The sequence below is a fragment of the Magallana gigas genome, chromosome 5 (genome assembly GCF_963853765.1).
Source record: "Magallana gigas chromosome 5, xbMagGiga1.1, whole genome shotgun sequence".
Classification (NCBI taxonomy): Eukaryota; Metazoa; Mollusca; class Bivalvia; order Ostreida; family Ostreidae; genus Magallana; species Magallana gigas.
This window is the reverse complement of record NC_088857.1, coordinates 29412299-29483931: the sequence shown is the minus strand read 5'-3', so window position 1 is coordinate 29483931 and position 71633 is coordinate 29412299. Positions and strand designations below refer to the sequence as shown.

The window sequence follows — 71633 nt, the reverse complement described above, 5'->3', positions numbered from 1 at the left end:
AAAAGGCAAGAACGTCACATAGATGTATCCTTTCATAGTTAATGCATATATGTTTTGAATGTATTCAATACCAAGTAAAAACTTTCATTGTTACATAGATGGATACATATTTGTTAATTGTGAAACATTTCTCTTTTGCAGTTCTCTCACGCTCTGAGGAAGATGGTATCGGTATTGAAGAGTTGGATGCTATTCAGACTGATCTGGAAACATTGTTAGCAGCGGCTGGTCTTAGACTTAAACAGCTGGAAAATGAGAAACAAATTCTTGTGAATTGGGCAGACAAGAAAGATATCAAAGGGTTTAAATCAAACAAGGTGTGAATCAACATTACAAATCCATTGAATTAACAAATACAAACTCTTTATTCAAGTAGCAAAAAATTGTCAAAAAGATTTAATCTGATGAATAATATAAGAAATAGGTAAAAACCATTGTTAAGATACTGTTATTTTTGTAGCCTGATACCCCCGTCTCTGGAAAAAGAGGCAAAGTGATTGAGGACAAACCGAACAAGAAGTTCAAGGGCTCTGAGAGTGGTAAAGGATCTCATCCAACACCCCCTGGTCCTGGTAGACCCAAAAGTAAAATTGCTCAGGTGAGTGCATTGCTCAGAGGCAGTTTCTGGATTGTTTTGTTTGCACATACAATTTGTATTTGAGATAAGAGACACCTCATGAGGTGACATAATTATACAAGATGTAGGGCTACTATAAGACTTTTTTAAAACAATAAAATAGATTGTACTGGTACTTAATGGGAATATGTTATGAACTCATGTAGCTTCTGTCCTTTATTTTTTAGACAAAGGCCCAAGAGTTGGACTTCTCTGCAGACTCGCCTTTAGACTTGCCCCGCTTACCAAAGAATGATGCAGTCAATAGGTTCTGGGCATCAGTTGAGCCATATTGTGCAGACATTACAAATGAGGATGTAAAAGTCCTAGAAGACATCCTGACCACTCACGACGAGGAGGCTGACTACTTCAGAGTTCCTCCCCTTGGAAAGCATTATGCGGAAAAATGGGCAGAAGAAGATCTCATAGAAGAGCAGAGAGAAGGTAAAATTCTAGAAAAAATTATTGATTGTTATTGATCTAAAAAGAAATTGTATCTGTAATGTAGAGGTATGTCTGGATCCTGACTTTTGAATGTTTTCCTGTTTTTCACATCAACAGGTTCTAAGATGAATGAAAAAAGAAGGAGCCAGTACAACAACAATAACAATAGCATGAGTAATTCCAATGATGCCACAACCCTACTGAAGAAGGCAGAACAGAGGTAAATGGACCATCTTAGAAAGGGATTTCATACATTCCTGTATTGTTGTTCTTTTAAAATTTCATGTAATGAAGATGTGCATGTATAAAAAATAAGTACATTCAATGTATATGCATGAACAAAAAAAAACAACTAATATTGTACTTTTACTGCATTATTTATGCATTGTATTTTATTTCTTGATTGTAAGCAATATGGAGGAATCACCATTTGGACCGCTGACCCAGAGATTAGTATCGGCTCTGATTGAGGAAAATATAATGACGCCAATGGATGACACTATGAATGAGATCACTGGAGGAAAAGGTATCATGCATATAATGAAATCAAAGCTATGAATATTAAATTGAATATGGAAGCAAAATATTTAGAAAAAGTTTTTAGTAGATTTGAAAAATTAACGATACAAATCACATCTTATTTGGAATTTAATTATTAAAGAAGGAAAGTGAATAAAGCTTAATTATTATTACAGAAGTACGATGAGTGAATAAGAAGTTAATGAATAAGTGAATGAAGAATTTCAAAATTTGCAGAGTCCCCAGATGAAGCTCCAGCCATTTCTCCCAGAGTGTTGGCGAAACAGCTGAACATTGGTAATCCAGCACATTTGGAAAAGCGAATTAGAAAGGAACTGGAGGAACAAGGTGAGATTATCATGAAACAAACTTGAAAAATCCTTAAGCTCTACTTAATTGTCAAACACTGCTATGTATAGAATGCTGAATTAGTCAGTTGAAATGCAGCATTAGTTTATCAATGGAGTCAGCGAAAAAGTAAAGTCTGGTTTTTTTATTTGCTACATAACACTGAATAGGCCAGAGACTAATAGAGTTTTTTTGAAATACATGAAATTGATAACATTCGAAGAAAAAAAAACAACAACACAGACAATGCATAACTACCTTTATACCAGAAATGTTTAAGAGAGTAAATTAATTATTTGATATAGATATTCTCAGGGTGCACATATACTAATCTTATTGATGTATTTACAGGTATACTGGATTGTGAAGATAAAGTGGATGATAACCCCGATGACGAGATTCTGTCAGAACTTCGACAGAAACAGCAGGAGTTGAAGGCTGTCAGTAACTACGTCGTCTCTGTCACTAAAACACTGCTAGACAAGGCGAGGGAGGAAATGAAGAAACAGGAACTGAAGAAGAAGCTCGCAACTGCAGATGCTGAGGTAAGATCTACACCCACTAAGTTAGAGATACTGAAGTAGAAAATGATTTTACTTATCCCTGAAATACTGGTAGACCATACTTTAAGATCAGACGCGACCTATCTTCCATTTTTACTATTATTTCCTATCTCCACAATGTGAAGATTTCCATTAGGTAACTCCAAAATTATATTCTTATGTTATTTGATACTTTCTTTATTTAGATATAAAGTGCTCAATTGAAAATATATAATACAATTTTTTTTTAAGCATTCAAATGCATTTTGCATGCTATTTTAAGGAAAATTCTAAATATTTTAGCTCGAAGAGCTTGGAAATGTACCCTGAATTTTTGGGAATTAACAGGTTTAAATGATAATTAATAAATAATATATCAAAGAAAATTATATAAAATTGAGGAATGTCTCGTGTGTCCTTAAATGGATTTTTTTGGTAAATTTATCTTAAAATATCTGCAATTCATTCAGTGCAGTACAGTATAATATATTTATGAAATTAGTGGTAACATTACATACTTCATGGTAAAGATGTAGCTCAAAACTACTTTGATGCATTTACACACTGTACTTTATGCAGGTTTTGGAAGCTTACAGAAAAATCCAAGCAACCAGACAGAAAAAGAAAACTCCCACCAAGAAGGAAAGGGATTCTGCTTGGAAAGCCATCAAGGAAAGGGAAACCATCAAACGGCAGATTGAAGGGAAACTGAAGTGAAATGTTTGTCTTTGGAGACTTTAGAGATACAGCCAGAGAGAACAATTATAGAACATTCCTTTAATATTCTGATTACGCCAGAATAAATGTTTTGGAATGAGCGAGCAAGTCAATAATTTTACCATAGACATTTTGTATTGAAAAGGGTTTGAATGGGAAAGGAAACAATGTATTTTATCTTCTCATATTGAGTAGAATATCGATCAAAATGAAACAAATTATAAGCTGCAAAAATTTCAAAGATGTTCTACCGGTAATGCATTTTCTTTGTACATGGATGTATATGTTAAGCAAAGTATTGAAGAAAAATGGTCAATGTTGTAAATTTGTAATACCTTGACAGAAAAAGTTATTTCATGCAATTCAAAAATTGAAAGCAGTACTAGGCACAACTTCAATTAATTTTTGAACAACTATTGAAAAATGATGATTTTTTATGTAGAAAGTATCTCTTATTCAATATATCATAAGAAGTACACATGTAATGCTAGCAAGGTCACATACAGGACTGGTATAAAGTAAAATTGATGTCATCATGAATAGTGTTCATGTAATGTATAGGAGCAACAAAGTTGTGCTTTGAAGAGTGTTGTAATGTACATGTACATGTAACTATGAAAAAAATAAAACAAATAAACAAAATTTTAATAAAATGTGTATACTTATTTTTAACCGGGTTAAATGGTGAAAATGGCGGGCAGGTGGGCGGGCGGCTGCCAAAAGGGTACCCTCATTGTACGGATAACTCTTCCTACAGTTTTCAAGATAGGAAGTTGTTCTTTTGCAGATCAATTGTACATATATCAGAGGTGTGCATATTGCTAGGATTTTGATTTCCGATAATTTTTGGAATAAAAGAACAGCTTTTGAACTTAGTAATTTTTTGGCAAAATATTGCATATAAGGTACCCTCGTTGTACGGATAACTCCTCCTACAGTTTTCAACATAAGAAGTTGTTCTTTTGCAGATCAATTGTACATACCGGTATATAAGAGGTGTGCATATTGCTAGGATTTTGATTTCCGATAATTTATGGAAAAAAACCAGCTTTTGAACTTAGTCATTTTTGGGCAAAATATTTCATATAGGGTACCCTCATTGTACGGATAACTCCTCCTACAGTTTTCAAGATAGGAAGTTGTTCTTTTGCAGATCAATTGTACATATATCAGAGGTGTGCATATTGCTAGGATTTTGATTTCCGATAATTTTTGGAAAAAAACCTAGCTTTTGAACTTAGTCATTTTTTGGCAAAATATTGCATATAGGGTACCCTGATTGTACGAATAACTCCTCATACAGTTCCTAAGATAGGAAGTTGTTCTTTTGCAGATCAATTGCACATAACAGAGGTGTGCATATTGCTAGGATTTTGATTTCTGATAATTTTTGAAAAAAATACCAGCTTTTGAACTTTGTCATTTTTCGGCAAAATATTGCATATAGGGTACCCTCATTGTACGGATAACTCCTCCTACAGTTCCTAAGATAGGAAGTTGTTCTTTTGCAGATCAATTGCACATAACAGGGATGTGCATATTGCTAGGATTTTGATTTCCGATAATTTATGATAAAAAATACCAGCTTTTGAACTTAGTCATTTTTTGGCAAAATATTGCATATAGGGTTCCCTCATTGTACGGATAACTCCTACAGTTTTCAAGATAGGAAGTTGTTCTTTTGCAGATCAATTGTACATATATCAGAGGTGTGCGTATATGCATATTGCTAGGATTTTGATTTCTGATCATTAATGAAAAAATTACCAGCTTTTGAACTTAGTCATTTTTTGGCAAAATATTGCATATAGGGTTCCCTCATTGTACGGATAACTCCGCCTACAGTTTTCAACAAAGGAAGTTGTTCTTTTGCAGATCAATTGTACATATATCAGAGGTGTGCATATATGCATATTGCTAGGATTTTGATTTCCGATAATTTATGAAAAAAATACCAGCTTTTGAACTTAGTCATTTTTTGGCAAAATATTGCATATAGGTACTCCATTTAACTGGAAACGGGTTGACATGGGTTATGGATACAGTTCACCTAAATGAAAACCCGGTTTGCTGTCACATTGACGGCTTTTCACTTGTTTTATTTTGAATTCAAATAATATTTCAGAATCATAAACATCATTCTCTCTTTCTTTTACAAATTTTTTTCCATAAAAACTAAGCAATTAATGAATAAAGTTGATGAACAAACAAATTTAATAAAGTTGATGAACAAACAAGTGAGATTAATCAATGAAAATTTAAAGTGCTGATTGACCTCGGAGGAACAGCAGACAGAATGATCACTGCTTGAAATGATCTATCGTTAAGACATGCAGTCGTTAGAATATTTTCTCTTGACCATATTCATATTTTTTTATTTTTTTTTAGATTTTACCAGACTGAAACCCTATTAAATAAGCTTCATAATACATTTATAAGCATGAAACAGGTCTTAAATTACAAGAAAGTGATAGGCCTCATGTGCGGATCTAGATCGGGGTGGAAAACAATATTATCCCTCAACCCCCCCCCCCCCCCACCCCCACGGAAAAAAATTCTGGATCCGCTCATGGCTCCTCTTTCTTAAAGATGAATTGAACATGAACCTATTATCCACCGATTCGAAAATGATTGTTTAAAAAAAAAAACCATGAAACAGTTGTTTTTGTTTTGTTCGTGTGTGGTAAAACGAAAAAAAATAACATGATTCACCAATAATAATTTTGGATCGATGATTTAATCCAACGATGAAACCAATAAATATAGCGAGCTGAGATTCATAACATATTAAGATTTAGTTTGTTTATAATTATGTTGCAGTTGTTATTTAAAAGTTTTATATTTTGCGTATTTATATTTGGCACGCCGCATTGCCAATCGAGCGTGTATGCGAGTGAATTAGTGAATGTATGAATGCGTTTTGGTTAGTCACGTGAGGATTTTGTTTACGGGTGTATGTTGACCACGTTACTACTATACTACCGCTGACCAATAGAAATTTACGACTAAATTCATTAATATGCATGACTTTACTATAAACTCAGTATAAATAGCGTAAATCCCGCCAATTCCCCAATCCCACCTTCAATCTTCATGATAGAAACAGTGAAGTGGACCTTTACCTTACCTGTACAAGATATTTCATATATTTTGTAAACTCATAGTTCTGGATATCTGGTTTTATTTATTAAATATAATCCTCGAAATAAAGAACCAGTGTAAAGCTGAAATCAGTACCAGGGATTCAGCGTTATTTATTCACACACGACCCTGTGACAATTATACGGAAAAAATACCAATGAATCGGATGCTGATTTAGCCGATGTCTCAGATCAATGACGTTGGACACCACTCATGCAAGCGCAATGAAAAAAAACCTCAAAAAGGAAAATCCAATTTTGTTTATTAGTAAGGTTTTGTTTTTAAGCAACTCGATCTATTTAAAAAAAGAGAGACTATTTTGAAATCATGAAGGTTCGACGCATGCCCTTCATTTTACATATCTAGTTTCAAAAGAAATGGTCACGCTGCATAATTTTTTTTAAGGAAAGTACTTTGTTAAAATGTTATATTTTCTCATTAATCATCAATTGGCAATTATCGTTCAATAAAGGAATAAATCGTTCAATAAAGGAATAAATGGAATAGAAACAAAAACGGAAAAGTCCATTTTCGTTTATTAGGAAGGTTCTGTTTTTAAGCAACTTGATCTAAATAAAAAAACAACCCAATGAATATTTTGAAATCACGAAGGTTCGACACACTTGATTTTACAAACCATTGACCAATCAGTGATGCCGCATATTTAAAGTAACGTTTTAACGTAGTTCAGTCGAACACACAGCACACACTAGTACTCAACTGAGTCTTGAATATTTTTATTGTAGTTTAGCATATAAATACCAAGAACGAATACAAGTTTAATTAATAAAAGAACGTGTTATTAAAAATATAAACAGTGTAAAAGATTTGTATCTCTTTCTTACTGATTGTCCACTAAATGAAGCAGAGAGAAACATATATTCCAGAGTTCATGATATCTAGATGTTATTCCATCCACTCCTTTCTGTGATGAATTATAAAAATCTACCAAGACTGTTAATTTTCAAACAAGAGTCAATAGGGGTTTTTTTCTGTTGTAATAATTCTTGCATTATATTTCGATTATATACGAGGGTTGTCCAAAAAGTTCGTGGACACATGTAATTTTATTCCAAATAACGGCGCCATTATCACGAGAGCATTATAATATTTTAATACAGAGTATACTATTGTACATGTATATGCATAAAAATCAGAGCAATGTACATTTTTGTATTGGAGTTATCATTATATATACAATGCCTATACAGGCGGCACGGTCCAGTCTGACGTTGGCTTATAACGACGTATCTTTAACGTCGTAGTCCTGGGGCTCACCTGAGAGTAATATGCCGCATTTACCGTTTGGTCAGAGGGTACAATAGCATACTCCATCAAAATATCGCCTGTGCCACTTAATTGTGGATAAGTAAACTAGAACTAATTCGATGGTTTTCCTGTTTTCTTAATCGTTTGTTTTGTTTCTATCGGTGTTTACCCCAGTTGATACAATTTTATGATGAAGCGCTGTTCCGTGCCGTCAGATGATGTCGCTTTTTCATGCGTTTTTAAAGACATGTTCTTGTCGTAATATCTTTTAAAAGTCCTCTGCTAGTTTGAAAATAGCTTCATACGACGTGCGAAAATGACTTACACCATACAGACTACATCATAATAGAAGATTATGAAGTTTTGAAATGTTTTATAAAGATTGTAAATATTGATATCTAAAAACTCAATTACAAAGTTTGGACAATTTTTACGCTAGGTCGTGTATACATTCCGCAATCCTTTGATAAATGAAAATTTTAGTTTATTTCTATGGGAAACATTAAAAAAACACTTAGGTTTCTTTTGAAATTTTATGACAAAGATTTTGATATACAATTTGTATATGTAAACCCATTTAGAATGACAAAAACGCGATTGTCCACGAACTTTTTGGACTTTAGAAAAAATATCGCTTTTGTTCTGTGCGTTAAAAAAAAAGAGAAGAAAGATTAGGATAGTACACAAGGCAACAATTATGAGCACAATGAAAAGAAGTGAAGCTGAAGTGCACGGCACAACTGCTTATAAATTAATTAAGTTGTCTCATTTAAAACACAGCGTGCATTGTAATTATAATTTCCTAGTTAAATTAGAATATTATCAGTTTAATTTCGATCTTTGCTAAATCGGCCTTAAGGGTGTTATTTACTCAGGGTTTGAGTTCTCAAATTCCGATTGTTAAAAAGTTCAATATAATGAGTAAAATTTGTTCTAAACACAAAAAGTATTTATGAAATGAATTATTATTGACAAAACATTCAATAGTTTTACTTAATTATGGAATTATGCTCAAACAAAAATTGACTTTTAGCCAAACAGAGGAAATTCGGACTAAATTTTACAGATTTTGTTTTCTGCTAAAAGTTTTTTGGCAGTAGTCTAATATTAAAAGTTAGGATTTTATATTTAAGTCTACGTAATTTTGCATATTTTCCGTTGGTTTTACCTCACTTATTCATTAAAATAATCTTATGGCCCGAATAATAATAAAATTGAAAAATGCTTAAAAACATTAAAAGACATCATATCTCAAAATTTTGATCATTGACCTCATATAAATCTTATGCCAACAGAATAAGGTCAATATAAGTAGTTCAATATCATAAATGTTTTTGTATTATCATCATTCAATTTTTTGTAAAATTGAATCAAAAATGGGTAGGGATTTGAAAACAGATAGAGGAAATTCGGACTGAATTATTTTTAAAAATTGATGCTGAAATCTTAATGTTGTGTACTTATTTAGTGCCATTACCATTCGTAAACTGTAACTTATTTTTTAAAGTGTTTAATTATTTGTAATATTTTTATAATTAAGAAAATCTCAATCGTAGTGTAAAATTTTATGGGATTTTTCTTGAATTTTCAATAAATATTCAATGGCCATTAACTCAAAAAGTAGGTCATTGACCTACTTTTCTGAAAGTGAAAAATAACAATACAAGCAAAGGTCTATAACACACAATAGATGGTTTTTCATTATCATCAGTGGATTTTTTTTTCATTCTGAGTAAACGTCATCCTTAATATTTTATTCCTAATAGATTTTTTGTTATTTTAGTTCATTATTATTTTATATAATTTGTTTGTTTTATTTTTTATTTCTTTTTTTTTTTTTGGTGGTGAGCGTATCCGGATAAATATTTTCTTATGAAGTGGTTTTTATTTTAGAATATTAAAGAGCGATCATCAGTCAAGCGTTTGTTATAAAGGGGGAAAGAAGTGTTTACGATAAGCTCGTGTTTGGCACTGGTAAACGAAAGTTTTGTGCTTCTGAGTGAACAATCTGTATCTCAAATTGACAATGTGATGTAGTGATCTCTTCTGATAAACGTAGATCAGCAACATCTTCTCTTTGATCAGTGTTACTGACTTATTTGGAGTACAGAATTCGGTAATAAACATGTCGAAAGCATTTCCAAACGTTCCCATTCAGTCCACGGCAGGTGCCATCCCCATGAAAAATGAGAAAGGTAATTAATGCTTTTGATATCTCAGAACTACGAAATATCTCCAGCAGAATTTGAATATCTTGCAGCAATGTGGTGACTACTAGATTTCTTAACATTTATTCTACCATAGATTTGATTTATGTATCGTGCATTTACTACTATCTGAAAAAGATGTTTATTTCTTCTGTTTAGTAATAAAAAACTTACATTTCAGGGGAGGTTGTTATGCAGAAAGTGAAGGTTAACAGATACGTAACAGGAAAACGGTAAAATTTATGAAAACTTATGTATACTAAATCACTCTATGAATTTGATTGTGAAAAAGAAACATTGGTTTTTGACAATATAGACTATTCCAACATGTTTTAGAAAGTGAATATGTAAATGTATGCAATTTTTTTAAGTAGATTGCAATTTATAACAGTTTTATTATAGTATCAAAATTAAAAGCTGACATTATGTAACATGTATTAATGAATATGCATTATTCCCCCTTTCATCTTTCAGTGTCATATAAAATCTTGATTTCTGTTGTAACGATCGGATTATCATAACACAGAATGAGAGCACTATTCATGTTCCCCTTCATTCATGAATTTCAATGGCTTATAAAATGTTTCCAGTCATTGTATTAATCATAAAATACATTGGAATTTGTAGACCAGATTTTGCACCAGACAGCAGTGGAGGTGAAGAAAGTGATGAGGAATTTGAGTTCAACAGAAAGAAGAAGCAGCAACAGGCTAATGAAGACAGCGCACCAGAGGAAGAAGAGATTCCTTTGGACACACAAGACCGACGACTCAGGCGATTACAAAACCGCGGAGATGTTGGTTATGATAGTGATGACGATGACAGGTACCTTCTATAGTTAATTTGATAATGTTGTGATATGGTTTAAACACTTTACTTTTTTGTGTTTTTCTGAATTGAACATTTTTTCATGAAAAAGTGAAATACATTTATTTTAATATTAAAATCAGATTTGTTTATCAAAATATATCCAAAATCAAAATCACTTTACAATTGCTATGATATTTAAGCTTTATCATATGTACGGTAATGCTTGTTGACAAGAGCAGAAAGTGGAAGTCTTTGATTTGATATGAATTTTTGAGAGAGAGAGAAAAATGAGCCCACAACCTTAAAAATTATTTATTTTGGTTATAGGATTGCAAGGCACAGAAGGGAGGTAGTGGAACCAGAACTTATTCAGGAGAAATCCGATTCTGAAGATGAACGACACAGGAAGAGATTTGGAGAAGAGGAAGAAAGCAGTGAAGAGGAAGAGGAGTTGGATGAAGAGGTACAATGATTATGTTGATTGTAATAATGCCTGAATAAAATAAATGTTTGCTCCAGTTCGTTATTGCATGCATGTTTTTCACAAGAAGTAAGTTGTTTATAGAGATATTTTGTATATTTAGGAAATTGAAAGAAGAAGACTTCTCCTTCGCCAGCGAATGCAACAGAGACAAGAGGAGGAGGAGGTTTGTAAATGAAATATTTGTATATAATCTTTGTTTCGTTCACGTAGGATAATGTTTAGAAATAAGCATAAACATTCATCTTATGAGGAACAAGGTTCAGAATTTGCTGTTGTATCAATGGGATGGAGGAGGATGAGAGAGAGAGAGAGAGAGAGAGAGAGAGAGAGAGAGAGAGAGAGAGAGATCATTTTATGATATTGAATAAGGATGGATTTCTGCATTTAATTTTTAATTTTAATATATTTAATAATAATGTAAATATCTGTAGTGATACATATATACATATATGTGTTGAATTGATAATCCTGTTTGGAGTTAACTGATGGCAGAACTGATAAGCATTAACTTATTTGTATTTTACAGGAAGTTTTAGAAGTGGAGGAAGAAAAGGTGGAGGGGGAGAGTGAGGAGGAATCCTCTGAATATGAAGAATATTCTGATTCTGAGGAAGAAACTGGTCCCAGACTAAAACCTGTGTTTGTCAGGAAGTAAGTTCATTGAGTATTCCGCTGTGCATTCCTAAAACTTAAACTTAAAGATAATAGGGAACTAAAGGAGATGTATTTAAATGAATACTAAGAAAACTACTTGCAGACATGTGGAGTATGTTGTATTTACCATTCGACTGTAAACCCCCCCCCCCCCAAAACATGCATCATTTACCATTTGACTGTAAACTTAAAACAAAAAGTTTTCAGATATAATTTATTCATTGATAAAATCTATGTAGAAAATTTCTTATGAACAGTTATACTGTACATGTTATACTGTACATGTAAGATTGTTAGATTCTATTCTAAAATCACCAGGCTAAATAAATCTATTGTGTTACTTGACCGAGTAGTTCATATTGGTCTCCTAAGATGCTCTATTATCTGTATGGTGCTGGTGTATTTATCAGACGAGACAGAATCACCATTCAGGAGAAGGAAAAAGAAGAAGAAAAGAAACGAGAAATGGAAATTGAGGCGAAGAAAATAGCAGAGGAAAGAAGGTCCCACACATTAAAGGTACCCACCTTGAATAACCACAAAAAGTATTTTTGGAAGACATACAGCTGTATTTATTTTACAGATAATGACTACTAGACAAAAAAGCCATTTTTTTTATACTTGAAGGATCTGAATTTTTGATGTACATGTACCAGTATTTTGCACCAGAACTCCAGTCCCTTGTACATCTACAATTTTCGCTGTTTATACTTTACAAACATTCTTCATCAGTATTTCTGTTTGTAGATTATCAAAGATGATGCTCGCAAGGCAGTTGAAGAGGAGAAAACTGTGGAGGATGCCTGTGATGCTCTGGACTCTGGTGATGAAAACGACGAAGAAGAGTACGAGGCGTGGAAAGTCCGAGAGCTGAGGCGACTAAAGAGAGACAAGGAGGAGCGCGAAAAGTAGGCCATTCTAATATACTGGTTAATAAGGTTAAGATAAGTGAGAATGGATTATAAAAAATTATGATATACATTGTTGATTCTTGGTCAGTTCATAAGTCATAATACATTTGTTGAAGAAATTTTTTGAACAAGAAATATTTATGAACAATTTGGGATTTTCATGTGGGAAACTTATTTGTGCTCATAGTGAAGTTACATGTGTATTTGTTATATGCATGTTTAAACAATACATGTTCTTATCTTCCTAATGTTTATGTATTTTGAAAATTCATTTAAAAAATAAATTACCCAACTTTATAGCATTGAAAAAGATAAGATGGAGATAGAGAGAGTGCGAAACATGAGTGAGGCAGAGAGACGACAGGAGTTTGCACAGAATCCCAAACTTGTCACAAACAAAGCCCCCAAAGGCAAATACAAGTTTCTACAGAAGTATTATCACAGAGGTGCCTTCTTTGTGGTAAGTTTGGTAGTAAAGCCATAGCAAAGGACCAAACTTTTAGTTAATAAAAACAGTCATTTTTGCAGTACATGTATATTTGAAATTCATGAAAGATAATGACATGAACTTGGGACATGAAGATTAATGTGAAGAAATTTAATAATAAATGATAAATACATTTTAATTGAATCTTTTTTTATCTGATTTTTGGAAACTTACTTTTTACATCAGCTTGTATAATATTATGTTCAAATCAAATCTACTTTTCTTTCGCAGCAAAACGATGAAGACAATATGTACAAACAGGACTTCTCATCACCTACACTTGAGGATCATTTTGATAAAACAATTCTTCCCAAAGTCATGCAGGTGATTAGAGTAGTATTTAGACTTAGTTCTGGTATAAATACAAAATCTCCATCTTTCCTTAGGTATTTCACTTGTTGAACATTCAAGTACCTTCATAGGATTTCCATCTGTAGGATTTGCATTTGGGTTTTTTTTTCAATTTTTTGTGGAAAAATCTTTGCAGCTTTTGCTCTCTGTAAAAATAATTTCTACAATGGACTTTTTTGAGTTTTAAATACTTTGTAATTCTGTAGATTGTTTTGAAGAATTATAAAAAATATATTGGGCATGCTGTTATTTGATATACATGTAGCATGAAGGCAGACCTTTCCCATGAAAGAAATAAAACTGCATAAAATAATATGATTTCAACTGAGTTGAATCATTTGTTTTTTCAGGTCAAGAACTTTGGACGATCTGGGCGCACCAAATACACCCACTTGGTGGACCAGGACACCACCCAGTTTGACTCGCCCTGGATAGCAGACACCGCCCAGAATCTCAAGACCCACATGACCAAGGGAGGTGGAATGAAACAGGTCTTCAACAGGCCAGCAGCCAAGTCAAAGCGAAAGTGAAAGCAAGTTCAGTGGAGTGTGAAAGGAAAATTTTGTTGTTGTGCTTGGCTGGTACTTCCGAAATGCATTGTATGATAGCAAGTGTTTTTAGAAAAAAAACTTGTTATATTTAGAGAGTGGGAAAATGATAATATTGCAAGCCTTTGGTGAGTGTACCTATAGGAAAACATGAAAGAAAGTTTTGGAATGGTACTGTAAGAAATTGTGAGACACATAAAGACACTGTGATTAACTAATTATTATAATAAATATCAGAAACATCGAGGTTGGTTACAAGCATGTAGTAGAAGTTTGAAGTCTCTTATTCGAAAGTATTGATGTGTTCATCATTCTTATAATTGCCATTAAAATCATCAGTGGAGTAATTGATTAAGAATTTTTCTTTGATTGTACATAATATGGTGATAAATATATATAAAACATGTTTCTTACTTCATACATTTGTTATTTATGGTAGATTAAGTTGTGTCCAAAGAATGACCTCCATGGGTCAGAAAAGGGCTACAATTTAGAATAGAGTATAAAAATATTTAGGAAACATTACAAAAGCTGAATATGAAAATGATTTAATGTAGGCTTCAAACAATGGAATAGATAAAGTTTCAAGTTTATACGGTTATCCCAAGCGGTTGGAGAGGTTTGATGGTAATTAGTTTCCGTCTTAATGTCAATCCTTGCCACCCCCCCCCCCCCCCCCCCAACACACACACAAGAGAAAAATAGTAATTCAAATATTTAGTATGTCTGTTTTAAAACGGGGCTAAGATGATCCATACTGGTATGCCATTCAGATGTCAACTTAATTGATCGCATATCAATGAAACGTGCATGACCAGTGTTAAATTTATGAGATGTCCAAGTTTTCTAAAAGGTTTGGAAAACCTACCACCTTTCAAATGAGCATATCGGACAAAAATTTGCACCCACAGTAAAGACTACATAGAAGTTACTTAGAGTTAAACTGATTTTAGATGTTGCTTAGCAGAACGGAAAATTACGATATCAAGTTACCAATCATTACTTTTAAATGATGTAAATCCAACAATACTCTTAATATTGTTTTTATTTAATATTAGAAATATGAGTTGTTTTATAATGGATATTTGTTTTTATGAAATTTCATTAACCATATAAGCAAAGCGCAAAGGTTGCTCAAGTGCGAAGCGGAAAATAAAATAAAAATACATACCTTTAAATTTAGACTAAAATGAATGTTAATATATGGACAAAGTTTAATAAGAAGATTAATATATATATAAGAATTGCCAAAATATAATAACCAAAACAGAAATATTTTTAGCTTTGTTAATATATCGGTTAACAATTATCATTGGTTAATAATATATGTTACAATCGGGTTGTCAGGACTGTAAGTCTACTAAATTAAATATTATTGACCATCGCATGCACTGTATTGTATGCGCTGCCTTTTATTTAAAAAATGCAGTTTTGATTAATTAAATAATAATTTTTTTTAAATGGTAAATAAGTAAATTGACAAGTTTATCAAGTTAACGACTCGATTTTTTTCATTCAGTCCCGTTTCCGTGTCGATCGGTGTACGTTTTAGAGACATTCGAATGAACCGAAGAGAAAACCAATAGAATCATTCATTATTACGAGTGTGTGATAGTAAAATTCCACCGAGGGGACAAGATTCACTGTCTAGGACGAGGCTTTGCCGAGTCCTAGACCGTGAATCTTGGCCCCGAGGTGGAATTTCACTATCCCACACGAGTTTATAATGAATGATTATTTTTCTCGCATTATATTAGCTTAAAAAATGATGTTTGACAACTTTCTGTTGTGTCGTTCAAAAGATTACTTTCGGTTTATCCCTCCGCGTGCTTCAAATAGTGCAAGTTATAAATGAAAGCATATGACAGTTTTTTCAATTAAAATATGAAAAATTGTAATTAATTATGCAACACAATTACTTAATGGATAATCTCAATGCATTGTTTTGCATTTCCCTACAGCAGACAACGTTTGTTTACGTTTTAAAACGGCGTAGTAATACACAGTGTAAGACAGAAAAATCTCACACTGCTGTCTCACACCGGACAAACCGATCTCACACCGGTGATAATGCGAGAAAAATCAGTCAGCCGGACCGTCGGTCCCTATCTTTTTTTCTTTGTCTTGTCGGCGCAACTACTCTTTTAAAAACTGCTGCACAGAATGGACGAATGGAAAACAAATTGAATCACTATTGACATAAATTGAAATAAATGAAATAAATATGAAAAGAACCCAATAACAAATAAAAGCATTTTTTACAAATATTTTGCTGCAATATATTTATTACTACCCTTGGTTAAATCAAAACAAAATAACTTCATCCAAAACGAAAGAGCATTCTCCGAATTTGCTCCTTACTAAATTTAGAGTATTTATCCTTGATATAATTATCGTATTTCTGCTGAAACAAGTTGGAAACTCTGGTAAATTTGTTGGGGGTCTTTCTGGTCTTGGAGAGAACTGTTGAGAGCACGCTAAGGTCGTTCCAAATGGACAATACTTTGGTGCGCTTGACATCCGGAGAAACAGAAGCGCTCACTTCTTCCATATTAACGATGTCAGAGATAAGCAGCGAATCGGGGGACTTCCGTGGCTCGAGAAAACTGGAACATATTGCAATTGTAGAGGCTAGAAGAATTAGTAGCTGCATGTTGGTTGGACCTGAAACCAAGGGGGAAAAGCTTATTCATACTATAGATTATACTTGGTATAAATAATAATTGTCACAGTTGTATTATGTATTTATTTACTTCTTTTGTTTTTAAATTGTAGTTGTGAATTTATCCTTAAATAGATGAACAATGTACATTGTCTGCATGATAAATTCGTTTATTTTTTTCATTTACAATACCTATGATACTTAAAATCACAGGCGCCTGACGTTAGATATTTTTTCTCGTGATAAAAAATTGTTTGACTGAAATGTCAAACTTTCATTGGTTTAAACATGACACGTGACTGCCAGATATATCTCTATGTCAGTCTGTTGAGAACTTATATTCGGCAATATGGCCGACCCTTTGCCCACACACATCGACAATGCATAATATTTCACACAGAAACCGTGTTCCGTTATAGTTCTTAAAATATTTGGAGAAGCTTCTTTGAAATTACTTTTTTTGAGTAGATGCCTTCGAATTTACGTCACAATGTTATGTAAAATGGCAGCGTCGAGATTTGATTAAACCTCTGCAGAAGAAAGAGAAAAGCAACAAAATATTGCAAATAAGCAAGGGTGAAGACTTTGACTGTGTTAAATTTGACGAGATGAAAGGCCACTTTTACCTTGATTTTCGAAAGTCTAGATCATCGCTTTAATAGTCCCCGGGAAAAAAAACCCCTATTATCAGGTTAATCAATCTCATGGACGGTTCGACTTCGCCTGAAATCGCCTCGCCGTCAATGAGATTAATCAACCCGATTTATTTCCAAATCAAATCAAATCAAATCAATTTATTTTCACTCAAACCGTCAACATGACGGTACATGAGGTACACACATATATATATATAAATATTTACAAATGTATGTATAGAGTCAGAGGTACATGTACAGTACAAATTAGAGAGAAAAAAATATGAGAAAAAAGTACAAATGTTCAAGGAGGACAGACTGATTCAAAAATTTCATTTATAAATAAACAGAGTTTTTTGAGTTTTTCAAGTTTTAAAGTAGACAATAATTCACAAAATTTAAAAGTGTTTGGTCTTACACAAAATCTAGGTTCCAAGTATTTTTGTCTAATACATGAAAGAGCATTACATTCTAATATAAAGTGCATTTCATCAGCTATTTGATTTTTATTACATAATGTGCAACATCTTTCATTAAGAGGAATGCCTAACCATCTACCAGTTTCTACAGGAAGTCGGTGATTCGACGTACGGAATTTAACAAGAATTTTTCGAAGTTTTGATGGCAGAATACTCAAATATTTTTCATATCCAAAAATAAATTTGAAAGTTCTATATATATGACCTTTTGAAGAATTTGCAATATCAGCCGACCATTTCTGCACATACTGGTCTTTAAGCCTTTGCTTGACAGCATTTGTAATCCAAATAACATTTACAGTACATTGTTCATTCCAAATGTTTGAAAAACCACACTTATTAAATATAGAATGTATACAATCAATCCATGGGTTTTTAGAAAAGTCATTATTACATTGATTCAATAAGTATTTGTAAAGTCTGTAGTCTGTCGGTAACAAACCCAATACTAGTAATAATATAACCCCCTTTAATGATAAACGAATGCATTCCTATAGTATAAGATAGGCGATATATATTTATTTTTTTATTATGAGAAAATATATGATATGCCTCTGCTTGAAATGAAATTGTTTTTCTGTTATTCAAAAAGCTAGTTTATTAAAAAGAAATGGTTTCCCGATCGCCTTATTTCGCTTTAAGATTCGCACCTATGTGGAATCCAACTGCACAACACCCAGTTACATGTATAATTAACTTAAAAAAAATTTTTTTTAATAACATTGATCATTGAAATAATAAGACCCACAAACCTATTGAGTTTTTTCCTTCCGCTGTCTCTTATGTCCTTTGACGTTCAAAGAAACCAAAATTTCATCTGATTTTTAATTCAGTTTCCCTTTTAAATCACCTGCAAGTGTTCCATTGGGCTTCACTTACAGCGACATCTCCACCGGAGGGTGTGAATTTAATTGTCACCCTCCGAGAAATAATATACTTTTAACACAAATAGATTTTCGTGAACGGAGGAATAGGTTTTTTGCACAACATTGGCGAAAAAAGCGATCTTTAACCACTTAAACGTGAATATGCCTTACACCCTGGCTACCGTAGGCCATAGAACTTCCATTTTACCAATGTATATAACTATTTACATAGTGTTAAGAATGTGGAAATATTCTTCAATCAATCTTCTTTTATCTGAGCTGAAAAATCATGCAGTTTTAACTTTTTTAAAAATCTCATTTTGCTCGGCGTCCGTCGGCCGTCCGTCGTTTGGACCGCCCGTCTTTAGGCATGTCTGTCTGTTTCCCTTTTCCGTTTGTACGAAAAGGGGAAACGGAGCGGGGTTAGAGAGATCGCGCTATTCCTCCTGATGTTTAATATATATATATATATAAATCTTAAAGTTATAAATAAAAATGTGTCCTATGTATTTTGGGGGGCTGGGTGGTTTTGGAGGGCTTGAGCACAGGGGCATCTTATCCGCTCTGATCTCTATGATATATATACATACTGTATGTGTATTATTTATATATATGTAATAAAGACGTCGGAACCGGGGGGGGGGGGGGGGGGGGGGCTAGGGGGAGGCTTAGCTACCCCCCTCCCAAAACATTTTTTGCAAATTTAGACGTAAACAATAACGATAACTCTTTTTTGCTTGTCAAGATTTTTCATAAGTTTAGCCCCCGACTTCCAATTTGCTTCCGACGCCACTGTATTATAGAGAGCAGAGCTGATAAGATGCCCTGTGGCTGGATGGTGTTTTTTTTTTAGACTAAATAAATCTCCTTACAGAAGACTTCTGTAAAAAGATATTGTGTAACATTAAAATTTAAAGTTAAAGTACATCTTCTTTACTTACAAATAGATTTTAGCTATAATTATCAAAAAAATAAAGTCGATCTGAAGGGCATTTTGTTGACAACCCATCCTCACTATCGTATGCATGGGGTAGCGGACATTGTCAAAACAAAACAAAAACCCACCATACATTTAATAAAAAAAGAACTCATTAGCGTGGTAGGTAAATTCCATTCATACGGTGAGGAAATGGGAAACTATTTGTCGGGAACAGTGTAGAGATTAGAAAATCTTGTCAAGTTTTTAGGGTTTAGAATGTAACTTAGTAATCTTGAAATAAATCTCCTGAGCATGTCTTACATTACATGCCACTTATTGCCTCGCATCTATAAAATTACCACAGAAAAGTTGTGTCCATGACGAAACTGCATGACTGCAATTTGTTTTCAAACATTAGCTATATTTAAGTATAATTGATAAGATAGAATTACAATTTATATTGTTTGAGGAAAAAAACCAATTCGCCCACACGTATATCTAAATATGATCTAATGTTTTCAAAACCCAGGCGTGGATCCAGAAAATTTCTCAGGGAAGGTCTACGAGGGATAAGTGTGTTTGCCAGATCTAGAGTGTCCAATGTGTATTTTTGATAACTTTACTATATGCAGATCCGCGTACCTTTAACTTAATTCATATTTATCTATTGGCTTATACAATTAATGTCCAATAAATTTTACTTACAGTAAGATCATTCGTATATATCCATATGTACTACAGTAACTAAAAATTCACTACTGTACGATGTATATACATACATGTATAATACTTTTACATTATAGTATCTCACCTACATGTATTTTATTTATATCTAACCTTTTATTTTGATTTCATCATTTCATGCTAAAATTGCTTAAAGTTTGTCACAAATGTATTACCAGTTGATTGTGAAAAGCACCCACTCTCAATCTGTTTATCAAAAGCATATCCATGCAATACTGGAAATAATGAAAGATTCTAGAGAATATTTTTCGGCAAACAACGTGTAGTATCAGACAAAGTGGACCATAATTATCTAATACTAAATCGTGATTAATATTGGGGACATATTGCATACACACCCAACTGTTCGCGTGGAAAACATTAAATAACCTTTTCTTTATTTGTAAAAAAGAATGTATCTGTGATAGATATTAATTAAAGTTCATATATACATGTATCATTCCGTTCATATGAACTATTACGTTCTGGCGTTTGTGTTTACTTTGATTGAGGGTAGTGAAAGTCTACCATAATCTATGGACTGCTAAATATATGCAGTTACAGCTGTTTAAAAATTAATATTAAATTAAAAAAAATAACTGCTTACGATGAATGATTACTGTAAACGTTTACGTTCAGTTTACAGCTTACTGTTACTGCTTATGTTTACAGCTTACCTTTACCTGCTTACGGTCACTGTTTACAGCGTACTGTTAACTGTAGCTGTTTACAACCTAATATTATGTCCAACTTTTTTTTAAAATATAAAATCATAAATACATCCTTTTAATAGTAATTTAAAGCGAGGTGTACTGTTCAGCTACAATATAGATTTTTACTTCCATTTAGGTATGGTATTAAAACCATTTTAACAAGACCTTGGACTTTCAGCAGGGCGTAGCTAACTATTCTTTGCGTCAACACAAGTTAAAAATGACGCGCTTTCAATCGAAATATACACCGATTGCGTAGTCTTGGCTCAAAAGCCAGACAAATCTGGTTGATTTCAAAGAGCCATGGCTGATTGGCTAGCAATGACGTAGACAGGACTACGCGACATTGCTGTTTGACACAGCTACCTAAACAGGCTAAGCTCTTGTTGAAATAGTTCTAAATTTCAGATTCCAACTATTAAATTGACATAACATTGGTTGTTTGAAAATTGCTATTCCTAGACTATACAGCGAACTACGTAGTTCTTGTTCTAAGCATTTAATAGGCGCTAACTCCAAAAAAGTTTTTACGTAATGTTTTGATTGACCTTTGTCCAATCAGATCGTAGTAGGCGGAGTTGAGACTAAGAATCATTTTAACTAGAGCTTGGACTTTGGGTAGTTGTGTTAATCAGCAATGTGACGTAGGTAGCTGTCTATGTCATTGCTAGGCACTCAGCTTTTGCTTTTTAAAATCAACAGGAAATGTCTGGCTTAATTTTGAGCCAAGACTACGCAATCAGTGCATATTTCACTTGAAACCGCGTTATTTTTAACTTGTTTTGTCAGAACCATTTTAACAAGACCTTGGACTTTCGGTTGGACGTAGCTATTTCTATTTCTTGCGTCAAAACAAGTTAAAATGACGCGGTTTCAAGCGAAATATACACCGATTGCGTAGTCTTAGCTCAAAAGCCAGACAAATCTGGTTGATTTCAAAGAGCCATGGCTGAATGGCCAGCAATGAAATAGACAGGCCTTCGTCACATTGCTGTTTGACACAACTATCCAAGCTCTTGTTAAAATGGTTCTAATAAACAGAGGTACTAGTATGTCGTCATAGAAATGTATACACCGACACAACTATAGATTATCGTTTATTAAACCACACTTTTTATTATTCTGTATTATTTACTGGTCTGCCGCGTTTGCGTAACGGTGTATGGGGTTTCTGCCAGTCATCTTCAGTGTCCGCATCATATTCTACGTACATTGATTGTCTTAATGAAGTTCGATTTTACTGGGTTATCAAAAAGGACTCAAAATTTTTACCATTTGGCAACCTCACTGGTTGAACATTTTCCTCGACAAAGGAAAATATGGATCCTAGTCCTCGGGACTGGAATTCAGTCTTGATGGAATATTTGTCGCATTAAAGAATGCACGGACAATGTCTCGATGAGCGATGGGGTCAGCCTATAAAAAAGAAGGACAGGATCTATATATATGTATGTATAGTTCTGAATCTTGAAAAATATAGGCATGTACTGGTACCCATATGCACGAAAATTGAATTCCCAGAATAATGTCATGTTGTAAATTTTGAATTTACCAAATCCCCCTCTCCTTTCCCTCTCTATATATAACGATCCGCACATGATTTTAATAATTTAATAATTTCACCAAATGTCTCTTTAACATGTTTAAAGGTTTCATTAGAAATTATAAATAAAGAAATTAACCGATTTAATAATGTCTTTATTGTATATCTATATAATGTGTAATATATTATATTACAACCCCCCCCCCCCCCCCAAAAAAAAAACCAACAAAAAACAACAACCCCAAAACCGAATGTGAAATCATTTTGTGTGTTCACGCGCGCGTGTGGAATGGGGTGGAAGAAAAAACAGTAAGCAGTAATCTGTTCAACAGTTGATACTGTTCAATTGGTATATACATGTACCTGACGGACGGTTAACGTACATCAGGGATGTATATATATATATATATTTCATATCAAATATGAACTATATGGGAACAAACTGATGAATAGATGTCTCATCAAAGAAGATTCAATTTATTTTATTTCACTATATTTAGAGTTTTACGTCCAGGATTCATTATGCAGTGTTACGTCCATGACTGAATTTCCCCACCCTTCAAGTTTCTTCATTTGGTGCAGATAAAAAAGATAAAGAAAAAAATATTGCAAAAAGGAGATAAAATTTAAAATTCCATCGCTTGTTGGTTTATTTTTAATAGAATATTCCTTTATATTTATTTTAAAAAGTTAACGAGATACAAGTGAGGATTTTTAGTAGTACGCGAAACTTTATTTTAATCGGGTTCGTGTGTCACTAACGTTTCCGAATCTCTCTAGACTTTTCAAAAAATATAACTAGTGCTCGGTTCCGAGTAGTTAAATCATTAGAAACATCAAGGTTGTTTACAAATGGCGGAAATAAAAGATTATCGGAAATCTAAATAATGGTGGACGATTAATGCGTAAGTTACACACAGAAATATTTACTCTTCGAGTAATATACCCAGCAGAAGCTTCTGTCCATATATGCAACTCAATATTCATGCCAATAATACCAATCTCTAAAATAAATGGGCGATTTTAATCATTTCAACGTTTCGAAAAATCGTTTAACCCTTATTAACCGTTATTTAAATCACTCATTTGATTCCCTTTTGTGCAATAGTGATTATCTTTAATTTTTTCAGATTCCATGGAGAAAATAATGTAGCACCAGACCTCCTCCTTTACTATAAGTTGCTCCAACATGTCACTGAGGACAAGAATAAAGGGTTTTACGGCCTGGGTCAATCTGCGGCTCATGCCCTACGACCATTTATTAAACAATGTGCTCATGGATCTTCTCTCTGGAACACACATGAAGTACCTGGTGGAAAGCATCACAGGCTATGACATCAAACGACTTGAAAGCATGGACGAGTAAGAAACTTGTATTATTTAATAAAACACTGATTTGTGGGTTTTTTTGGGGTATAAAAATGGTATAATATATGTTTTTATGTTATAGGAGGTTTTTAACTGTACAATGAACTGTTTTCCAAACGACATGCACATTAATTTGTTTTTTTAAATCTATGTTTTGCTTTTTTTGTCATTTTCATAAATCACAAAATATTTAACAAGCAGAAATGATATAAGTTAATGTGAAACTATTGTGGAAAAATTACTTTTGTGTAGGAAATGCAATACAGATTTAAGTCGCTTCTCTTTTAAATAAATGCATCATGCAACAAAAAATCCCAAATGTACTGCACTCTATGGTTTTTATGATGGTATAAATCTTTTCCTTCATTTGTGTGGATCGTGAAGATTATAATCTATTTTAATAATTTCAGATTTTACATTTGTTTGACTTTTTTTATTAAACATCCAGTAATTCGTTAACAATTAAGTTATCAGGTAATGGAAGTTAGACTAGGAGTGTTTTTAACTCTTGCATTATTAATTACTTTTTATGTAACATTTTGTTTATGAGCCGCTTTAAATTTGGAATTGCTAATAGTTTAATTAATGATGAATTAAATTATGATTATTTGCTGAAATTATGAATTTTTTTTTTTAGCCTATCTCAGCAACAGAAGCAGACTAGGGTGGACTGGATTGTTGATGAACTAAAAAAATCTTCAGTATTACCTGCAGATGTATCTGTAGACACACGGATGTTTGCCATGAGAAGTGCTGACCAGGTCTGAATTTAATTTCTGTTATTTACTTACTTGGTATATATATTGGAAGTTTACATAATTGCCAATTCGGAAGTCATCCTGATAATAGATTATAAACTTGATGATGATACATATTAGCTTACAAAATGAAAAATAAAATGCTTTTTGTATGTACATGTATGTCATTCTGGTATAGTATACCTTTGTACATATATTGTTAGACAGTATGAGGGAACATGAGTAGCAAACATTTTCACCCAAGTAATATACATTCATGTATTAAATGTAATGGAGAATGAACAAAACCCCCACAATTCACTTTTTTATCAGTTTGTGTTCCATTGTGAAAAAATGTAGTACATGTATATAGTAGAAAAAAAAATAATTAGAGGAACATTTGATTGTGTCACCAGGTGTTTGACCTACTGTGGAGACTGATCTGTCATGACATTTGGTTTGTGTGGGAGAGGGCCGAATACCTCCAGCAGTTAGACGAAGACGTTCTATGTCAGGTCCCATTCAAGGTATGTAACTCTCATGTAGGCTATACTACACCAATTATTTAAGTATATTGCAACACAACAAAACTTGCCTTATCCCATTGATGTACTAAAAGTTGATTTAGCATATCTGTGGGATAAGACAACTTTTAAAACGTAAACAAATAAGTGTTCTATGGTAATATCATATGTTTAGAACCTCCATGGAACATAAAATTAATGAAAGGCATTAAAAATTTCAGAGTATAAAAATTATAATAAAAGATGACCATTAAACTTATTGAAAGGGGTTAAAAAATCCAGACTCTAGACCAGAGTATAAAATACTGAATGGGATTCAAATTCCCTACATTGTCCACCATATAAACAGGAGCTGCATCCTTGACCGAAGTGCCTATGGTAAAAGCAACAGTTTTTAAGCTTAATATACATGTATATATATATTTTATGTTGCTAGCTGGTGGCAAATCAGTGTGATACATATTTTAATACTGTGCAAATGCATTGATCTTGCAGTGGACCCCAGAACCTCCTCCTGCCAAGAAAAAGAAGAAGCAGCAGAAAAAGTCCTTACTGTCTGGGTTCGGAGCAGCGGGGGCTCAGGAGGAACATAATGTGAGTTATCGGTCCTGGCTTAGGCTTACATAAACTCACTTTTGATCCCCTTCTAATTTTTCAGTCATATATTTCTTTAAATTTGTAAAAGTGAGACTTAGATCAAATGTGAGCTCATCCATTATGTTTGATGGCTCGTGAGCCTTGTGATACATCTACATCACTTGTTATGTAGTCTGAAAGCACAGCAAATATTTTCAGAATTTATCTGAAAGTACATGTATGTGAACATTCTAGACCATTCTTACTGACTGCAGTAGCATATGATGTGAACTTGTGAATGCATGATGTCAGATGTTGCAAAAGCAGTCAAAATAGGAATAAAAGTTATAACATATGAAGAGAAGTTATAAATCTATTATTTTCAGAAACATCAATAAAATGATATTGACGGATGAACCAAGTCTTGTTCATGAATCATGATGGTGCATGGAATAGTTTGGCTAAGAATTTAGAGATGGGTCAATTATTATCACTACATGTTTTTATAAGCTAAATCATATGAAATACAAATTTTTTATTTTCCATCTTTGTCTCTAGGAGGATGACTTTGCAGACTGGATTAAATGGCCCAATGCTGACTATGTCAAAAACTTCAAAAAGAAGAAGAGAGAATTTGGGGATTATCCTAGCCCTGATGACTGTATTTTGGAAATGGTGAACTATCAACTCAAGGTCTGTACAATTTTCTAGATAAATGTAGTGTTTGTAGGAAGTTCCATTGAGAAATGATCACCACCCTCTCTACTTAAGAAATTTGAGGCATACTATTTGTGGACATGAAATTAAAAAGATTGTGCATTATGAAATTGAAATGAAAATCCACAAGGTTTCTATATGAACTGACTATAGAAAGCTAAACAATCTAACTTTATTGAAAGTACTTGTACTAAATACTTTAAGTAAATTGTCATAAACTTTGAGAAGTTTTATATGTTTTCTTTTATTATTTTGTAAATTCCAGACTGTAAAAGATGGGAAGAACCTTTCCTGTTATGTGAGTTTGCCTTTTATGTACAAATTTCAATATAGTTTAAATCATATTCTGGATGCAAAAATTTAAAAAAACTATGAAGATAGCTAAAAGTTCTAAAATGAATTTGGTTTTTAAACTTGAACATTATTATTTTTTGTGTTTTGAATTTGCAGGTTAAGTTTATGCTTGAAATTATGACAAGGAATTTAAATGAAAACAAATGAATTACTGTAGAATTAAACAATAATCTGCCTTCAAAAAGTATTAAGAGAATGAAAATAAAATACCTGGTATAGGTGTGTTTGTGTTTTAGCATTTCCTTAGATAGTTCCCTTAATCCTGTAGACAAATGCAAAGATATATAGTATATGCACCAATTAAGCAATAAGCCACCCAGCTAGCTTTAAAATTAAAATCATATGATATTATGAATGGTAGAATTTGAGTTATTGACAAACCCAACTAAATCTATAAAGCACCAGACAATACAGTGTGCCCAGAGACTAAAGGTCGGGTTTGACTGGTTGTTGACTTTTTCAGTCCATAGATGACCTAGTAGATAGCCGAGTCCTGTGTGCTCTAGTCAACTCCTTCGTCCCTAACACGTTTACCTCTGACCTGCTTCTGAATGATCGGTGAGTTTGACGTACTAGTGCCAGACGTAGTGTTAATCAGTCAACATATGATGTACATCTATCTAAAGTCATCTCTTTTATTTTGTAATTTCTATTCCGATATAGGTTCATTTCTGTCTGTCTGTAATTCTCTCTCTCTTAGGATTAATGCAAAACAAAATACATATAATCAATTTGCATCACCTAAGTACCTTATCTTTGCATTTATGGTACATGTAGGTTAATATTTTAGCTCTCTCTCTCTCTCTCTCTCTCTCTCTCTCTCTCTCTCTCTCTCTCTCTCTCTCTCTCTAACATTTATTACATTACAGTCTGATGCACAATGCAAACATTTTAACTAGAATTTATTTTGAATTTTTTTAGTATAGATATAAGAATTATGAAAAATATATCATGAAAGCACACTAGTATTTGTGCAATTATTCAGGAATGAAGCCTCTTTGAAAATCAGGTTTATGGTCACATGTATAGTAAGAGATATTATAGGGATATATTTATTTACAGTCTTAGATGAATTAATCACATATTTTCACATATATATATTATTAAGAACTAATTTTGGAAGAGATGATATGAGTTTACTTAGTAGTTTGCTAGTTTTAGTAGATGTGTGATTGTTATTAAATAAAACTAGATTGCTATGATAAAACGAATTTAAATTCTTGACAAAGTTTGAATAAAATTTGTGTGAAGTCGCTAGAAGTACAGATGGTCAAGTATAGGTATACATGTACACATTTATCCATGTCTAATTTTTCTCTGTGAAATAAATGTAGTTATTAAGATCCGTAAGAATGAATTACTCTTCAGATGGACAATCAACTTGGCCCTGAAGACAGCAGAGAACATGTTTTATGCTGATACTCCATTTGATTCAGAGGATTTAGTTGAGGTAATTGATATTTTATACACGCCTTTTTAGAAATTATCTGTTCAAATCTCTTGGCCTTATCAGTATGTAAAATGTATTTTTTAAAAAAGTTTTTGAAATTTTACTTGAAATTTACCTAAATTTCATTTTGAACCTTGCAGGCTGATGCTATGGCAGTGTGTTCATATTTCTGTTTTTTCTTCATGATGGCCTACAAATTCCGCCAATGCAGAGCAGTTGTCAACAGATTTGTAAGTTGTATGACATATATTCTATGTTTGCCAAAACTGTTGTTGAAGCAGCTGTGAAAATGCTTGGGATTTAGACTCCATAGATTTATACTGTCTGGGTTTCTTGAAATGAAATATTTACTATTTGCCATCGTCAGGAACTCATTGTCACTACCTTGGTAAGAGAAAAAAGGTAGATCATGGCTTTCTGACTTTGGCTGCTTACATGCAATGCCATGTTTTATTAAACTTTCAATGATACATATATACTGTATTACAATTAACAATTGCTATGTTAATTTTTGAGGATCTTTATTCTTTATTATTTATTTAGGGAGTCTATGCATTTACTGTATACAGGGTTATTTTCGACCCGTGTTATTTTCGCCCTTCATCACTTGCATATGGTTTTGCCCCGTCTTGAATTCGCCCAGACAAAGATGTGTTTAAAAAGAGACAATATGAGCATTGAAACTGGTCTCAAATTCGCCTGCTGACAACATGGGCAAAAGGAGCGAAAAAAAACGGGAGCGAATATTTCCCTGTATACAGTATTACAAAGACCCCACTGATAAAAATTGAGATAATTATGATTAAGTAAGGTATGAGAATCTCTTCAAAATCTCTGAATTGTAGGAATTCATTGCAATGCTGATTCGAGAGGCCCAACATGAAATTGATAAGTTTGCGCCAATTGTTGCCAACATGCAAGAGCTTCAGAGGAGAAAAGAACTGAAAAATGAGATTGAAATGCACAGACAAGGTAAAAAAAACCCCCATTTTTTGTGTGTAAATTGCAGAAACATTTTGTCAAAGTACCAATTATATGGAATTATATTTTTTCTATGCATGATAAAATATGATAAAGTTATTGATTAAAAATATTATGGAAAACGGGAAGTAAATATTAATACAATAATGCTACTAATAAATGTTATCCTGAATAGCCCAAGAGAAGATTAAGAAGAAATTTGATGTTGATTATTGTAAAAGATGGATGCAGCATATTGAAAATTGCAAGAGTGAGGTATATGTACATACATGTAGTTATCATGCACATATATATTGCACAATTCTCTTATTTTTCCATATGTCTGTCAATAAAGAGGGCAGCTAAAGAAAGATATGGTTATTGAAGTTTTAAAACAAATTGCTCCCGTTTAGGTTCGACGAGCGATTCGTGACAAGATGAGAAGCCGCTTTGATGTAATCACCATTCCACGGAACGTCACTGTCAATGACTTCTGTCTGGCTTTTGTCATTAACTTGGTAAGACTTTTTAAACCAGAATGTTATATTTCCATACAGATATATGTATTTATATGTAGCAAATGTATTTGGAATTTTTTTGCAACAGAGCTTAACAAATGGATCAGGATTTTATGAAGCAACATCGAAAGAACTTTGGACAGAAGGAAGAAAAATCGTCATCAAACACAAAGACACAGAGGAATATTTTGATGATTTTAGTGGGGTCTCTAAAGGTGGGTGGAAGATCGAGGCATTCATGTAGGCATTATTTTGTAGCCCTTTTGAAGGAAATATTTCCTATCCTGGGATAATGATCTTTAAATACATGATTCTTGTCATGGTAAATGTTGAAATGTAACAAAGAGTGTCTACTGCTTTCTTGCAGGTCCAGGAGTGCGGGAAATGCTAAGATTACCGGAGTCAGGATTACTGGAAATTATGCCTGGAGACCATCCTGATTATGAGGTAAAAAGCTTAGCTTTGTTATCATTGTTAACATTATTTGTCCAGTATATGGAATGTAATAAAAGGTAATAAGAGTATAGATACAAAAGGTCTTCCTTTCTCTTTTATCATAATTATTTTCCGTCAAATTGTATAGACTAGATAGAAATTAAATTTGATTAATTTTATAAACAATTAATATAACGTATTTTTATATAGGTGCCAGTTCTTCACTAATACTTTCATTTTCCAGATTTATATGGAAGCGCCGAGTCGTAACAAGCAGCTGAAGGCCGGGGCTAAGTTCCTGTACCAAGTGTTCCCAGGGAACACAGGGTCGTGGCAACGACTGTTTATCAAGTCAGCTCGAGACAACGAGTTTGAGACTGTGGAGAAAATGATTGTGTTCTTTCAGAGTCATCCTCAGTTCATCAATGCAAAGGAGCCAAAATCTGGAAACACTGCTCTACATTGGGCCTGCAGAAATGGACACTTTGTAAGTTTGCAAGATGCTTTTATAAAGTAATAACCGTAATTTGATTTTTTAACTTAAGATTCAAATAAAGTTTTAACTTTTGTTTTTTTAATTTATTTTGTCTTTTTGTATCTGTAATTGTGTTGTTTAATGTTTGTTCTTTTTAATATGATATTGTTGAGAAATCGTGATAAGAGAAAACATTACAATAATTATAGATTTAAGGCTAAAATGAAAATTATTTTTTTCAGTAGAAAATTTGACTTTTTAAAGTTAGAAGTATTTTGAATTCCAAATTCAGATGTAGATACAAATTAATGTAAAAAACAGAAAAATCACCCATAAAAACAATTAAAAATTAACATTCACATCTTTCTTTAAGAGTGAATTCATGCAATTACCCGAGTTATACATTTATAAACACCAGCACTGTATTTGGTCTTTGGAGCAAATTAATTTGTGTGTTATCTATAGTTATTTTTTTTTTCAAGAGAACTGAAAGTCTGCACATTTAGTGCAACTATAACATAACATATAAAATTAAATAAAAAAATTGAAAAATTTATTATGATTTAAAATTATTTGGTATTCTGAATTTTTTGATTCACCTTTATGTCAGAGCTGGATGAATCACAATCGTTGGCTGCTATCAGCCAAAGATTCATTGGGATACACTGCTCTCCACTGGGCCTGCAAAAATGGCCATTTTGTAAGGAAGACTTGTAGGGTGGCTGGTATATTCACCACATGATAAAATTTGATATTGAATTTAGCAGCTATACATGTAGATATGGTGTACATGTATTTTGGTATTTTAAATGTTTTGCTGTAGCCAAGCAGAAAAAGATCAAATGGCATGGATTGTAGAGATTTATTGAGAAATGCAAAAGCGGCTAGTGGTTTCTGTTTTGTTTTGTGTTTTTAGCTTTTTGGTACAGAATCAAGAGGTTTTTGTTATAAAAAAATTAGTGTAAGGTTATTAATAAACCTATATGTTAAATGTATATATATTTTAGTGCAAAAATTGAATTAAATTACTTTATAGTATCAGTTTGAGTCTTAGATTAGAGCTATACATGTATTAATTCCTCATAATGGTATTAACTTAATTAATGTACTGTGAATCATTAGATTTTATGGTGGCTCAATTTTCGTGGAATTCGTTGGTACCTCTTATCCACAAATTAACATCCTCCACGAATTAATAAATTAAGGCAATATAAAGTCATATTTCCTTTTGTATACGAGAATACACGAAATTACGTCCCCATGAACCTGTAAAATTTAAGCAATCCACGAAAACTGGCCCCAACGAATTTTAATGATTCCACAGTAATCATGTAGCACTTTAAAAGCAAAGCCTCTTTACTGCGTGGATTTGTTCATATATATATTGTTTGTTGTGAAAGGTGCTTAGAAAAATGATTGACACAAAATTTAGTATGTTTACAGTTATTAAATTAATACTCTTAATGTGATATTTCTTAAATAAATGTCCATTGTAATATACTTACAGTATTTTAAAAATAAACATTGTCTCAGATTAAGAGAAGAAATTAAAAAAATCTGATGTTTATCCTTTCGGCAATGATAATTAACTACTACAAAGTCTTGTCTGTATCCTTCATACAGGAAGTTGCAAGACTGTTAATGGAGAATGGAGCCAACATTGACAGCAAAAATATCCTTAAAAACACCCCACTGAATTCTGGGATAGAGGGACTGCAGCGGAAAATCTGTCACGTGGGTTGCTTTTATTTATATGTGTCACTCCAATTTGTATATTTAAATTGCCAATATTGATGTTTTAACTAAACTGATTGTGCAGGATTCTTCAAGTTCAGTGTATCTAATAGATTAATGCATTGTATATAGAAAAACATCATAATTCTAATGTACATGTATGTGCTGTTCTCATAATTATAGTCTGATTGAATAGATTTAATGAAATGTATGTAGAAATTAAATATACTTTTTTATGTACATGAATGTACTGTTCTTGTAATTGTAGTACCTGATAGAGTGGGGATGTGATGTCCATTGCAAAAACGTCAAGAACCTCACACCATTTGAAACAGTGAAAAATGATGATTTCAAGAGATATCTCATTGGTATATACAAAAAACTTAATGCATCAAATAGCAATGTAATGTGGAATCATCATATTCCATAAGATAATGATATCTACAACTTGAGTCTCACAATCTGCATGCTGGTTAAGTCTACATGCATAAAATAATGCCACATCTAATAGAAAATATAATAGTAAACCTGTACATGTGTATGAGAAAAAGCTTCATATGATGTTCAACATCCACACTGTAATTCATAAATCTCATTGATTGATTTGTTTTGGTCATATCAAGAACTGAATAGAATCTGGTCCTATTTCAGAGCTGTACGAGTATTACTCTGTGATTGTTCCAAAGATTATGAGTGGGGACATGAAACTAATGGACCGGGTCATCAAGGATCACTCAACTGGGGTCAAGGAACTTTGCTGTCTCAGAAGCAGGTCAGTCTACATTAATGCCAGTTATCATAAAATACAGTGTTAGAGTTCATTATAGAATGATTATTAGTGCATCTAAGAATGTCTGCCTTATTAAGCAGATTCTTTTATGGAATCTTTTAATGAAATTCTTATTTACTAATGAATATTCCTTACTTTATACCATCTTCCCCTAAAAAAGTCCCACATCCCAGAAAAAAGAAAACAACCAAAAACCCCTAACAACACCAAATCTTAAAAATTCTAAAAGACTTTTGTATTATTTTGAAGCATTCTGCCAAATTTTTATAGTTTTAAAACAATATGGTTTAAGGGTTCTTAATTTGATTATATAGATGTATAAATGGGAGCACTCTGCTCCATACAGCAGCCTACTATGGACATAAGGATGCCATTAGGGAACTTCTGCGACTAAGAGTAGAAATCAATGTACGAGATTACAAGGGGGCAACACCACTCCACAGAGCGAAAAGCACAGACATAATGGAGGTTTGTTTCAAAGCAAAATATTAACTAAAATATTGTACTTTTTTAACAACAAGCTTCATAAACTTTTATTAAAATTATCATTTAAATTCAGTTCTTGTATAAGCAAAATTAGAAACATTTTCAATGGTTTGATCTCTGTGCAGATGTTACTAGATGCTGGAGCCATGGTTGATGCTGAAGACGTGGAAGGAAACACTCCCCTTCATGTCAAGTGCTATGGTGAAAGCAACAAGCCATCTGATCTAACTAGCATAGAGCTTCTTCTGAACAAAAATGCCAGTCTCAGTAAAAGAAACACTAGGGTAAGCATGTAATTGAAATTGTATTGGTTGAATCTCTGGCCAGGGTGATTTGGTGCCGTGACCAGGATTAAAGATCTATTATAATTACTGAGAGAATTTACATGCAATCATTTGTTTATTTGGGTCTTCCGTTTCCAACGGAAGACCCTATTGTTTTTGTTAGGTTTCTTTTTCTCTATTTTTCACTATTATTATTCTTTTTTTTCTTAACATTTTTCTTAAAACTCAAATATCTCAAATATGCTACAATGGATTTTTATGAAAATTTCACGAATAATACAAAATATCAAGGTCTTTTATCATGTACATTTTTGTTGATGACGTCACTTCCGGTCGGCCGTTATATTCATTTTTCTTTTTGTAAAAAGTGATCTTGTCCTCCCTTTTTTGCAAAAACGATTAAAGATAGAAAATTGAAAGTTTCAGGAATGATAGATTTTTGAATTTCTAGGGCCGATCAGGTAAAACTACCATTGTCCGTCACTTCCGGTCCGCTCAAACAGCATTTTTGGAAAATTGTGTTTTAAATTTTTTTTTAAAATCAAATAATCTCCATTTTTTCCATCAGAATATGTTTTAAACTTATCAAATTTTAATATAAGCAGGTCGTCCGTCGCTTCCGGTCGTCACCGGAAGTGATTCGAATATTTCGATTTTTTGGAATTTTAAAGCATATGCGTTTTGTTGACATTTTTGTTCTGAATACAAAACTAAAAACCGTTTTAAAATCGGACAACGCATTGCAGAGATATTGAAGTTTAAAAATGATGTTTTCCGGAAATATGCATTTCGCAGTGTAGGTTGAAAAATTAGTTTAAAAGGAAGTTTATATGATAGTAAATCGTACCAAATGTCAACAGTTTAATTGAACACTATCAATTCAAAATCAAACGAAAGACCCACTTGTTGCTCGCAACAAGGTGCTTTCAGGTAATTCAGGCATTCTCGAGAAATTAAGCGTCAAATTTCCGAAGCGAGAGTCTGAGTAGCTCAGTCAATAGAGTCGTCGACATGGCCCAGGTGACCCGGGTTCAAGCCCCGATTGCAGCAAATTTTTTTTTACTATTTTTCGCTTATATCTACGATTTTATCTTTGAAGTGATAAGTTTAATCTAATCTATTCAAAAATCGGACGGAAGACCCACTCGTTGCTCGCAACGAGATCGTGTCTAGTTATGTCAATTTTCCTTTTAAAGAAATAATCAATTTTAAAGAAACAGACAGAGTAATGTACCTATAAATCAACTGAACTCATATACATTTTCATATAAACAATATCAACAAACAATATTTTATGATTATTGATATTACATAGTCTCAATACCTGCATTTACTTGTATTCAGGGACTTTTGCCTATTCATTGCTGTGCAATGCAAGGTCGTATCGATGTGATGAGAATGATGATGAGATATGACCATGATGGTTTTATGGCTAAAGCCATTGCTGGAGAAGAAACCAACAAACCTCCCCCGAGCCTGCTCAACCTGGCCATAGCTAACGACTTCACCGAGTGTGCTCAGTGGTGAGAGATTGTAGAGTTAAATGTGTTCTGCTGACATATTTTTGCATTGGGATTGAACATCAAAGTTTGTTTCCTGTTCAAGCGTTTTGAGAATGCATTGTTTAAATCTTAATTTTAGCAGTTTCTTTTTCAGTTTGTGACCATCTAAAAAAAATGAGCATTTGAAAAATGACCATACAAAGACTTGTTTTTCAAAGCATATATTATATTCAAAGTACAGTAGTTTCAACAGATTGATTCTTGATTTTTTATTGTAGGCTCTTGGCAAATGGATTCTATTTCAAGGAGAAAGAACAAGATATCTTGATGAGGAGAATTCTAACAGAACAAATTACACTGTATGCATAACTGTTGCAAAATTTGAACTGATAGCATACCGGTAACTGTAAATAGATGATTTTAATGAAGATATTGTGATTGATAGACTCTTCTTTTTTTGAAGTAAAGACAGCCAAGATGCAGTTAAATTCCTGTTGGACAATGGAGCAGATGCAAATCCCAAATATCACCCTGGAAACAACTCGTAAGTGTCTCTTAACAACTTTTTTCAGAAATTATTTTAAAATTGCAATATGCGACTTTGAACAGCTTGAAATTCAATATTCTCTGAAAAAAATATTTAAATTGTTGGAAACTAAATCAATAAAGAAATACCCTGTACCCTTTTGTTTTGTAGTTCCCTGCATTATGCAGCAAGTCTGAGTGGGGAGGCTGACATATTGGAACTTTTACTGAGATATGATGCCAATGTAGATGCTTTGAATGATGATGGGGAGACACCATTGTTCTTTGCCACCAAGTCCAACAACAAGTTTGCAGCTTCCACTCTTATTGACAGAAAGGCAAACTACAGGCACAAAAATAACATGGGTAGGTGATACTGAGACCATTGATGAGGAGCAAATAGAAAGAATATAGTGTTTTTATACATATACCTGTACAAAGTTTTGAGACAAAAACATGTTTTGTATGTAATTGTGATTTGCATCTTTCACTCTCATTAGAAACCCTCAAAGTTATTTTCCAACCATGCAATATACATTAGATTTACAAGTAGATTGTTACAATACTATTACAGCTCATTTATCAGAAGAAAAGATGTTCCGGTACTTTTCAATTTTTTTTGACACGAATGCAATTTTTTTCTTTATTGTACTATAATTTGACATAACAGATAATCAAAGCATTGACATTAATACTGTTAGTTTTCTTTATCAACAAACCCTAATACTCAATCTCCTACACAATTTGTTATTATTGTTAAAAACAATTTTATTCCATATCTTGTGTTATTTTTTATGACAAATATTTAAGAGCAAATAATAATAAATATATTTTGACTTGTACAGGTCAAACGGCTTTTGATTACATCATAGATTATGATGAGTGGATAGAGTGTGGATATTTTGATGATGAAATCAAAGCCAGACTGAAAGGTAAATGAAACCAAAGAGCCCGGGACAGACAGACCCCCCCCCCACACCCAAATTAACAGCTTTAAAAGTTTTCCATCTTCAAACTACATTTAATGTGAAATGTTTGCCTGCATTTGGTTCTTTATTGAAAATATTTCATTTTTAACAGCATACAATCTGAAGCACTCTAGAGACCTTGTGAGGGCGATTTCCAAAAAAGTGAAGACGATTCCGTTCCACCCGCTCAGGCCGAGATATCCGTCAACCCTGACCAGCTCCCCACATTCTACCTCCCCCCACCCACTGACCCCCACCATACTGCCGTCCTCCTCCCACTTCTCTGCTGGAACCTTTGATCGCGTCAGCGGAATTCTCCCGGCGATAAACCGTCGAACATCAGTGGCTGTGGGATATCTGATTGATAGGCAGAGCCTATAAACTTACATTTGAATATTTTATATGTTATGTGGGAAATCTTTTATAATTGGAATTGAACTCAGATGATTTATTATTTTTGTTTTGTTATATGAACAACTGTTAACTGCACATGTTTTTGATGAACGGTTTTCACACAGTTTTTTAGATTTCGTCTTTTGAATTAGTATACCATACCATCTGTGATACATTTTTTATTTGCTATTTTTAAAAAAATTATTTGAGCACAAATGTTTTTAATTGAGAGTATGTTTGCATCATCTACTATCTGTTATCTTTCATATCATTTCTTTCTCAAATTATGGGATCATACAGTATATTTATGTTTTTACCAAAGTTCTGAATCAAGTTTAAAAGGGCAAAATTTTGTAGGTTAATTTTTTTTTTTGTTCAGATTTATAGGATTGTAATTTTATGGTCTATTGGCAAATTTTATTTATTTGAAAACTTAAATACATGTATTCTGAAAGAGAGACAGAGATACCATACGTGAACGCATAATTAAAATGATATCGAGACTAGCAATTCCATACTACCTGGCAGTATATGATAGATGTAGTACATAGTAATTAGATTTCTTCAACAAGTCGCATTGGATTTAATTCTCCCATCTCCATTTAATGTCATCGAAGCTAACTGCATGTGATTCTGTTTTATACCATTTGTTGTGAAAAAGTTTTACTGTTACAAATTATTGTTCCATGCAAACATTCCATGTTTTTGTCTTGACCATTACTATACTAATGGTCGATACTATACATGTACACATATACATGTACATGTATATCTATTAGGGGATAAGTCTACGGTAATACATGTATATCTCATTCATGAGTTTTAATTTCATTGCATAAATTTATTTGGTCTTGCCACAGACAGCCATACATCAAGTACATATGTATCAGTATATATGCACATTTCATTGGATTTTGGCACTGCATGTGTAAAATGTATATAGCGTCATTAAATGCTCCATTGATATTAGAAACTCTACAGTATTGAAGTTTTTTAAAACAAAATGCTATTTTCAACACTGTTTGTATTGCAGATCCTTATTTTGTGTTTGTAAAGCTTAATGTTGCGTATTATTTAGCAATTTCCTTCTTTTTTCAACTCTCATGTCAGATTATGATTTTTATGTGGTTTTTGTCTACACCTAAAAAGTTTTAGCAAGCCAGATTAAATTCAGTTGATTGTAATTTAAGTTTTTTTGTTTGAAGTATGGGCAAATCAAGATTTATAAGAGTATATGCTACTGAGGATTTGGCTCTGGCAAACAATTTTAATTACTATACACAGTATACAGAGTCAAGATTTGACCAAGTTGTCTTGAAATGGTAAAGCACTATAAGAAAAATTGTTTTGCTTTTTTTAAATTTGTACCCCATAAGCCAAAATCAATTGAGAATTTCAGAAGTATTACTAAATGTGTGCCTTTATACATCTACCGGGGTATATTTATTTAACTATGTCTAAAGGACAAACTTTTTGTTGCGATTACTTCTCTATTTTTTTAAACAGAAGGTTGTGAAATTCTATTGTGTTCATTCTTGGAATGTATTTGAATTCTAGTGCTAAGGTACAGGGTTTTGTTGATTATTTTAAATTTAATGGATATACAATGTTTTTTTTTCTTTAAATTGTCCATTATTTGGTCAAAATGTATATAAAAAAGGGTACAACTGACAGTGATGATTTTAATATTAAAATATTCATGTATAGTGGTACATCTTTGAGAAAAAAATCCAATTTATTTCTAATATACTTTAAGTAAACAATGCATAATTTGTCATGTTCTTAAAAGGTACAGAAAAAATAAAAGATATTGAGAAGTTTTCCACTTTTGATTTTCAAGTGACAAGAAAAGAAGACTGTTGACACATATTTTATTGACATAAAACTCAGTTCAACTGAAAATAAAATACACTGCAATAGACAACTAGTAATTTGACAGCACTTGGAAATAAATACCGCAACCGCACCTGAATAGCGGAATACCTGTACCATTTCACTTGTTGACCAGACTTGTTCAAAGGGATGTGAAGATATCCAAAACGGTTTTGAACCAGAATGAAAAAATTCACAAATCACAGGGAACAGATGCTCTTCAATTTCATCACAAGTTACTTTGTTCTCTCTCTTGTTAAAAGTATCCTTGTATTGACTGTATCATGAAAACTTGGATACATCAAACTCGCTGGAGTCTCGTTTTATCAGGCTTTGCGGTGCCTTTCTTTGTTCTGCTTGCCTCCGCAGAGCATTATTAAGTGTGGTGGCTCCTCTCATCCACAACCATTCTGGAATCCAATTGGTAAACCAAGCCTGAAAAAATAAAAGCCACAAATGGTTCTTTTGTAAGTGTTGACCATAAGGTAACAAGGCGTTGTCTGCATTTCATATGCTGTGGTTTCATTGGTATCCATAGATATGACAAAATTCACATTTTCAAGGTTACCTAATTCCTATACATTGAGATGATCATTATATTTCATGGATGAACTTTACAATGAAATCTTTGAAAATTGATGTTCTTGTTGTATTACTGCTGAAACAACAGTATTTCATACAGAAGTAACATACCAGTTCTTCTGTCATCTTAACTTCTTCTTGATCCATTCCAAAAGTACAACAAATATTAAGGTATCCAATCCATAATAGCCCCAGATTCACTGTATGGGCTTAATACTGAGTATACCGGTACTTACTACTAGATATAATTTTCATGTTTAAGTATCAGTATGTACGAGTGGAATGTACCCTAATATATGAGATTTTCCTCTTCTTAAAGAATTGCCCCCCTTTGCTTATAATCTATAAAAATCAATTCTAAAAAGCCTTTCCACTACAAATTTTTTTCAAAAGTTTTTCTATTACTTATGATTACATGTAAATACAGCATCTTTCCACCTAAGCATTTATTGATATTTTTAACATGTAGTATTTCATTTTCAAAAATTTGCTTCTCAACATAGACCTTAATGCAATTTTCTTTAATAAATTACTGCTAGTAGTAATATTATTTTTGAAAATTTCGCTTGGTAAATCCTTTTCTTCCCTAAAATGCTTCAAATTAATATCAGAGTATATGATATACATGTATATTCAAGGTTAGAAAATTAGCTCCTAATATGGATCGGATACCTTAATAGAACCTTGGACAGTTAATTCATCCTACCAGGAATTCTATCACTGTACCTGTATTGTGTGAGGCCAGTACCCTGAAGTCCTGCTAGTGTACCCTAGGGTTGCCACTGCACTCTCTGCGTATCTCTCAGCAGAGGGGATGAGCAGACCGGGATTTGATAAGGTGTGACTGAAGCGGGTCATTTTGGTGGCAACATAAAACGGCATCAGTGACTGTACAATGATTCCTTTACTCCGATATTCAAAATCTAAGGCTCTGGCAAAGTAGTCTAGAAAACTCTGAAAAAGAGATCATACAATGTATACAAAATGAATAGTGTACAAGCCAATCAAAAGTATGAACATTTGAGTGACATTTAACACAGCTTGATTGACATCCAAATTCTGTAGAACAGATTCTTTATTTTACAGGAGTACTTAATTTGGTGATCCTGCCGTTTTGTATCAAAATGCGAGAACTTAAAATTGCAAGTGCTGAACTTTTGTAATGATTCAATGTACATATATTATTCCCATACATTAACAAAATAAAAGCATAATTTTACAATCTGCAATGGGAGGTTCTTGATTTTTTGCAGAAATTAATTCCTCAAGTTTAATTAGGAATCTTAATGAAAACTCTAATACAGTACATTTGTTACAATTGGTAAATTGGATAAGTGTCACTTAATATTTGCCTTGACATATACATGTACATGAAATTCAAGTATAGTACCTTTGTGGCTGCATAAACAGTCATCTGAGGTGTGATCTGTGAACATGCTCCAGATGAGACCATCACTACGGCTCCTTTTTTTCTGAAATATTTTGTATTGATAAACAAGTTTTATATGAAGCCTGTATGTTTTATATGAAGCCTTCATGAGGATATTTGAGAAAACTTCTTGATTTGGGCCTATACTCGCTTTTATATTACATCAGTGACATCGATGATGTCAGAAGTTATGAAAACAAACTAGGCTGAACTATAACAATCTATCAGTGAATGTAAGATATTAGTTGGCTATAATTATATACTTGCTCTAATTCTTACTGTAAAATGGGGCAGCAGATGGGGTGCAAAGTTTGGCAAAGGGTTAATGCTTAGTTTAGAATATATTACATATAAGTAATTATGTTTGGTTTACCTTTTTACCATTTGTGGCATGATCATATATGTCATCTGAAAACAAAACACTAGACAATTAAATAAATCACAAATTATCAAACAATATTCTTGAACTAATGGGTACATGTATGCATACTGCACCAAGATCATTCAATCTTCATACATGTAATACTTTCAAAATCATATGAAACTGAGTAATATAATGAAACCTAGAGTATCCTAAAAATTATCAGAATTTTATAAATTATGAAAATTCTACAAACCATTGTTGCAGCTGCCACATTGACATTGATCAGCTGCCAGAGCCTCTCTTCAGGGACGTCCAGAAAATACTGTGGGTAGTCATACATCACTCCTACATTGTTTACTGTTTGAAATGACATTAAATATGGGAATGACTGGCATACGAGTTCTCAGTATACTACCAATACACCTTAAATTTACAGTATAAATGCCAAACAATAGATTACAATAGAAATGTTTGTAACTCGTAAAATTATATGACTTATTTTGAGGAGGCATTTGTAACATACCAAAATATTTAAATAAAATTATATACAATCCACATTTTTTCACTTACCTAAAATACCAACCTCTTTGTCCTTTATTTTCTCCCATATAACTGAATATACATCTTTCCCAGAGTTAAAGTCAAGTGCTATGGTGCAAGTTTGAACTTTAAAATCCTTTTCTGAAAAAAAAAAAATAATCTACTTGCACCCAAATGAATATATTATTTGTGTATATTGATGAAACTGGTCACTTTTCAGTCATTTTTTTTCATTTTGACTCAATTTTAAAAAAAATCAGAAATTTGCAATGTTGTTTCATTGTCTAACATCCATATTATCATTATAGAAATGACTTCTTTCATTAATCAACATACTAATATCTTCTGCTGTTTTATACAGTCGGTTTTCCCCTCTGCTGATGAGAACAATGTTCACACCTCGCTTGGCCAGCTCCCTGGCATACGCCTTCCCAATCCCTTCACTGCTTCCAGTCACAACTTGGGAAATATGATTTTACATAATAATTGAACTTGAAATTACAATACAATCATTGTGATATCCCCATACATTTAAAATGTTGTTTTTATTAATTTTGAATTTGCATATGTATGTTCATAAGTGTATAGAAGAAAAGGGCATGACCAAGCCAAATGGGGGGGGGGGGGTCAGAGAGAGAGAGAGAGAGAGAGAGAGAGAGAGAGAGAGAGAGAGAGAGAGAGAGAGAGAGAGAGAGAAAGAGAGAGAGAGAGAGATCTTTTCAGACGAATCAAATATCAAGTCATAAGTCCTATCTCCAAAATCTTTTTCGGTAACCTTACTTTACATTAATGAAATTATCGCACCTGCCCATTCCCCGAAGTTTTTCTTTAGGTCAACCAAACCAGATAGTTTGGTTAACACATGATCATTCCCAGTTTTCAATATACAACATACAATACGTAATGCTTGTCTAGATGCATATAAAGCGCCGATTAAAGCTAATGCATCTCGGTAGTAAGAACATAATTTGTTAATTTCTCGCAGAAGAAACTCGAAACTGTCCACACCGGCCATTTGTTGTTTTCAACTACAAAAGAGTTCTTGTAATTTATAATATTCAAACCAAATTCCGGAATTCAACGTATCAGTTTGGACTGTTGCGTCGGAAGCAAACTGAAGGGGGGGGGGGGGCTTGACATATCAGAAAGGAATTAGGTTGATAAGTCAAAGAAAAATGGATAATGGTTATAGTTATGTTTAGAATTGCAAATAAGTGCCCCCTAGCCACAGGCACTTGTTTCTGAGAAAAAAATTTACCCTATAGTATAATAATAACACAAGGGTGTTATTATTATACTATAGGGTAAATTTTTTTCTCAGAAACAAGTGCCTGTGCCCCTAGCCCTTACCCTGGTTCCGACGCCTAAGGCCTAACGTTATATAGCATTGAGTCAGAGACGTATATACTTCCCTGATTGAGTATACCGGTTCGGGGTCACATATCTTAAAAAGAGGAGGGGACCGATACAACGCCCTCATAAAAAGGCCACTCCTCTTTGCTGCCAGAATGAGTTTATTTTTTTTTGTCATGACATATTTTTTTTGGGTTGGGAACACAGGCACTTGTTTCTGAGAAAAAAAAATTACCCTATAGTTAATAATACAATAGGGTAATTTTTTTCTCAGAAACAAGTGCCTGTGTTATTATTATACTATAAGGTAATTTTTTTTCTCAGAAACAAGTGCCTATGGTTGGGAAGGGTGTAAGTTTGTCCCTCCCTCCCCCCCCCCCCCCCCCGGAGCTCGGTTTCCGAATATTGCATTTCTTTATAATCATTTCTTTCAAGAGGCAAATATGATTAGAGGGAAGATAGATTTTGATAGTTTGGTTGTGAATGGCTGGAGAAAGTAGTCAAACAAAACAATCTTTGTGAGCAAAGTACTGCACTTTTATCTGTTTATTTTTTTATCATCATAATTATAACACTGTTCAATTGATAAAAAAGTAGATTAAAAAAAAAGACACCAGTAACTACTATTGCACGATAATTGTACTAAAGTCATCCATTTACTTAAAATATTTGAAGTATACTAGAGTGCTTCATAATTTACACACAAAAATGGTTCATACTTAAATGTCAACTTATTGCACAATTCTAAAGAAGGTATAAATCTACATCACTAAAAGTCAAATAATTTAGAAGAGTTCTCGGAAGCAGAAGTTGGTGTGGGATGTCCTTAAGTTTATTGGGTTTAACGGAGTTTCTGATGTTGAATCTGCATAACCTCAGCAGGTTCCACGGTTGATTGAACTCGTGTTCCAAAAATAGAGTCAATGGCGGATACATGCCGCAGAGTTCTCGGATCTTCTCGGTCTTCATCAAATCGGGACTTCTCTGACAGTCTGCTTGTAATAGGAACATGACGGTCCCGATCTTACTGAACTGCAGGGCTTTGTCTAATGGAGTTTTTCCTATATAAATGTACAAAATCAGACATGAAAAATAAGGTATTAAAAATAGAACATATGGAAAATAAGCCGGGAACCCAAAATACATTGTACAATGGAATTGCTACCGACCTGAATGGTCTTTATGATTGATGTCTGCTCCCCGGGATAAAAGCAGACGACCTGCTCGGGTCATACGGGTGTGTTCACAACAGATGTGGAGCGCCGTCTTTCCCTTGTTGTCTTCCTAACGAGCAAAGAGAAATCTTTCATTGAAACTTAAGAATTCTGGGTAAAATACTATTTTAAAGGTAACATGGTTCCTAAAAAATTACAGTCTATATCAATCTATTCTTTGAGTTCATTAAATGTCTAAAGAAAACTTTGCACTGATTTACGGCATAAAAAAATAGGATTAGGAAAAAAACTCTCACATGGTTGATATCGACTCCCGCGTCCAACAAGAGGTTGATGACGTCTAACTGCCCTGTTCCCGCGGCCAACATTAGGGGCGTGGCTTTGGAGTGATTCTCAGCATTAGGATCACTTCCGGCTACAATATATCTAATTCATTATAGGCATACAAGATACATGATTAGTATCAATCATTAGGGGAAAGTCTCGAAGCATTAAATAAGTCTTGATTTATTTATTGCATTGGCATGATAAAGTATACTCTTAAAAACAATGCACCTGAATTTTCAACCTTTGCAAAACATCGTGGTAGATACAATAATAAATCCAAGATCATTCTCTAGTATGCACTGATTACTATACCATACGACTTTACTTATAGTAACAAAGACAAATACATGTAATGGAAAAGTTATCCAACAACCTTCCAAGAGAGCCTTGATAATCTGTACGTTGCTTTTTCTCCCTGCGGAAAGTAGACAAATCTCAATGGCCGCACCACCTTTGAGGTCTTTTAATGTGACGTCAGCACCAGCCGCCAGCAAAGCCTTAACAATGGCCATGTTCTTCTCCTGCACGGCGTACATCAGAGCTGTCTTCCCGCTCGACGTCTGTTGGTTAACGTTGGCACCTATAGCAATGGAGTGCAAAATTGAAAAATCAATGTGAGAGAGAGAGAGAGAGAGAGAGAGAGAGAGAGAGAGAGAGAGAGAGAGAGACTCACCATGTTCTATGCAAATACTGACAACATCTGGACGGTTTGCTAAGGTGGCATAATGTAGAGCAGTGCGTTTGGTTGAATCTATCATATTCACGTCCGCCTTGTTTTCTAACAGCAACTTTATTACCTTATAATTTAATTTAAATTAGATAGATAGATTAATAGATAGATCTAGATAGAAATAATCTTCACCCAATATTACATCCAATTTTACATAAACAATATACCTCAATTGATGAATGCAAACAAGCCACATGAAGAGGTGTGTATTCATTCAATTGCATAGCAACACTTTTCTGCACCTTGCTTTTCCTCAGCAAACACTGAGATGCTATAATTAAAAGAAATTTTGTTAGTATCGAATCCAGCAACGATGCATAAGAAACATATTTTCGATTGAGTCATGTATGCTCTGTGAAAATGCAAAAATATTCAACATAATTCAGGTAGGATTATCTAACTACATGTAATATCAGAATAATCCAATCCCGCTTTTTCAAATTGTTGATTGAATTTCACCAGACAGCTCAAAATATCGATATATGCTCTACTATATATGTGACACATTGCTCTTCGAATGTTTGCCACTCGGTACACCTTTCTGCCCGCGGAGCTTTTTATCGACGATATATCGTTGATTTACTCGATGGTGTTGTACATGTATATATTTAATCTAACATGTATATAATTTCCTCTTTTTCTTACGGAAAAATATAGTCAATTCATAGCTCTATAGAAACAGCCAAACTGAAATTTACACACCCCATTTATCGATTGGTCGAAATCTACAGCGGCTGAAAGTGACAGGACTGAAATTGACACGCCCTGTTTATCGATTGGTCTGAATCTACAGCGACCTTAGTAAACTCACGGACTGCACGAAATAATCATGATGATGCCAGACTCAAAGTGTCATAAGAGACGATTTGGCTTTTTTTTTTTAGCTAACGAACTTACGTACATTAACAGAAATTTAGTGAATTTTACTAACTTTTCATAATCAATTTATTTAAAATTAGTTAAAGAAAGATGTTAATATAAACGATGAAATGCTTTCTTTGATGATTCATGCGGGTTATGAAGGTAGCGATCATTGCAGGAAAAATTAACATAACCCGCTAACGCGGGTTATGTATTTTTCCTGCAATGTCGCTACCTTCATATCCCGAATGAATCACCAAAGAAAGCATTTTATTGTTTAAATATCGGCAATCGCTCGATATCTCCATGGCCTCGTGTCCTGATATGACGGAGAATTTTGACCCGGGTTGAAAATTGACCTGGGGGTAATTTTTTAAAGTTGAATATTGAGACCAAAGGTGTTTAAAAAATTGAAAATTGACCGGCATCGTGGAATTATGATAATGAAGCCGGTTCTAAATTCTACGGCAAATAAATACATATTAATGAATTGATACTTTAAATCATATCTTTGGTTTAATCAAGTTGATAAAAAAAATACATTTTTTTGTCATAGTTAGAGTCATAATGTCTTTAATAAGAACAAATTTTAATTGGTTTACTTGGTTACACGAAATACATGTACTATTTCGTCCAAAAAATACATTTTTTCATTTATCTATATTTGTTGAAGTGTAAATACAAAATGTACAATGCATTGCATCATATTGTTTAATTTTGTATTTACATTTTCCCAGTAAATTGGAATTATAGAACCATTTTAACAAGAGCTTGGACTTTGGGTAGTTGTATTAAACAGCAATGTGACGTAGGCCTGTCTATTTCATTGTCAGCCACTCAGCCATGGCTCTCTGAAATCAACAAGATTTGTCTGGCTTTTAAGCTAAGACTATGCAATTGGTGCATATTTCGCTTGAAGTTGCGTCCTTTTTTAACTTGTTTTGACGCAAGAAATACATATGTAGATACTAGTAGTTACGTCCTACTGAAAGTCCAAGGTCTATAGTTAAAATGGATCAATCTGTACTGTAGTTTTTAAAAATCTTATTAACATTATAATCCAAATAATTTTACAGCATAATTTACAATACGACATATTTCCAGCTATCCTGTAAACTTTACGATAAACGATAGGCATTGCACGCCAAATTCACACAATTAAAATGAGCTTAACATAGTTTCACAGTTGGTAAACTAGATTTTTTAAAGGCTGATTACAGACAGAAAACTATAACAGCGATTGCAAATCATAGATTATCTGATGAATACGGTTTATAGACTACTGTTAACAACTCTAAACTACGATTAGCATAATCGATATATATGTAGTTTCGCGATTTCTGAAACTGTATATAGGATTAAAAACTCTTTACTATGGTTAACGAATGAAAACTATAGTTTACAGACGTAAATCTATATTTATCAGCAAAATCCACGTTTAATTACAGAGAGATAAACTTAGATTAGCATTCGTTAACTGTAGCTTACAACATTTAAATATGGTTTTACAGATGAAAACTATAGTTAACAAATCGTTAACTATAGATTGTGGTTATCCTAGTTTATCAAGTGTGAAACTGTTTAGTTCATTTTTGTGAATTTGGACTTACATGTAAGTGTCATAAAAAGGCTAACAATATTGAATTCGCTAAAGAGAAGAGTTTTACAGCATTCATTTTAAAAAGTTTATTTTCCTAAAATTCGTAAATTTAGTAGGTGTATATTTTGAAAACGTTGAAACTTGAGGCATGTTGCAAGTACATTTTCATGCATACTCATTCCTGTACAACGCTAGAATGTACTTGCAACTTACTATATATTACATCTTGAAAACTGGTATATTTCCGTGCTATTTTTATAATTTTGCATGTTACTTTAAATTTGTATGATGAACATGATTACAATAAAAGTTTATTTTTCTAGAAATAAAAAAATCTGTGATATGGAATATACAGCAACCTAAGTGCTTACAGGATGACAATAATGTAATTTTGCTTCAATTTAACTCTCTTAATAGTTTTTCTCACACAAACTGGACATTAGTTTTATCAAATTTTCACCCTGGGTCAATATTCTTCGTTTCACCGGCCGGGATATGACCAATAAGGATGCTACGTATAATTCAATTTTTTTTAAATTCTAAATGTATTTTTATTGGTTATCAGCACTAGTAAGAATTTTGTTCCACACTTTTGGTCGAAACATCGTCGAGAACCCTGAACCAGTTAGCGTATGTGTACTAAGTAAGCCTATGCGAAACTGGGTCCCCGAGTGTTGGACGAAGATTGAAACAAATTTACGAAAACTATAGTCTTTCTGAGACTAAATTAAAACCAAAAGATCTAATGCATGATTCTTTGTTATTTAAAATACATTGTAATTTATGATGGCGAACAACTTTTGGTCCCTTCACCTACTCTTAGAACGTCTCAGTAAAATCTCTCGACAGGAAATTAAACAGCACATGAGGAAATCAATCAAACAACATAAATTCTTTTCTCTTACCTGTTGTTGGATTTTTGCAACACACGTGTTTTAAACATTTTTTTTGCATGGATAATTTTGAAATTAGAAACACCAATCATGTTCCTGCAGACCAATGAGAGAGAGAGAGAGAGAGAGAGAGAGAGAGAGAGAGAGAGAGAGAGAGAGAGAGAGAAAGAAAGAGAGAGAGAGAATACAAAGCATATACTGACGTACAATTATGTACAATATTAACATCTATACTCTGACGAAGCAGCTGTTCGATTCTGTGGGTGTCATTATAGCGTACTGCTGCAAAGATGGTGTGTTCATCTTCGGGGATAGTGACGGCTGTCGTGTTCCACTTCACTGGGAAGCTTGGAGCTTCCGAATCCGACTCCTCTTTTTCCTCTGTAGTCGGGAGATTGCCACGAAGAAAGTCCGCCAAAGACATAACTGAAAGAGAGAGAGAAAGAGAATCAGAAATTTTGATCTTTCAATAGTGCAGGAAACAAAATTATTAGTGCAGAAAAAAAAACAAGATAAAAAAAAATATGACAAAAAATGGTTATATACTTTATGGTGGCAAATATCTGGAATATTACTGAAACGTGTCTCGCTCTATGAAACTCTGACAGTGCATGACTTTTCAATGATCGAATATTCCATGTGTTATCGCAACATAGCTTTAAAAAGTTGAATTATATAATTCAAAATTTAACAACAATTATTAATTAATTTACATAGCTACATCAGTAATAATTAAAGGGCTTAGATTAAAAAAGAAATTGTGGCTAACACTAACCTGTATACCTGTAGTTCTGCTCCCTCTTCAAATTCGTCTGTTTTGCTGATCTAGATTATTATTCATGCAGAACTTATGTCCTTATAAGGCAATCCATAAAAACTTGTGGTACATGTACATGTAATAGGTATTTTTATCCACAATATTCATCCATTACACAGCAATGCCATGGAAGGATTCTATGAATTTTAACACTAATAATCGTTTCTCTGTCAATAAGTGCAGGAAAACAAACCAAATAAAATTTAAAAACTTGTAAAATCTACCAACGAAATCTAGAGATCGCGATAAGAAGTAAACATCCGGGATAAACAAAGGGCATGTAACTCCTGTACAGAAAGAGGTGTGGATCAAAGACCATAATAAAATAAAATGCTTTCGGGCGAGTGTTAATTTATCAAACTATAATATGAACACAAGTAATAACTTTCCGAAAAGCTTGACAAAATAAATTATATCATTGGAAGCATGTAACAATAACTTTTTAAATTTTCGCTACTGATCATAAACATGCAAATTCAAGAAGTAATACTGTTTAGAGGTTTATATTTTCTCTCCGTGTAATTTTTGCCTTTCTACACTTGCAAATAGTTTTGCCCGGACAGTTTTGCCCAGAGACAGTTTTGTTCAAAGAGAGATAATTTGAGACAATGGAATTCGCCCATTTTTAATTCGCCAGCTGACAGCTACAGCCAGGGGCGAAAATGAAAAAGGGGAATATTTCAATGTATATAGCAAGTCTTTTTCTTTGAATCTTATTATTTGCATTTGAATTATTTCAATACTTTGAATTATTTTTAGAAAAGTATCAAATAACTGTAAGATTGAGAGTGGCCGAAGAAAATAATTATATACAATGTAATACCGGTACGATTTATTAAATCATATTTGTTATTTCAAGTTGGCAAATCAAAGGCCTTTCTAATAACAGGTTTTTCAGGAACGTAAGGAAAGTTCGTTTTTTTCCAAAATAAAGCTGCATTTTTGACATAATTGAATTTGTCCCATTTTTGGAATTGTCCACTAAAATTATGGTCCGATATCCTGCTTCAGCTTTAACTAAAAGAATGGGATATCCGATTTCTTGATTGAACGTGTCCAACGTTGTTTAACGATAATTCAACATCAATTATTACTTACATTCTACAGGTAACAACCTGTTGCGATTAGTCAACCCCTTCCTCCACCGTTCAAACACTATGATGGCTATCAGGATTACATAATGATATGTACATGTACACACGTGCACCTCTTTTACTTGAAAACTCTTGCCCACTGTTGCTTATAAAATCCCATAATGACATTTCATAAATGACGAATTTAAACTGTTGCCACATTAATATACACCGGGTTAACTTTTCTTTTAAAATGAACAAGAATAGAATTCCTGGGTCCCCCGCCGGTCAAGCAGTATACTAGTATCGAGTCTATCGACCAAGGCTGATTTTCGAACTTGACCAAGGTATTAGTGGTATAAACATTTGGTATAAATCTAATGAAAATCTGTCAAAATTTGCAGGCATGAGAGCGCTTACAAGGTCAATTTTTGGATAAAACGGAGTCATTATTGTGGTCAAAGTCCCATAACTCCAACAAAAAGTATCGACCAATGCTGATTTTCGAACTTGACCAAGGTATTAGTGGTATAAACATTTGGTATAAATTTGATGAAAATCCGTCAAAATTTGTAGGCATGAGAGCGCTTACAAGGTCAATTTTTGGATAAAACGGAGTCATTATTGTGGTCAAAGTCCCATAACTCCAACAAAAAGTATCGACCAATGCTGATTTTCGAACTTGACCAAGGTATTAGTGGTATAAACATTTGGTATAAATCTAATGAAAATCCGTCAAAATTTGTAGGCATGAGAGCGCTTACAAGGTCAATTTTTGGATAAAACGGAGTCATTATTGTGGTCAAAGTCCCATAACTCCAACAAAAAGTATCGACCAATGCTGATTTTCGAACTTGACCAAGGTATTAGTGGTATAAACATTTGGTATAAATTTGATGAAAATCCGTCAAAATTTGTAGGCATGAGAGCGCTTACAAGGTCAATTTTTGGATAAAACGGAGTCATTATTGTGGTCAAAGTCCCATAACTCCAACAAAAAGTATCGACCAATGCTGATTTTCGAACTTGACCAAGGTATTAGTGGTATAAACATTTGGTATAAATTTGATGAAAATCCGTCAAAATTTGTAGGCATGAGAGCGCTTACAAGGTCAATTTTTGGATAAAACGGAGTCATTATTGTGGTCAAAGTCCCATAACTCCAACAAAAAGTATCGACCAATGCTGATTTTCGAACTTGACCAAGGTATTAATAGTATATAAATATTTGGTATAAATTTAATGAAAATCCGTCAAAATTTGTAGGCATGAGAGTGCTTACAAAAAAGTTTGACGGACGGACGCACGGACCCACGGACGCACGGACCCACGGACACACAGACCCACGGACCCACGGACACACGGACGGACGCCCGGCATTTCTATGTCCCCGCACCGCGTTGCGGCGGGGGACAAAAATATAGATATTGCTACAAGTAGCTACCATGGCATTGCCTGCAACTCTGTGCGGGATAATTCTGCCAGTGCCAAGGTGGCATTTTTGCACCGGCTTTAGAGGCAGTTTCGGAAAAATTCATACATACAATATGATAGACAATTGTCTAGAAAGTATATAACCAATTTTGTTTTAGTGAGTTTCACCTGACAGGTGAGATATTTACCTCCAAATATTAATATCCCATATGAAAATTATAATTCCCATAGGAAAAATGATTCTCCTAAAGAAAAATTGACAATCCTGTAGGATTTTCTAAAAATCCTAGAGGAATTATATTTCCTGTAGGAGAATGGTATTTTCTGTGGGAATTTGAATCAGACAGGCGGTTTTCCTATAGGAAACTAATATCTCCTATCGGATTTTATCAAATCCTGTGGGAATTGAAATTCCTGCAGGAAGTTCTTGTATTCCGATAGGAAATTTCAAATTTCCCGAAGGAACATTGTTTTTTTCTATGGGAAAAATTATTTTTCTGTAGGAAATTATTTTTGAAAGGTAAATATCTCACCTGCCAGCATAGTTACGATGATAACAAAGGTGGTTGTAAACTCTTTAAGCAATGATCTATCGTGTGGCATATTTGAATTTTTCGATATATGCAGCTTAGACGGGTGCAAAAATGCCACCATGGCACTGGCATAATTACCCGGCACAGTATTCTGCATTGTTTCGGAGAATGCAACTTTAAGCTTAAAACCTTAGATATGCCTGATGTCATGACGTCAAACAATAATTAAAAAATTATAAGCATAAGCGGGGATCAAGGAATCCTCGATCAATATCAGCCTTCGGCCTTGATAATGGACTCTCGGATTAAAATGGGATGATATGTGTAAAGTTTGATGACATATATTATTCTCTCTCTTAGGCTTACATATTATGAATATGTAGGAATTTCTTATTTTCTTCTAGCAACGGAGTTCCGTTTTGAACAAAGGGTGTTTCCATAATTTGCATTTGGTCACAATGTACTTTAATTAAAAAAGTAATTTGCTAAACTTTGAGTCTTTATCCAGGAATTTAGTGTCATTTAAAACAAAAAGAAAAGAATTAATTGTTCTCCACTGTTTTCAAATCAGTAAAGTTCTTGTCATACGCAGTGAAATATAGGATAACGTTATCAATAGACTCGACAGATGTGACCGTAAGACGTCTCTCCTGAAGATGCTTCCTGTAGAAGTGTGACGACATCAAAGAGGAGATATGTACCGGTCTTAGGTTCATCTGCACCCCACCGGAAATACGTCATCGTTTTTCCAACGTCATCGACAAAACTGGTTTCGCTAACGCGTCTGCCTTGCACATATAACGATCCAAGGTGGCCCGAAACTGTTTAAGCAAATAAGGAAAAATAAGACTAAAGCATCGAAAAGAATTCAAAATGACAATAAAATACATGTACATGTATTGTTGAATTTTCAAAAGTTTTAAAACATTGAGTGCATTACTTTATTTTCTGAAAAGGTTTTGAATTTTACAGGAAAAAGTTACTATAGAGAAACAGAGAACATGCCCCTCTGTCAGTCCCTATGTACATGGAAGATCCAGGTTTGATTTTGTACCATACTCCTATGTATAGTATACTTAAAAAAGGATATCCGTTAAAAACCCACAAACGGTTAGTGGGTACTAGTAATCAGTTTTGGGACGAAGATCCAAACAAGTAATGGAAAAGTGAAGTGCATTCTATTATGCATCTTGGCGTATGGGGCTATTAAAATTTCTCAAGGTAATCTACTCGTGATTAACAAGTACCTCTGAGAAAAATAGTTTGGTACCTTTTCTAGGTTGAGATGCGGGCCATTCTGAAAATACACTATTTAATACACGGAGATTTTAAACTAAAAAACCGATTTCTTCTTCCTTTAGCTAGGAGGTAAAACATTGCTTTTTTAAACTATAAAGCAATAATATTCTAGCCAAGGGTTTACGATGCAAAGATGTATTTATCAAATCATAATAAAAATCATTATTCAATTTTAAATGGTATTTTAAGACATTTTTTTTTGATCATATATGCTTTTATGGTAAATTTTATGAGAGAAAATTGTATTGTATCGTATGATTTATAATTATCTTAATTACTGTTTCATGAATATGTGTATCAAATAATATGATTTATGCTTAGAAAATATTATAAAAAATTACGATTAAATTATATGTCAAATTATATGACTCAATCTTTTACCATTGAATGTATTGTAAAATATGTGAAGATATCTTAAGGTGGAATAACACACCTGGAAAAAGTCACTCAAATTAACAGAAATCTTTTGATAATGAAAGATATAATGATAAATAAGCTGTTCAAATGTCAAATAAACGAAAAATTTGCAGTTTGGGGATAAAAAAATGAATATCTAAAATAATTATTCCAGTAAGTAACAACAAAAACCCCTGCAGGATTCGAATTCGGGATGTACGGATCACAAGTCCGACACTTTATCCACTTGGCTATGGAGCAAGTTACATAATTTAGTCCATAAAATCTTTTTAATAAAACGAAATGTCGTTTCGATCAGCGGTCAGCCATTTTGTAATGATGTGTTATTCCACCTTAATATTAAATATAGTGACATCATTTAAGTTTTACCCCCCCCCCCCCTAAAAAAATGGTGCAATATTATAGGAATTTGTATCCTATAATATGTCATTTATTACCAATCCCAACGTGCAAGTCAGGTTCAAGTCTGCTCAAAAGGGTTCAAAAAGTGCCTAAAAAGGTTAGAATCAGTGTTTTTCTAATAATGTGACCTGTTCAAAACATTTAACCTGTTCAAAAACTTTTATTTTCTCCAGCATCGGAAACAAATGGACTAAGCCTTTCAAGATAAATAGTATCCCAAGATGCACCATTCAATAAAATTTGGTTAAAACAGAACCTGTAATAATTTAGGTATCATTTGCTCCAAAAACTTTCACCTGTTGGTGAAATGCATAAAAGAAAACAAAAAGAAAAAAAAAAACCCAAAAACCAAAAAACCAAAAAAACCAAAAAAAACAAACAAAACAAAAAACAAAAACAGAAAACAAAAACAATACCCCCCCCCCCTTCCTTTAAAAGATGATCTTGTCCATAACGAAACTAAAATATTACTTGAAAATTTTCATTCTGAATGAGGACCCCCCCCCCCCCCCCAAAAAAAAAACACCTTTGCTTAAATAACATAATTTATACATGATTGTATGTATAAATGGATACAATACCCATTTTGTCGATGAGGAAATTGTACATGTCGTCTGAATCCACGAGCAATAACCGACTGCGCAGATGCTCGAGACTGCACAGTGCAATAGCATCAATGATAGATTTCTTTTGTCTGTGGATTTTGTAGCAAATAGATAATTCCGTATGCCATGCATATCCTTTAAGGGTGCAATCAAAAACAGGATCTAAAGAACAAGCACAGAACTAAAGTCCTTTTGACGAAATGGATATTGCAACTTTGAGATTTGAATAATAGAATAATAGAACGGAAAGAAACAAACACATAATGCGCGTATTAAAATTTTCATATTATTTTTCATAATTGAAGAAAAAATAAAATTAAAAGACAGTTTCATAACTTTAAGGTAGTATAAAAAAACCTAAATTAATAATGATTAAAATCAGCATAAGATTAAAAAAAATGCATTGAAATTTTAAAGTGCATAATTTTTTAAAATTAAAATTCAAATATACAAACCCTCTAAAACATGAACTGCGTAACAGGAAGCGCCTATTTTGGCAGTCAGATTTGGGGAATCTATCTCATACATAACGGAATACCCGCGACACAAAAAATCACCGGATAAGAACACGGACATACAGTTTGGTGAGCGGATGCATCTTTGGACACATCTTATAGGCGAACTGTTGACCGAGGAAAATATTGCTTCGTCCACTGGGATTTTGTCCCGGATTTCATTTATTTTTCTATAATGAAAGTCTTCCACACTGCACAGAGCACCAGTGTTGAAGTAAAATAAAATCAGGCATAGGGACATCTGAGTTAGGATTGAACTTTCCATTTTTCTTGGAAATAAAACCAGCGGTATCAGAGACATTAAAATTGCAAATTTAATTATTTTGTTGCAAATTCAATCGATAAAATGCAATCAATAAAAATCCGTGTAAGCTAGAAAAACCCAGCATCATCAATATAGATTAATGTAGACATTGGTAAAACCTAATTAAAACACAATTGATTTCACGCATTCTCAGTGTGGAAAATTACTCATGCTTCCAAAACGCTGATTAATTAAGAGTAACCCACATGCCTTTTCTATATATACAGGATTGGATTTCATTTATAGTGTGTAGCTGGTTCATTGCATAATTTTACAGTCCACGCAGTACAAAGAATATATCTTTCATATACATATACATGTACGTGTATATTAAGAGAGCCCGTTAACGATTAAAGGATTGCTATTGAGCTAGTTGACCAATTGATATAAATATTGTACTCGAAACAAGTCAATCAGTTTGGTTACCAATAATATTTTAAAATAGTTCAAAATTGCAGCTCAAAACCGATTTGATTGGAGGTACATGACAAAAATATTAAAAAATGGTACTTTTTTATTTCATGAGAGTACTGATTTTGACTAGAGGTAATTAGAATCAAAGTACTGAAGAACTGACGGGAGTTGATTTTGTCGATGTTTATTTATTTTAAAATCAATGATATGTTATTTTGCATGACAAGTTCATGTAGTTTCTAATTTGAATTACGCACATTTTTATAACTTAAATCCTAATTTTGGACTTTTTCGACAAGAATATCGAGAAACCCCCATATAAATCATGTTAAATAATATTTAAAGATAAAATTAATTCAATCAAACTATGTATCAGTAATAGAAATATTTCTCGAAAATTGTATGGATCCAAGCAATATTGAACTCTAATATTGAACCAAACGCTCGGCTGACACCGTAAATCTCCGACAAGGATTTACGGAGACAGCCGAGCGTCGAGTTGAACGAGACTATATTGAACTCTGGCGTAGGATTAATACGACTACAAAAAATATTTAAATTGTTCGTACCATTTAAAATTTGACTATTTTCAAGATATTTATAAATAAGTTTACTTGAAAAACAATGCTTTAGCATACATTACATCGAATTTATCAATTATTTTCAAGAACTAAGTCTTGTCAGCAGCAATGATTTGTGCTGAGGTCCAAACACCGTTTCACTTTCGGTTTGTCTGAGTAACTGCATATGAGAGTTGATTAAAATCAACTCCCAAAAAATAATCACTTTTTCTCTTTCTTTCACTTTGTTTCATGGCGGATGGATTCTTCGATTTAACATCGGAAATTGAGACGGTTACTTTCGTTAACGTCAAGAATGGAAACGTAGCAAACCAACAAAGGGCATGGACATATTTGTAATTATTGACATAAATAACGAGATTTTGCAAAGATTCAGCATTTCACGTCGCAAGTAAAGAATGTCCTTAACAATGAACAGACATTTCGATGCTATATCAATCAGGATGACAAAGAAGACTATTTGGTTGAACGTACGAAAGGAAATGGAAATACAAAATCAATGAAGTGCTTCAAATCAAGATTCAGTTATATGAGGCATGACCCAAACCAAAAATCTCTTACGAATAATGTACTTGAAGCAACCAGAATTATCATAAGAAGTAATCATTGAACCAAACTTATTTATAGATTTGTGGCTGTATTTAAAATATGAATTTAAGATTTTTAAAATTTAATACTTGTTGCTATGGTAACAAAGTAAAAAAAATAAAAAAAATGAATAAAAATCAATGTGATCCTGTAAGGCAGAAGTGCTTGTTTTAAACACAATTTAGAACTATTCTTTGTTTATATGTGGGAAACGGGCCAAACCTTTATATCATATATTCAAGCGTTATTCAACTGTCGTTGTTAAGGAAACAGACATAAGAAAATCATTCAGAAATTCTTGTTAAAAACTTCATATATGAACGACAATTCCTTTTGCTAAATTGCAGCTTCAATTGATATTGCGTAAAAGTTGAGAACAGGTTTGGTAATTGCAGTCAGTTCATTTGAGTATCGCAAAATATGAAGATTCTTTTTTTTAATTTATTGTGTAACCCTATCAACGGATTTCAATTTTCATATGCTAAACTAAACAATATAAAGATCTTCCATTAAAACAAACTTATGTTGAAATAAATGAAAAAAAATGTAATACATGAAGTTTAGTTTAATAAGTATTTTATTCAAAAATATACATATAAGTATATAAATGAATCTGGATTGAACAGCAGGCAACACTAGCCTATATTAGTTCTCTCCATCTGAGATCAAGGTATAAATATTTATAATACTAATAGTATATACTTTTCAAAGATTTACATGGACATTTACTAACTTATAAAGAATATAGTAATAAAGGATTTAGATAAATAACAATATAATGATAGACAAAAGAACAAAAGAGAAAATAGAGATATATATATATACACATATATAGTACTAGTTATAGTATAATAGGCTCAGTAATTAGTATATGTAAAGTACATTTAACACAGTGTTACTCATTGTTAATTTACATTTTAAAATCTTTTACTGTTTTTTATAAATTGATGAACTTGGTCAAAAAATGATATATTTTCTGCTAGAGATAAGCAATCATAACCATGTAATAAAATATTGATATCTATTGGTATGTCATGATCACTCATGTATCTAAACAGAGAGTTTCTCTGAGAATTATAAAATTGACAATGAAAGAAAAAATGAAATGAATCTTCATAGGAGTACCCACATCTTAAACATTTTGATGATTCAACTAAATTATGATTATACAAGTCTGCATTAAGGTTACTTGAAATATTTCTTAACTGGCAATGAAGTATATTTAAATTTCTTTGTCCATGGTTGTATAATTTAGATTTTATTTTATCTACAGGGTTATTGTTTTGCACGCTTTGCTTAAATTTGGCTATACTTGTTGCAGATTTTAAACTGTTTGGCAAAGTGTTCCATAATTTAACTGTTGAGGGTAAAAAACTATTATAATATGCAACAGTTCTGGTAATTGGAATGTGAAACAAATTATTATTACGTAATGAATAATTGTGTGAGACTGGGAGACACTGTTCAACCATATCATACAAATATTTGGGTGTATAATTGTTAAGTATTTTATACATGAGTGTAACTTTGTGTTTTTTCCTTCTATCGCTTAACGTTTCCCACCCTAATTCATTATATAAGTTTTGTCTTGAGGAGGTGCGCCTCAGTCCTGTAATAATGCGCCCAGCCTCTATTTGTACACTTTCTAAAAGATTGCTCTGTTCTTGTGTACAATTATCCCATACTACATCACCATACTCTAAAATAGGACGAATAAAGGAAATGTAAATTTTAGTTAAAGACTCCCTGTTTAATTTATATTTAAGAGTACGAAGAACATTTAAACGTTGCCATGCTTTATCAAAAATGTTTGTAATATGTTCAGACCAACAAGCATTTGATTGGAGAGTTAGTCCGAGATGACAGTGATTTTGCTTACAGTCTATATAGTTTATTGTATGACCAAAGGAGATATCTCGATGTGATTTATCTGACCGAGTGAAGTTTACATTTACAGTTTTGTTAGGGTTAAACTCCACCAGCCATTGTGTTGACCATTTTTTAATTTTTTCTAGGTCATTTGTTAAAGATATTGCAGGTCCTATTGTATCAGAGTCTACAATTACAAATAGAGAAGTATCGTCTGCAAATAACCGAATTTGATTTTCAAGATTAAGAGTGATATCATTAATATATACCAAAAAAAGAAATGGACCAAGTACAGAGCCCTGGGGAACACCAGCATTTATACATTGTTTAGTAGAGGAATATCCTTCTAACAATACTTTTTGTTCGCGGTCAGTAAGATAATTTTCAATCCAATCTAATATGTTCCCATAGATACCATTTTGTTTTAGCTTGTATAATAGTCCCTTGTGCCAGACCTTGTCAAATGCTTTTGAAATATCACAAAATATAAATCTAACATATTTGCCTTTGTCTAGATTGCTAATAATAGTATTATATATTTCCAAAAGTTGATTCACAGTAGAATCTCTAGGTTGAAAACCCGATTGGTTTTTAGATAAAAGATTATGCTCTAACATGTAGTTGTAGAGGTATTTAAAAATGATTTTTTCCATAATTTTGCATAAAATACTAGTTAGAGCGATTGGTCTATAGTTTCCTGGCTCTTCAGGGTTACCTTTGTTTTTGTAAACTGGTGTGATATTTGAAATCTTCCACACATGAGGGAGTTGTTTATTGCTTAATGATGAATTGAACAATTTTGTAAGGGGTTTAATAATGGAAGGGATAATATTTTTAAGTATATGTGGAGAAATATCATCGGGTCCTGGAGGTTTAGATGGATTTATATTTCTTAGTTGATCTTCAACATCCTGGTCAGTGATGCAAAATAAGTTCATAGAAAATGGGGGACAAGGTCCCTGGGGGGGTAAAAGGGGTTCTGAACTACCATCTACTCGTGAAATATTTGCAAAATAATTATTGAGTATATTAGCTTTATCAATCGGATGAATAAAAATTCTACCATTAGATTTAATTGGAGGGGATTTAGTTTGTTTTTTTAGAAAATTTAGTAATTGATTTAACTATTCGCCACCATTTTCCAGGAGGGATTGTTTTATCTAACACTTGTGAGGTAATTTTTTCTTTGTAAGCTTGTTTTGATTTGCGCACCATGCTTATGACTTCATTCCTTAGCTGCCGATATTTATTCCATTGGTAATCATTGTTTTTTAATTTTGCCTTATAGTGTACCCTATTTCTTTGTCGCATCTTACGTCTAATAGCACTAGTCATGAAGGGTTTATCTGACGGTCGAATAGTAACTACTTTTTTTGGAATATTTTTGTCAACATAATGGTTATATACTTTAGTAAAATTGTCATAAATATCATTGATATTATGAGTATTAAATACCTCCATATTCCAATCAACATCTAATAAGTCTTTGCGCAGTTGTGTGTAGTTTGCATTTGCATAATTTCTTACGCATCTTTTGTATGAATGTTGCTTAAATGTTTTAAAATGTAAATCTGCACCCACTGGACAATGTGTACTACAAAATGGTGTTAAGACATTTACAGATTCAATATTTTCAACAACATTTGTTATAATAAGATCAATACATGTACCTCTAGATGTTGAAAAATTTGAAGTGCTGATTATATACCATGTTAACACCTTTTTAGCTATTCATTTGATCCATGAATAAATTTCTATAATTTGAAAATTCACAGCCTTTTTTTATCTATATAATTATTTTATTTTGTAAAGCTTAAACTGTTGGTACCACTTGCAATTTGTCTTTAAAATAGCCTTAAATAGCCATTTTTTCAAAAATTTTATTTCTGTTTCCATGGCAACCGGTCCCCAACAGTAGCCGAACATTTTACAAATGCCCCCTTTTTTACCTTTACAAAATTCGAAATGATGCCGCATGTCAATCAAGTGTTTGAAAGTGAAACGAAAGAATAAATTAATAGACTTTGAAAATAACAATAGTACTGCTCGAATAATTTTAAGCAGTTTTTACATTTATTAAGAGTTAGAAGGGCCTTAAATGGTATTTTTATCTAAATGTGCAGATAGTAAATTTGAGAAACCCGACAAAAGTATAGCCACTTATACAAATCAAGAACTTTCCGCTGCTGATTCTCATTATGAAATTGGTTTCTTCTGATATTGCTCACAGCAGGGTCTATCTGCGCGCGCGCGCGTGTATTTGTGTTAGATATGTACATGGTATATTGAATGTTGAATTTTCCATAATAAAGTAATTCAAAATAAAACTTAATCATCATATTACAAATTAATCAATTGATATGACTAAGCTTGATAATGATATTCATATTGGCCTTCAATTTATTCACTAAAGATCAAGTTAATCAAAATCACTTAGACCCTTTTCCCTAGTTTTGTATCATATTATACGTAATTACAAATACACTTTTCACATTCAAATTCCAGAATCTCATTCTAAAATAACTGTAATTAAAACATATAGTTTCTTGCCCAGCAGCAAAATATTTTTTGTTATCATGTTTTTGAAAAGAACAGAATTAATTATTGAAGTATCTTGAAGACTCATTCATGTACATTTAATTAAAGATATACCAAGATATTGTTGAACAATTGGTTCGTGATTGAGATCAATGTTCCTGTGCTTGGAAGCCTCAAAGGATCTAGTTGATTTTTGGACCCTAAAGCAAGGTTTAAAAAAAAGGCTTTGAAATCACTGCTTTATGGAAACATACGTCACAGTGAACAACCACATATTATATATATACAAGTTTATTTGAACAAATAAAACATAATTACAATTGTTGCCTAATTACTGAGGAAAAAAAATGAATGAAAGTTTGAATTTCGCACAAAGCACAGATTCAGTATATTCACTAGGTGTTTGACTATGCACGTAGTGTTCAAAAAACACCTCTTGGTTCTTCCATCTACCAACCTTCCTGACAATCTCAGGATTCATATTTTGTGCAATAGCAGTTGTTGCCCCTGTGGGGCGGAAAGATTTTGCCGTGAACTCTTTAGTAGATAGCCCTGCCAAAACTATAGCCTCTTCGAGTATCCTAGATACCGTTGAGGAATCAATTGCATTGTAAGGGGATTTTAACGAAATGAACACAGGGCCTTCCTGACCCCTGTGTCCCCGCGTCCTTTCTATGTAATCATACAGCGATTGCACAGGGTCAATTTTAACAGACTTGCTTTTTGGCAATAGTACTTCAAAGTCCTTTCGCAAAGCGTCATTTTTTATACCAAAAAATGTCATACAATCTTTTTCAAATGCAATGTTTTTCATGGTATAATTTTGTTTGAGGGTATGACCCGAGATATCGTCGAAAAGTATATTATTTGGGGCAATATCCGAAGGTCTTAGCATTAGAGTTAGTGCTAAAAGTGTGATCGCTTTCAGCCTTAAATCTTTCACACTAAGCGTATCGTTTTCCGGCCACGTAGTAAAAAGTTCATTAAAATTTTCCACCGGCATAACTTTTGACCTTTTCATTGGATATTCTGTACCACTTTTGATGAGAGCTGTTATAAGTCGCTGTAATGACTCATCTTGTACAATGTTCTCTAAGCCTTTAGCCTTGTAAAGGTGGCCAATGGCGGCGGATGCAGTGCGCAATATTGACTGGGGACGGTGAGACTTACTTGATATGACACAGAAAAAATTAGCAAGTGCAGCCGATTTCATTGGTGGAAAATTAATATCATTTTCATGGCAATAATCATACAACTGTAAAAGAACGTTGTTGTACGAGCGCAACGTACCGCGAGCCCAAGACAGCTCGAACCTGTCTATTGCTCTAGGTGACCAGCCCAACCGCGTTAAGCGCGAACGCCAAATATCCTCCAGGCATAGATTTGCCATTTCGTATTTCGGCAAGGCTCCGGAACTACGCCCATGGACCGATAGATTTTTGACTTTTGGGGTAATTTCAGGGGTCGTGCAATCGACAGTTTTACTAATCTCTGATACCATGGTTGGGCTGGCCACTTTGGGGCTATAACTGTGGCTACCGCCCTCTGGGATTCTACTACATCTAGCACCCGTGGTATGAGACAAAATGGGGCATTTACGTAATTGTTCTCTTGCTGCCAGTTGTCTTGGCTGAGCGCATCGATACCCTCCGAGAGTGGTTCGTAGTAACGACTGTTGAACCGCGGGAGTTGTGTGTTGAGACAGTTTGCAAATCTGTCTATTGTGTGTGGGCCCCACATCCGGTTTATGTATGAAAAGAGTTTGGGGTGAAGCATCCAGTTGTGCTTGTCTGGTGTTCGCGACCAGTAGTCGGCTGCAAAATTTTTGCGACCTGCAATATGCGCGCATTGAATGGACATTCCATTGTCGAACGCTTCTGTCCAGATTGACGTGGCTATTTGTGAAAGTTTTGGACACGGCCCACCCTTGTGGTTTATGTATGCGATCGACGTAATGTTGTCCGATAGTATTTGAACGCTCTTGTTTTTCAGCATCGCCCGAAATGATATGATCGCCAATAAAATTGCCATCATTTCGCGGTAGTTTGATGATGCGCAAGACACGCGCGTGTTCCAGTCCCCTGAAGCTACTTTGCCGTTGCAAACAGCGCCCCATCCAAGGTGGGAGGCATCCGTAATAACTTGAATTTCTACTGGACGAGTACATAATTCTCGCGAATTCCAGTGACTCGCGGCAGTTAGCCACCACGTTAGCTCATTAACGACCTCCGCGCCGATCGCGAGATTGGAATCCCAAGAATCTCGTTTACTTAATAAACGGTATATATTTCTCAGCAATAATTTTCCCGGCGTGACTGCCCACGCAGTTGATACACACTGACCGGCAATCTTAGCGAGCGAACGCGTCTTAATGTATCGTTCCTTTAATGCGCGACGTATGGCGCGTTTCAGTTTTGAAATGCGACAAGACTGAACTTTTACGATCAGCTTATTCTGTGCATTAGAAATAGTGTACCCAATATAGTTAATTTTTGTTGATGGGTTTAATTGGGACTTTTCAAAATTTATTAAAAAACCTAAATCTTCTAATGTATGTAACAATTGGTCTTTAGCATCTACAATATACTTGTCGGATGCACCCAGCAAGAAATCGTCGACGTAAACTGTAACTCTAAGACCAATGCTTCTAAGATACTCTAACATTGGTCTGACTTTTTTTGCAAAAAAGTAAGGCGAAGAATTCAAGCCAAAAGGTAGTACTTTCCACCTGTAATAAACACCTGACCAACAAAATCCTAAATACTCTCTATCTAATGGATGGACAGGGATATGGTAAAACCCATTTTTAATATCTAAAGAAATGAATTTGTCATGAGGTTTTAAGATTGATGCAAGATCTCTCACATCCTCATTCTTATATCTAGAAGGTGAGCAAAATGAGTTTAAATTTCTCAAGTCAGTAATCAACCTATATTTACCATTTCGTTTTGGCACACAACCCAAAGGACTCACACACTTAGGTTTTCTCTCACATACCTCTATGTAATCACATTCAATGAGTCTGTGAATTTCAGATTGTATAAACAATTGTTGTGCATTGGACAATGTATGATTTTGTAGTTCAAAGTTATCCGGCACTTCGTGGAAAAGCAACCTCACACCCTCCAATATCCACTGTTTAACAACATCTGATGTACCAATCTTATTCCAGTGTGAGATACTCTTTCTTAAAGTCGCCCTACACATTAAAAAGTAGATTGGATGTCAAGAACGTCCCTGTCCGACGAACCGTCGTCCGGTCTTCTTTTGGTAGGGAACTGTCGGCGCGAAAAACGATCGAACGTGTCCGGTCCGGTCCTATAACCTCCACGAGATCCACCCCTATAGTATCCACGATTGCTAAATCCACTATACTGTCTGGATGGTGGTGGTTTGGCCGCCGCTGATAAGGAAGCCGCCGACCGTAACGTCTCCAAAGAACTGGCGTTAAGTCCGGAAGTGTTCTTTTGCAGTGCGCGAAAGAGTTTTGATGTCGTCGAGTCGAACTGGCTGTTGACTAAGATGGATGCGTATTCATCCTGTAGATACTGAATCTGAGCTTGGTTTATCAAAAAGAATTGTTCGAGTGTTTCCGAGGAAATTTTTGTTCCTGGCTCTATTGTAGAAAGTAGTTTTAAGGAAGTTTCTGCATATCTAGCACATTTTGTCAAAAAGTGGTACACCGCTTGATCCGCGCGTTGGATCCCTTGACGTGATTCATTTAGCTTAAGTTCGGATGGAAGCTTTACTCTATTCAAAGTATCTTTTAATGTCTGAAACTCACCCTGGGTATCCGGGCCTATCCCAGCGGCACATACAAAAGTGGGACTGGGTTGTTCAGTGCAGCCAGTGATCGGGGCACTGCCACGTGGCGGATCACGATCGTCCAAACTATCACATGTAATCGGCTCCCGAGCGAGCTCGTGTAATTCTTTGCGATAACTCTCTAATTTGCAATCGATTTTGTCTTCAAACACTTTAAATTCTTTCGAAATAAGTTCCGAAAGGTCCGCAAATGTGAGATTTTCCTCTCCCATTGAAAATGGCGTCCTTGCTCGAGGAATGAACAAGCAGAGTCACTGCATTGTAAATACTTTTATTCTATTAAAATTATTTCAAATAGATTTTTTAAATAGTAATGGAAAAAATGTTATTAGATCAATTTTCTAAAAAAACAGACACAAAACAATAACAATATGAATATTTTTGAAACGTAAGGTATATTGACCTATAAGAGTAGAAGTATTGACTATTTGGCCAGGACAATTAAGCCCCCACATTGCAGGCACTGTTCCATTGCCGGAAAAGTTCATACTCTTTACATGCAAACTTATAAAATAAATTCAAAGTAACAAAAAAAATGAATGCCAATTAACAGTTGCATACAATTTATTTACTTTTGCCACGTTTTACATCAATGTTTCTAAAGTATCCAATTAAAAAATATTACAATGATAATAAAGATTTAAATTTGATCAAGTTCAGATTTTAAATTGTCCTTAAAGAATAAAAAACTTCAGAAAAGATTTTAGTTTGATGGATTGGCCTCAGTATTTTCTTAACCACCTGAAAACAAAAAGATATGAAAAAATTACTTTATAATCATATTATGTACATTTATGAATTACAAAAACTGTTTAGTATAACTAATCCAGTGAATAAATTAGAAATAGGATTTGATCACAATTAAACCTTAAAATAAATACAAAAGAGAAGAAGAATATGATAAAGTTCACACATTACTTACATCATTTACAACAAGAGGCCAATTGGCTTTAACGGTCACCTGAGTAGCATATACATATGTATCCCATACACAAACTTGTCATGGAGTCTCATATGCATCTAATTACAGCGAATTACAGAATACCGGTAGAGTTTTCAATAGCTTGCTGGATTGCTCAGTAGGGTATACAATTTGGTCAGCCAGGTGTCACATTAGGTCTAAATCTAGCTATAGGTCGTGTGATTACTCAGGTATGACTTCAATAAAGTGAGTTATATCTAGTAAATATTTGCACCTTTTGATTTTTTTTGTTGGGAATATATTTTCTGTATAATTTATCCAACAGTACTGCTTTAGTGTGAACTAATTAAGCAGCAGCGCTTTAGCACAAAAATACTATTAAATGCTGTATGTTGTACCAGGAATTGAGGAACCAAAATGTCCAGTAATTTTTTTTTTTATTCTTTTTAAGCTTACTCTTGTAAAAGTTTTCCTTTTGTTTCTTCAGAAATGTCTTTTGAATAACAGTTATGAAAATTTTTCTAAGTTATTCTGGGCAGAATTGATATTCTAGATTCTAGTGCTGGCCAGGTGAACATTCTTCTAACAATAGAAGAGAATGTTCTAGAGGCTTTCTTTGTGCAATATGATTGGGTTGAATGAAAAATAACAATATACACTTGAGTAAACATAAGACCTAGATTCAGACCTGATGTGATACCTTGCTGACCAAATTGTATACCCTATTGAGAATCCAACAAGCTATTGAAAACTCTACTGGTATTCTGTAATTCGCTGTAATTAGGTTTCATACTGGAGTAGAAAAATTATAAATTTGTAATGACGACCACATTTCAAAAAGAACTGTGAAACCTATAATTTTGGTGAAAAACTAAAAGATCTGGTCTACAAAATCATGAATTCAGTTTTCCTTTCAGGGGTGTGGGAGTAAAGAAGATAATTTTTTAACGTTATATGCATTTATATCTATACATCCATTTTGGCCCATTGAGTCAAAACCCATACCTAAGGGGACATGAAAATTAAAATTTCAGTAGAGGACTTCCTGGTAAACATAATTATTAGTCAGTTTTTTTATACAGATGTGTGAGAATAGAGAAGAAGATTTTTAAACATTATATGCATTAACACTATATTGCCCCCCCCCCCCCTCATGTCCTGAACCACTGACCCAGGGGCCATAAATTTCACAATTTTGGTAGAGGGCCTCATGGACATCATAACCATGCAACCAGTTTTTTCCTCACATGCGTGGGAGTAGAGAAGAAGATTTTTGAAAATTTGGCTTTTTTTGCATATTTGGCCCCGCCCGTGGCACCCCAGGGGTGGTAGAGCCATCAATTTCACAATTTAGATTCTTCTTACCATAGAGATGGACAGTTAAGGCATACAAGTCTAATCAGAAAAGAAAAGTTTTGACTTCTTTACTTACTTATTGGTTTCCATGTTGTAGAATAATTCAACTTTGTTCTCATAGTAAAAATTGGAGGGCTGCCCATGATTCATTTGACTGTATCCCCCTTTCAGACAAACATTGCCCCCCTCAGCCGAGGTAGAGGCAGCAGCCCTGGGCTCAGGGAGTGCCTTCACATAGAACCAACAGTTGGTTCTAGGATTATAACACTCTACCGATGAAAGCAAGCTGAATTGATGAAAAATTTATGAAAATAATTATAAAAGTTATCACCCAAATTTCTTTTCATTATTTTCAATCAATATTTCTTTTTTTGTCCTGAAAATTGTGAAGACTGTTATACTGGTACATACCGATTGCCTTCACCTATTCCACCTATAGCAAATATATAGCCATCTACTTCACAAAGGGAATGTTCCATCCTGGCAACATTCAATGGAGCCACCGGTCTCCACTCTTTGGTCTCGTACGAGTACACAAACACTTTATTGGTGGGGGAGGGACACTCCGAATCATTGTACCTGGCCCCACCTACAATTTGATTTGACAAATACAGTTGAACACTGATACCTCAAATACCATGGATATGTTGAATTGGTTTGTAAGTCCCAACAACTTATTTTTTTAAGTATTTTACACTCGATATCTTGAATATCTCGAAGTTTTTAAACAGTCTCATCTAGTTTGAGATAACGAAATTTGACCGTATATTTATATTCTCTTCAAAATGAAAACTATTTTGGTCATCTGCAATTTTTGCTGATTTTGTGATATGCTTTGCCCAAGACCCTGTCAAAGTCCCATGGAAATTCGACCAACTTGATCTATCTACTATTACAATCCTGATAGACTTCTAACAGTGACTTTTTCCCTTTAAGACATTAAGTCTCCATTTTAAAGTTTAAAAGATATGGTCAAGTTAGAAAAAGTAAGACCCAGAAAAGAATGAAAGAAAACATGTTCTTCAGTTTATTATATTGATGACATGTCATGAAAAACTAAAAGCATTGCATAAGTCAAGCTTCATTAATATTTTGAACTGTTGATCAAAAGGAAGGATAATTTTATTTTAAGATATCCACAGATTAGAAATATATAGAAGTTTAAACCCCCCCCCCCCCCCCCCCCCACACACAGAGAAACACTGGATAGAACTTCCTGATGCAAATTCCTTCCAGATGTCCATGTAATAAGAGTTACCGGGTACATGTGCATGTATTAGGAGTTAAATATACTGGCATTCTATATAATGAGGTAGAACTGTATCTACTTACCAACCATGTACCACTGGTCTCCTCCCCACACCATCGCCTTTCTGGAATCGTCTCTACCAACATCAGAGAGGTCCTGTTTTTTATATCGTTTACTCCTTTTCTTTTTAACATGTTTGACACAGTCGTTGCTTTTCCCCTCTGCTATGGAAACATCTTTTTGCTTAGGTTTCCTCCCCATCATACAATCCATGCTTTGTAGTCCAGTTAAGCTTGGTTTGATATGATTATGATCCCATTGCAGATTGTCGTTCATCATAGACCCTAGGTATATATGTAATTTATGATCATATAATGAGCTGTTTTAAGTAAGTTCAGTTATTACAAAATAATAAACTCTGGTCATCATATGTACATACATGTAATTATGAAGCAAGTCCCTAGCTCTGTTTACCTGAATATCTAACTGCATGATTAATGTTTCAACAATAGAACTTTAAGATATCAATTTCCACATTGATAATGAAATTCTTTGTAAAGAAGTTTTTTTTACTCTGTCCCTAGGACGGACCATAATAATAACATCTTCTAAATGAATTTCAAATTTAAATATTTGAAGTGTCTAAAAATTAGGGGCATTCATGCACTTTGATAAGGTTTATAGTTTAAACCTTGATCAACTTAAACTTGAAAGTATCCAACTGTCCATGCCCTTTTGCCTGCAACTACATCAAGTGAATAAAGGTGACATAAAGATAAACTGATTAAAAAACAGGTAATGTACAAATAAAATGGCTTATATCTAAGCTATGCCTAAATAGTACATTAATTGTTACCAAGGTAAACACGTACAGTAAAACTCGCTAACAAGGAACTTGGATAATAGAAAAATAGGTTTTGTTGGATTAATGAATGAAGTAATAATATTTCACCCATCATTTGATAAACTCTCTTCTACTAATATAAATAAGCTTACTTATTAGGAAACCAAATTTCTTTATCCAAAGATGTCTTCTTACATTTTGGGAATTTTACTGAATTAAAACAAGTCAATTTTCCTTATGATGAGCCTGGAAAAATATACTTTTTACTGTTTTATCCTCCTTTTTATATCATTTTCACATCAATTTCTTTTTACTTTTTGATGGTATATTGACAATAAAATATTACATTTTGATTCCCTGTATTGCTTGATACAAGGTGCAGAAATGGTGGACCAGCTTTGACTTCGGGAACAGGCATGACGATTAAAATCCTCCATAGCATCTTCAGTCATTAGAACAATGTCATAAGTGACATCGGGTTCCTTGAACTCAGAGCTACAGTGTGTCTATATAGGGGCAACAGGAAGAAGAAAGACAGAAAAGGAATAGGTCAGGATGTGGAGCAGACATAGAATGAAATGTTGCATTGAAATGTTGAAATAGCTAGAGCTAATATCATATATATATATTTCTGATATTAGGCCACATCTCAATGAAGTTTTTGTTCTCTCCTTGAAACATATAAATGCATCATGTAAAAAAGGAAATGATATATCAAATATATTTATAATATTAGATCACCTCTCAAAGAATTTTTTTTCTCTCCAAGTCAGCTAATGAATAGTTATGTAATTCATGTATGCAGGTGTATTTCATAAAATTCTGGGCATCATAATATGTGTAATCATAATATTAATTCTCATGCATGCATATGAAAAGAAAAATGAATTTCCCTTCCTAAGTTTATAAACATTGCAAGTCAAAAAAGGGCAAACAAA

General features: G+C 33.4%; 6 protein-coding genes and 1 long non-coding RNA gene across 10 annotated transcripts in view; 3 read left to right on the top strand and 4 right to left on the bottom strand.

Annotated features, from left to right (window-relative positions):
- Positions 1 to 3331, top strand: part of LOC136275436 (transcriptional adapter 3-B-like) — a 3730-nt gene extending 399 nt beyond the window's left edge. Inside the window, exons 2-9 of the mRNA XM_066084643.1 lie at positions 142 to 317; positions 461 to 598; positions 805 to 1060; positions 1178 to 1280; positions 1471 to 1586; positions 1817 to 1927; positions 2279 to 2472; positions 3049 to 3331. Of these exons, the coding sequence (XP_065940715.1) occupies positions 142 to 317; positions 461 to 598; positions 805 to 1060; positions 1178 to 1280; positions 1471 to 1586; positions 1817 to 1927; positions 2279 to 2472; positions 3049 to 3186 (1232 nt within the window). The 3' untranslated portion in view covers positions 3187 to 3331. The remainder of the gene's footprint in view (positions 1 to 141; positions 318 to 460; positions 599 to 804; positions 1061 to 1177; positions 1281 to 1470; positions 1587 to 1816; positions 1928 to 2278; positions 2473 to 3048) is intronic.
- A 6178-nt stretch (positions 3332 to 9509) lies between these two features.
- LOC136275442 (microfibrillar-associated protein 1-like) lies at positions 9510 to 14466 on the top strand. Its single transcript, XM_066084683.1, has 11 exons — positions 9510 to 9791; positions 9985 to 10036; positions 10431 to 10628; positions 10941 to 11076; positions 11198 to 11260; positions 11624 to 11748; positions 12162 to 12270; positions 12499 to 12659; positions 12963 to 13122; positions 13381 to 13473; positions 13851 to 14466. Exons 1-11 carry the CDS (start codon positions 9722 to 9724, stop codon positions 14028 to 14030), a joined length of 1347 nt encoding a protein of 448 aa, XP_065940755.1. The 5' UTR covers positions 9510 to 9721; the 3' UTR covers positions 14031 to 14466.
- Positions 14467 to 23399: 8933 nt separating this feature from the next.
- Positions 23400 to 39101, top strand: LOC136275317 (uncharacterized). 2 transcript variants are annotated; one of them, XM_066084059.1, is made up of 28 exons: positions 23400 to 23493; positions 23719 to 23950; positions 24594 to 24717; positions 25110 to 25220; positions 25713 to 25811; positions 26352 to 26486; positions 26776 to 26808; positions 27328 to 27422; positions 28233 to 28314; positions 28455 to 28544; positions 29160 to 29286; positions 29471 to 29550; positions 29688 to 29792; positions 29881 to 30007; positions 30160 to 30239; positions 30472 to 30714; positions 31313 to 31402; positions 32326 to 32436; positions 32705 to 32804; positions 33088 to 33208; positions 33541 to 33694; positions 33838 to 33996; positions 35341 to 35519; positions 35777 to 35857; positions 35962 to 36042; positions 36196 to 36389; positions 36869 to 36955; positions 37104 to 39101. In XM_066084059.1, the coding sequence occupies exons 2-28, from the start codon at positions 23778 to 23780 to the stop codon at positions 37370 to 37372; spliced, it is 3330 nt and encodes a 1109-aa protein (XP_065940131.1). In that variant the 5' UTR covers positions 23400 to 23493; positions 23719 to 23777; the 3' UTR covers positions 37373 to 39101. The 2 variants fall into 2 exon arrangements, with proteins under 2 accessions (XP_065940131.1, XP_065940132.1); XM_066084060.1 differs by lacking the exon at positions 31313 to 31402.
- Positions 39102 to 39238: 137 nt separating this feature from the next.
- Positions 39239 to 43216, bottom strand: LOC136275318 (inactive hydroxysteroid dehydrogenase-like protein 1). Its single transcript, XM_066084062.1, has 8 exons — positions 42976 to 43216; positions 42508 to 42630; positions 42202 to 42312; positions 41885 to 41988; positions 41641 to 41675; positions 41229 to 41310; positions 40565 to 40792; positions 39239 to 39691 (listed from the first exon to the last, which is right to left on the bottom strand). Exons 1-8 carry the CDS (start codon positions 43184 to 43186, stop codon positions 39539 to 39541), a joined length of 1047 nt encoding a protein of 348 aa, XP_065940134.1. The 5' UTR covers positions 43187 to 43216; the 3' UTR covers positions 39239 to 39538.
- An 839-nt stretch (positions 43217 to 44055) lies between these two features.
- LOC136275316 (serine/threonine-protein phosphatase 6 regulatory ankyrin repeat subunit A-like) lies at positions 44056 to 50203 on the bottom strand. 2 transcript variants are annotated; one of them, XM_066084058.1, is made up of 8 exons: positions 49894 to 50203; positions 49318 to 49536; positions 45924 to 46027; positions 45700 to 45823; positions 45400 to 45606; positions 44996 to 45114; positions 44694 to 44808; positions 44056 to 44585 (listed from the first exon to the last, which is right to left on the bottom strand). In XM_066084058.1, exons 2-8 carry the CDS (start codon positions 49532 to 49534, stop codon positions 44269 to 44271), a joined length of 1203 nt encoding a protein of 400 aa, XP_065940130.1. In that variant the 5' UTR covers positions 49535 to 49536; positions 49894 to 50203; the 3' UTR covers positions 44056 to 44268. The 2 variants fall into 2 exon arrangements, with proteins under 2 accessions (XP_065940130.1, XP_065940129.1); XM_066084057.1 differs by having other exon boundaries at positions 49886 to 50202.
- A 3271-nt stretch (positions 50204 to 53474) lies between these two features.
- LOC136275315 (uncharacterized) lies at positions 53475 to 56764 on the bottom strand. The gene is made up of 3 exons (XR_010713879.1): positions 56146 to 56764; positions 55667 to 55852; positions 53475 to 53788 (listed from the first exon to the last, which is right to left on the bottom strand). It is a non-coding gene; the product is annotated as an uncharacterized lncRNA (long non-coding RNA).
- Positions 56765 to 66919: 10155 nt separating this feature from the next.
- Positions 66920 to 71633, bottom strand: part of LOC105320927 (kelch-like protein 3) — an 11649-nt gene continuing 6935 nt past the window's right edge. The window contains exons 6-10 of one of the 2 annotated variants that reach the window (XM_066085459.1): positions 71042 to 71201; positions 69935 to 70195; positions 69014 to 69191; positions 68679 to 68888; positions 66920 to 67065 (exon numbers count right to left, since the gene is read on the bottom strand). In XM_066085459.1, coding sequence (XP_065941531.1) covers positions 67047 to 67065; positions 68679 to 68888; positions 69014 to 69191; positions 69935 to 70195; positions 71042 to 71201 — 828 coding nt within the window. In that variant the 3' untranslated portion in view covers positions 66920 to 67046. The remainder of the gene's footprint in view (positions 67066 to 68678; positions 68889 to 69013; positions 69192 to 69934; positions 70196 to 71041; positions 71202 to 71633) is intronic. The other variant, XM_066085460.1, reaches the window with a different exon arrangement.

Coding starts and splice junctions, on each gene's coding strand:
- LOC136275442 (XM_066084683.1), top strand. CDS start 9,722: ATGTCGAAAGCATTTCCAAACGTTCCCATTCAGTCCACGGCAGGTGCC. Junction 10,037..10,430: donor AGATACGTAACAGGAAAACG/GTAAAATTTATG, acceptor TGGAATTTGTAG/ACCAGATTTTGCACCAGACA. Junction 11,749..12,161: donor AAACCTGTGTTTGTCAGGAA/GTAAGTTCATTG, acceptor TGTATTTATCAG/ACGAGACAGAATCACCATTC.
- LOC136275317 (XM_066084059.1), top strand. CDS start 23,778: ATGTCACTGAGGACAAGAATAAAGGGTTTTACGGCCTGGGTCAATCTG. Junction 33,695..33,837: donor AAAGCACAGACATAATGGAG/GTTTGTTTCAAA, acceptor ATCTCTGTGCAG/ATGTTACTAGATGCTGGAGC. Junction 35,520..35,776: donor TTCACCGAGTGTGCTCAGTG/GTGAGAGATTGT, acceptor TTTTTATTGTAG/GCTCTTGGCAAATGGATTCT.
- LOC136275318 (XM_066084062.1), bottom strand. CDS start 43,186: ATGGCCGGTGTGGACAGTTTCGAGTTTCTTCTGCGAGAAATTAACAAA. Junction 42,631..42,975: donor AAACTTCGGGGAATGGGCAG/GTGCGATAATTT, acceptor ATATTTCCCAAG/TTGTGACTGGAAGCAGTGAA. Junction 40,793..41,228: donor CTGTTTATGCAGCCACAAAG/GTACTATACTTG, acceptor TCTCTTTTTCAG/AGTTTTCTAGACTACTTTGC.
- LOC136275316 (XM_066084058.1), bottom strand. CDS start 49,534: ATGTCTTTGGCGGACTTTCTTCGTGGCAATCTCCCGACTACAGAGGAA. Junction 46,028..49,317: donor TGTTAATATTGTACATAATT/GTACGTCAGTAT, acceptor TTTTAATTATAG/CATCTCAGTGTTTGCTGAGG. Junction 45,115..45,399: donor TATCAAGGCTCTCTTGGAAG/GTTGTTGGATAA, acceptor GATATATTGTAG/CCGGAAGTGATCCTAATGCT.